General features: G+C 31.4%; 3 protein-coding genes, 1 long non-coding RNA gene and 1 pseudogene across 6 annotated transcripts; 2 read left to right on the top strand and 3 right to left on the bottom strand.

Annotated features, from left to right (window-relative positions):
• Positions 1 to 14,003: 14,003 nt before the first annotated feature.
• LOC111011984 (putative carbohydrate esterase At4g34215) lies at positions 14,004 to 16,378 on the top strand. Its single transcript, XM_022285989.2, has 2 exons — positions 14,004 to 15,908; positions 15,982 to 16,378. Exons 1-2 carry the CDS (start codon positions 15,342 to 15,344, stop codon positions 16,231 to 16,233), a joined length of 819 nt encoding a protein of 272 aa, XP_022141681.1. The 5' UTR covers positions 14,004 to 15,341; the 3' UTR covers positions 16,234 to 16,378.
• A 2,654-nt stretch (positions 16,379 to 19,032) lies between these two features.
• Positions 19,033 to 31,399, top strand: LOC111011813 (serine/threonine-protein kinase STY8). The gene is made up of 16 exons (XM_022285708.2): positions 19,033 to 19,507; positions 21,756 to 21,870; positions 22,952 to 23,061; positions 23,188 to 23,307; positions 23,500 to 23,572; positions 24,620 to 24,730; positions 25,405 to 25,455; positions 25,735 to 25,874; positions 26,158 to 26,265; positions 27,039 to 27,112; positions 28,061 to 28,236; positions 29,222 to 29,317; positions 29,779 to 29,859; positions 30,040 to 30,090; positions 30,833 to 30,973; positions 31,072 to 31,399. Exons 1-16 carry the CDS (start codon positions 19,314 to 19,316, stop codon positions 31,117 to 31,119), a joined length of 1,689 nt encoding a protein of 562 aa, XP_022141400.2. The 5' UTR covers positions 19,033 to 19,313; the 3' UTR covers positions 31,120 to 31,399.
• A 6,196-nt stretch (positions 31,400 to 37,595) lies between these two features.
• LOC111011892 (uncharacterized) lies at positions 37,596 to 39,190 on the bottom strand. Of its 2 annotated transcripts, none has more exons than XM_022285864.2 (2): positions 38,090 to 39,190; positions 37,596 to 37,914 (listed from the first exon to the last, which is right to left on the bottom strand). In XM_022285864.2, exon 1 carries the CDS (start codon positions 39,135 to 39,137, stop codon positions 38,115 to 38,117), a length of 1,023 nt encoding a protein of 340 aa, XP_022141556.2. In that variant the 5' UTR covers positions 39,138 to 39,190; the 3' UTR covers positions 37,596 to 37,914; positions 38,090 to 38,114. The 2 variants fall into 2 exon arrangements, with proteins under 2 accessions (XP_022141556.2, XP_087979542.1); XM_088123416.1 differs by having other exon boundaries at positions 37,596 to 37,911.
• Positions 39,191 to 59,888: 20,698 nt separating this feature from the next.
• LOC148212053 (uncharacterized) lies at positions 59,889 to 62,767 on the bottom strand (annotated as a pseudogene). The gene is made up of 3 exons (XR_015790382.1): positions 61,677 to 62,767; positions 61,012 to 61,066; positions 59,889 to 60,217 (listed from the first exon to the last, which is right to left on the bottom strand). The product of XR_015790382.1 is annotated as an uncharacterized LOC148212053 (transcript).
• Positions 62,768 to 69,133: 6,366 nt separating this feature from the next.
• LOC148212052 (uncharacterized) lies at positions 69,134 to 69,824 on the bottom strand. The gene is made up of 2 exons (XR_015790506.1): positions 69,503 to 69,824; positions 69,134 to 69,386 (listed from the first exon to the last, which is right to left on the bottom strand). It is a non-coding gene; the product is annotated as an uncharacterized LOC148212052 (long non-coding RNA).
• Positions 69,825 to 72,089: the final 2,265 nt, after the last annotated feature.

Below are 72,089 nucleotides of genomic sequence, written 5' to 3'. Positions count from 1 at the left end.
ATCCATCTATTTTTATTTTTCTTTATGTTATTTAATCAAATTTAAATAAAGCGTGACAATAATTTGATCTCTAGTTAGCTAACTATGAGTAAAATTAATATTAACCATCATGGGTTGCTCATTGGTCCGTCAGACAGTTGTCTCGTGAGATTAGTCGAGGTGCGCGTAAGCTGGCCCGGACACTCACGGATATAAAAAAAATAATTATGAAAGAGATGCTTCATATTAATTAAGAGATTACTCAAGTGTTCTCATTACGAAGGAGTGCCAATTTTTTCTTTTTATTTATTTCTTTATTTTTTTTTGGAAATGAATGAAAAATCTTCATAAGTAAAGATGAAAATGTGTCCTTTCTTATAAATAAGAACTAAATTAAAATTAAACCTAAACTATATCAACCAAATTAAAATTTAAAACAATATATAGAAATCAAATTGAAACTAAATACGAATGACTATATTATATTAACGATGTGGATCGGAGTGAAATTTAATATCCTACATGCTACCATCCATATTCTCTCGTTTTTTAGAAAGCCTTTAAAGTCACTTGATTTTCGCCATCTTTCGTATTAACAAAAATAAAGTTTTTTTTTTCTTTTTATACGAACAATTAATCCACAAAGAATTTCAAAACGACGGGCAAATAAAAGTCATCACACCATACCATACAAAAAGTAAAGTTTGTTTTATTTATATTTACCATAACAATTAAGTTTTATTATTTCTAGTATTTGGTAAGATAATATTTTTCAATAATTATATTAAATAGCTCTAAAAAGGCTACTATTTGAAATAAAGGAATCATCTTCTTAATTATTCCATATTTTTCCACTTATTTTAAAATTGGTCAAACGGAATCAAATCCACTCGATTTCTTAAATTGATAACTCCCGAACTTGATTATTAACTTAGAACTACACCAATAATCTAATTTTAGTGGAATTTCTTAAATCTTTTATTAACTAAATCAATAATAATAATAATTACTTTTTGATCTTTAGTAATATTTTTTACTTACCATCACTAAAAATTTAATAAACAATCTAATTTTAGTGGAATTTCTTAAACTTTTTATTTCTTAAATCAATAATAATAATTACTTTTTGATCCCTTAATAATTTTCTACTTACCATCACTAGAAATTTGAAGCTATTTATATTTTTTTTTATTTTGAGTAAACTATTTCTCCTGAAAAAAATTAATAATACCTACAAAGTTATAGATAATTCTACAAAGATTTTTGGTAGATAGAGTAATTATATTTTGAAGAAAATAATTTCTCTCTCCAAAACTTCCAACGTAATACAAATAATTTAGTTTTATATTGAAAGTTTTAATTTTCTAAATTATAATAATATTGTCAACCTTGTGTGACACGACTATTTAAAACAGATTAAAAATATTAGACGATTAACTTTTCACCCCACATATTGTGAACTAAATTAAAAAAAAAGATCATAATAACATGATAATAAATAGGAGAAATTACTGTCATCCTTAACTCAACCGATTAAAAGCATCTATCTCTCCATCAATTAGTCCAAAGTTTGATTTTAGTTTTAGATTTCTTGTTAAATTAGAGAGTGAATTGGTAAAACTTAAATAAAGGATAACAATTGCAATATTTTATCTACAGTATAATGTCCAATTTGATTAAATAGAAAATTCAAAAAGAAAATTGATACAACTAATCACTAAATAAAATTTATATTTTCTCTCTCTTTTTAAATTCTCCTTTATCTTTTTTCCAGCTTAATTCCTTAATGCCTGGCTTTGGGACCACTATAATTTTACCAATATATATATATTTTCCCTCTCTTCTTTTAGAACTTTTTCTATTTTATTTTTTGTTATTGATATTGACAATTTTATGAAATATTTTTTAGATGTAAGTTCCATGCTCTTTGCAGGGTAAAAATATTATATTTTGATTTACTCAATTTAACCTTCAAAATTTTAATTTCATCAAATTAAATTCCATAATAAAACACTTGATCCAAATTTACTGCCAACAAAGTTGAACACAACAACAAAACTTTAAATTGAGCATTAGCTTTTGTGATTAGTTTGGAAGGAAAAAAAGAAAAAGAAAAAAGAAAAAAGAGAACTGTATGGGTCATATGCATTGAACTTTCCTAGCTGTAGCCTTCTATTTTTGTATAATACAAATATATAATTATAGCATTACAGGTTATTGAATGCCCTTTTAAATATAGAAAATATGTTGATAGTAAATATATCTATATACTATGACCATCATAGCATTCGATGGGTGGATTTAAGGCTATCTTTTTCTATTTTCCAATGTTTTTTAAACTGAAAATCTCATTTTCAAAATGAAAACCAATTCACTGTATAACAACCATGGATCCATCCCAATGGTGGAGGCAAGGACAGGGAAGCTGAAGTGAAAATTAGTGTTTCTGTTTGTGAGTTTTTGAGAAAAGTAACTCGCAAGGTTTTAATTACCATGACAAATTTCATCTACTTTGCTTTCATATTATATTCCTTCTTCTTATTCTCTTTGGAAACTAATATTTTTATTCTTGATAGAGCAACATGGTTGGTCGAGGTGGTGTTACCTGTGACGACAATCCGATGATGCACCACTGTAAATAGAATGGGTATATCCAACCATCTAAAAAGTAACATTTCTTTTGGCCCTTTATTAAAATAAAGAAAGCCACATTAAATTACCAATACTATTTTATTTATATTTACCATAATTCCTGTAAAATCGCCAAGAAGTGGTGGAAAAAAACCATACTAATTTGATAAATTATTCAATTATCGTACGTACATAAATTTTAAATAACGTCTTTAATCGTGACGGTGGAAATCATGTACGTGTAATCAAGACACATAAATTAGATACTAAAACATATGTTTATGGGCATTCAATTGGTTTTTTGTTGCTCACTTCTTTATAAAATAAGGATATTTAACGAGGAAAACAAAATTTTTTTAATTCTAAATGTAGCTAAGAATATGTTTTGAAAGGAAAAAAAATAGAATAGTCTTACTCTATTGGAAAGATGACGTTATAATATTGAATGTTGTTAAATATGCATGAGTAAATAACCTTATGTTACTTTTTTTCTCTCTCTTCATTGAAGTGATTTTAATAAATTATTTATTGTTTCATATTATCGTCGCACTTATAAATAGTTTTGTGAGTTTGTATTTAGAAAAAGCACAAACAAGTTCAAAGGAAAAGAAAAGGGAAAACAAATACTTTCAACCAAGCAATGACAAAGGGAATTAACAAGATTGCATTAGTATTAGTGGTGGTTCTTTTATTGGTATCGAATTTTTCGGCCTTAGGTCAACCTTCAATAGCAGACGACGACAACTACATGTCACCTATATGGAATGGATGGATAGACGAAGATAGAGGAATAAATCTAAGACGGTGTATAGTTAGAGTGAAGAGTGAAAAATGTCAAGTGGAAGTTTATAAATATTACTTCAATATAAGCAAGAAGGAAGTGGATCTAAGTTGTTGCGTATTTGTTAAAGCCATGGGCGAAGGGTGCGCTCTAGATTTTGCAGGTTGGTTCGATTTTCCTGAGTTCGAAGTCTTAAAGCCAAATCCTTTGAAGCTGTACAAAAATTGTGATACAAGACTTACTGCTTCCCCACCCAAACCACTTTAAATCTTAAATTTAATTTTTATGTATTTGATCAATAAATAACATATTTATATATGTTAACGTGTGGATGATTCCATCCATTTTTATTCTCTTTACGATCTTTATTCAAATTTATAGATTGTTCAATGGATTCCCACCATGATCCTCCATACCTCTCCTAGCGGCAATTTTATAAAGTAATATGAAATATAAAGGTTTTTATAGTCAAGATGACTTAAGAAAATCTTCTTTTTTTTTACCCTTTTCGTTGGCACGCTTCTGTGTAGAAATACAAGAACCATCCATAAAATGATTGTTATAATTACACCTTGATCAAACTTTCAATTACATAAAATTAAACAGTTAAAACTTTGACAAATGGAAAAATTACACCCCCTACATCATGAAAGGTAAAAATTAAACCCTGAGTGAAAAAATTGAACACCTAAAATTTTTTATTGTAAAGATTAAATTAAATTTATTTTACTCTCGTTTTTTCTACTTTTTCTTCCATGTCCCCAAATCTTAAGAAAGAAGAAATTTTGAAGAAAAATATTATGACACTTGGAGTGGTAGTTTAATTTTCCCATACAAAACCAATTGACAAGGAGAGAAATAACTCATATCTATTATAAATCCTTGTTAGGTCTCATCTCTTTTCAATGCGGGATCCTTAACAGAGCAAGATAAATTCTCCAAAGAAGAAAATTATTATGGAGGGGTAACTGTTGGAGGTGGCGGTCGAAAAGGGAACGAAAAAAGAGGAAACAGATAATTAATCAAAGAATCGATCAACCAAATGGTGGGTTTCGTACTGATGTTGTGCTCTCAAAAGAAGGGTGATTTTGTTTAGCAAGAAAAAAATATGGTGATGGGAGGGAGCTAGCACGGGTAGGGAGAGAGGGGGAGAAAAAGCAGAGTAAATGAGGGTAAAATAATTTAATTCAGATTTTTAGTTTAATTTTTACCATAAGAAAAGTTGGATGGTTACTTGGGTATAATTTTTTTACTTGTGAAGGCTCAATTTTTATAATTAAAAGTCAGAGGGTGTAACTCTTGCAATCATGACAGTTTGGGATTTGCTTTGCAATTTTACATGCAAAATACAGATATTTGATAACGATTTTATATTTTATTTTTAAAATCCTCACTTTTAAAACCTTAGATATTTTTTAAAATAAATAAACATGGTTCTCAATAAAAAATAATAATAATAATAATTAAACACATATGACTTCAAAACTATTTTCCAATTTATAAATTTGATTAGATTTAAAAGAAATAATTTGATCTGATTAATTTTAATTTTATAACTTGAATATTATTTTGATTTTAATTAAAAATAATGGAATAAATTAATGATAAAATATCATTATTTGTTCAAATTTTAAGTATTAAAATTATATAAGTTAGAAAAGATATAAACTACGAAAACAAATAACCATAAACCATTCTACCTTTTAATATAGTGAAGATAAAGATTTCATTAATAAAACTCTAAACAAATGACATCAATAGCAATAATCAGAGTTATAATATGAGGAGTTAAAGGTATATCTATTAAAAATACTGTATACATTTTAATATCCTACCTTTTAATAGAGTAATAGTTTTTGTAAAAAAAAAAAAAGAGTAACAATTCAATATTATCGAAAAAGTCTCTTATGCTAGTAATAATAAAAAGTAATAAAATTTACTCAGATGATACATTTTTGTTAGTTTGAATTGTTAAGATTAATCGTACAAAAAAACCCATATTGGATCCAGGAACTTTAAATCAAGCTAAAAGAAATGGTAACTAATATACTTGATTGTTTCAAAATTATATTTGTAGTCTCAATGTTTTAATCTTGATTTCTAATTACTTGTTATACTTTTAAAAGTAATTTTATTTACAAACCCAACAAAAATTTATATTAAAAGTGAATAGAAAAAAAAAAGATTATTCATAAAATCATGTGACCTTTTTTATGATAAAGATATAATACAGAAGAGAAGACGAGATAGTTCATTTATCTTTTCGGTATACTATTTAAGCTTGGTTGAAAGTATTTCTTTTCCTCGTTTTTTTTTCTGTTTCCCTTTGAACTTGTTTGTGCTTTTTTTTTAATACAAACTCACCTAGCTATTTATAGGTGTGATAATATGAAATAATAAATAATTCATTAAAATCACTTGAATGAAGAGAGTAAAATAAAGTAAGCTTACTTACACATGCATATTGATTAAATAAGTAATTAGTGATGAATTTTTGTGAGATCGGAATTAAAATGTAAAACTAGAGAGAGATTATAATATTAAAGACATTAATTATTATAACATCCATCTATACTCCCACAGTAAGGCTACTCTATTTTTTTTCCGTCAAAACATTCTTAGCTATGTTTAGAACTGAAGTGGTTCAAAAAAAAAAAAAAACTGAAGAATTAAGAAAAAAAAAGAATCCTCATTTTTCTTCTATCTTATTTTATGAATGAGAGAGCAATAGAAACGAATTGAATGCCCCTACATAAACGTAGCGGTATATGTTTTAATATCTAATTTAAATATTTGATTACTAAAAAAAAAGATAGTTTCTATTATTGCGATTAAAGACTTCAAATCAGATACGAACTTCTGTTTTACTTGAAATGCACTAATTAGAGAGTTTTATCAAAATTGAGACGTCGAATCTAAATAAACTTTAATGTAATAAAGTTTTAAAATAATTGCAAAAATTTCACTAAGATTAATTTGAATATATATATTAAATATTAGTTTAGAATAATATTTAAGTATTTACTGGTAATTAGTTACCTCTGTCTCTTTAAAAAAGAAAAAAGAAAGTATCTCTTCCGGCTAAGAGAGAAAAATAATTTTGTTTTTACAAATGAATAATAAATAGTCTTAAATTTTAAGTTACACAGAAAGATAATTAGTATAGACCTTCAATCAACAGGTTGTCGGTTCGAATCCTGTCCCTACATGTTATACTAAAAAAAAAATTTGGGTAAGTTTGTTAGTGACGTTGTTTAATATTTATGTACAACAATTTATCGATTTAGTACATTTTATCGGCGGTTTTACAGTAATTATGACAAATATAAATAAAATGGTATTGGTAATTTAATGTGCTTTCTTTATTCTAATAAAGGGCCATAAATTTTTTAAGTTATGTACGAAGTCTTTACTCAATAACTCATATGAAAAAAAAAACTTTTTTCTTAACGTAGCGGTAAGATTTTTAATATGTTGAAGGGAAAAAAATATAGAATAGCCTTTTTTTTTTTTGAAAAACAAAAATAGAATAACTTTTTCTTTTTTTTTTTTCCTAAAAGGTCTTATTATTTTTTAGTACAAAACTGAATACGGGAGACTCAAACTCATATGACCTCTTGATTAGAGATATTGCCAATGACGTAAATAGCTTTACGAAAAGATGGATATTATAATATTTAATATTTTTAATATTATATTCTCTCTCTAATTTTACAGTATAAATTGAAGTTATCTCACTAAACTCAACAATAATAATTCATTTAATCAATATGCATGGTGTTACTTTATGTTACATTGTTTTTCTCTTCATTGAAGTGATTTTAACAAATTATTCATTAATATAATCACACTTATAAATAGCTTTGTGTTTTTAAAAAGCACAAGAAAAGTCGGAGGGAACCAAAAAAAAAAAAAAACAGAGAGAGAAAGAAATACTTTCAACTCAACAATGACAAAGGGAATTAAAAGGATTGCACCAGCACTGGTGGTGGTTCTTTTATTGGTACTAAATTTGTCAGCCTTCGGTCAACCTTCAATAGTAGACGACGACAACTACATGTCACCCATATGGAATGGATGGATAGACGAAGATAGAGGGATAAATCTAAGACGGTGTATAGTTAGAGTGAAGAGTGAAAAATGTCAAGTGGAAGTTTATAAATATTACTTCAATATAAACAAGAAGGAAGTGGATCTAAGTTGTTGTGTATTTGTTAAAGCCATGGGCGAAGGGTGCGCTCTAGATTTTGCAGGTTGGTTCGATTTTCCTGAGTTCGAAGTCTTAAAGCCGAATCCTATGGAGCTTTACAAAGATTGTAAAACAAGACTCGCTGCTTCCCCACCCAGACCACTTTAAATCTTATATTTAGTTTTTATATATTTGATCAATAAATAACATATTTATTTATTTTAACGTGTGAATGAATCAATCCACTTATTTTATTCTCTTTATGATCTTTAATCAGATTTATAGACGGTTGAAGGAATTCTCATGATTCTCCATACCTCTTTTAGTCGGCAATTTTAACAGAAGAGGAAGGGAATATGAAATATAAAGGTCTTTGGCAGATCTATAACTTTTTTTAACGAGGATTTTATATAAAATTCAGTAAATATGTTCCATGATCTTGGTAAGTATTACAGTATAGATTGTAGATCTAAAACTTTATATTAGGGGATTGTATAAAATAATTTGAACGTATGGATATATATTTAGTTTATATATTTTTATACTCAATTAGTTAAGTTACAAGCTTTGTTTCCCTTAAAATTTCAATATTATGTTTAATAATTGGTCTTTAGACTTAAAAAAGTTTATATATTACAAATTTCTTGAACTAATAGATTATTTAACTCATAAATACAGCATTACAATCTAGAACAAATCTTGTTGTGGCTTTAGAACCTCTTTTTTTTTAAAAAAAAAAATGGTAGTTTGAAATAATAAATTATTGAATTTAAAGAAGGATCTATCAAAAATAAAATTGAAAAATTGATAACCCATTAGATGCAAAATTGAAAGTTTGGAGACCTATTGGGTATTTTTTAAAGTTCTGTTAAACACAACTCTCAGTATTTATGAACGAAACTTATAATTTATAAAATTAAATTTGTTCAATAGAATCTCAAGAATTTTTTTAGGTAAATATAGAAGAAATATGATGAAACTTGAAATAATAAATCAAATTTTATTCTTTATAAGAATTATATAATTTTTTATGTAATCACTTATTTAAAAATAATTTACCGAAAATAAAATATTTTTTTACTTAATTTCTATTTAATTTAGTACCAATAAAAATTCCAAATTTAAAAAAGAAACTAAAAGAGTCATAACATGGCAGCACAATATTTTTCCTTAAATAAAATTTGTTTTCTAAAATAAAAAACAATTATAAATAAAAAAGAAAAAATCATTATTAGGGGGCTAGGTTTCAACTCAAAAGTACTTTTTCTCAAATAAAAAGTTTTTTTCTTCCTTAAATAAATAACAGTTATTCACTGTGGTCTAAAGTTGTGGGGACTTCAACCCACGAAGCCAGTGTACATCTGACCCTGTTTATAGTCAAGATGACTTCTTAGGAAAATTTTCCCTTTTTAAACATAATGGTTTCGTTGGTACATTCCTTCTTCTTATTTTCTCTGGAGACTACTTCTTCTCTCGATAATATTTTTATTCTTGGTGGAGCAACATGGTTGGTCGAGGTGGTGTTACCTGTGACGACAATCTGATGATGCACCACTGTAAATAGGATGGGTATATCCCAGTTGAGTCTCGGTCTAAAACATTGATCATTCGATTTACTACTAAATGTCAATGGGAATTGGCCCATGAACCGCTACATTAGGACATTGATCGTAAAGAGACCAATGGAGTTGACCCTGAAATGGCTTTTGCAAATGAGCTGTTGGCCAAAGCCAACAAGAGCATTGGATTTATTGGTCGCGTTACATGTGCCATTGGGATAACCTACTTGAGAGGGTGGGTTAAAGGGACAGTTAATTAGACCAAATTGGTTGATCGGATTAATGTTTCAGACATATATGGGGAGAAGGTTGGAGCATTTTTTCTTTAGATTGAAATGCATCACAAATAAATAATGTAATATATGGGGGGAAGCCGGTTCAGATTAATCTAAAGAAAAAATGCTCAAACTTTTCTCCCATGTATTTCTGAAGCATTAATCAACCAATTTGGTATAGTTAATGGTCCCTTTAACCCACTCTCTCAAGTAGGTTCCCCCACGGCACATGGAACGAGACCAACAACTACAATGCTCTTGTTAGCTTTGCCAATATCAACTCATTTGCAAAAGCCATACCGGGGCCAACTCCATTGGTCTTCTTACCATCAATGTCCAAATGCAGCGGTTCATGAGCCAATTCTCATTGACAGTAAATCGAATGATTGATATTTTAGATTGAGATTCAATTGGGATATACCCATCCCATTTACAGTGGTGCATCATTGGATTGTTGTCACTAGTAATACCACCTCGACCAACCATGTTGCTCTCATCACCAAGAATAAAAATATTATCGAGAGAAGAAGTAGATAACAATGTATCCAACCAAGACTTCTAATGTAAAATGCAATTTGGTGTGATTGGGACTGTAATGTGATTTCATTTTCTTCCACCAATTTAACATAAAAAAAAATATATGAAATAAGAATGATATTCAAATTTAATTTAGGATAATTCGTTTAATTCAAGGGAGTGCCAAAAAGGGAGAACAGAGAAAAGTGATGATAATAAAAGATACAAAATTTAGTTCATCGTAAATGTTTAACAGTTTTAAATGGATAAGGTTCAGAATAATGTTTAACAGTGTCGAGAGAGATGTACTTAGAAATAGTGTTGTATTATTTTTAACTCAATAATTGATTGAAGAGGGATATTTTAACCAAACTAAGCTTAGGTTAACAATAATTTCCTTTAATATGTGGTGGTGAGAATTTAATTATCTAACCTTTTAGTGAGGATTATAATATCTTAAATAATTGGGTTATACACATCAGATTGACTTTATGAAATGAAAACTAAATTATTTGTATTATGTTAGAAGTTTTTGGAGAGAAATTATTTTGTTCAAAATATAATTACTCTATCTACCAAAATTTTTGGTAGAATTATCTATAATTTTGTAGGTATTATTAATTTTTTTTATGAGAAATAGTTTACTCAAAATCAGAAGAATTATAAATAGCTTCAAATTTTTAACGGATCAAAAAGTAATTATTATTATTATTGATCAATTGAGATAATTGTTCACATCTATATAGCATGAATCACCAGCTTCCTTAAGAGATTTTATTTGCACTCTTTACCAATCTAACAAAAATTTATAAACAAGGTGAATAGAAAAAAAAATATTATTCACAAAACCATGTGACTTCTTTTATGATAAGATATAATACTAGAGAGAAGACAAGAGAATTCGTTTTTCCTTTTGTTATATTATTCTAAAAGTTGATAATTCAATCTTTCACTTTGCCATTATTAAATTCAACAAGAAAATAAGAGAAGGTTCCGTATCGTTCCTTCCTTCCCTTAGAATTAATAAAAGAATAAAAAAAGAAAAAAAAATGGCTAGCAAATGGTGTTGATGAAAAAGAGGAAAGGGAGAATGTAAAATGAAACAAGCCATTATGGAGAATCATGACGGGAATTTTGATTAAAGATAAAAAAGAGAATAAAAATGGATGGATTTATCCGCACATTTAACATAAATAAATATGTTATTTTTATTCATCAAATACATAAACATTAAATTTAAGATTTAAAGTGGTTTGGATGGAGAAACAGCAAGTCTTATATCACAATTTTTGTAAAGCTTCATAGGATTCGGCTTGAAGACTTCGAATTCAGGAAAATCGAACCAACCTGCAAAATCTAGAGCGCATCCTTCGCCCATTATTTTAACAAATACACAGCAACTTAGATCCAGTTCCTTCTTGCTTATATTGAAATAATATTTATAAATTTCCACTTGACATTCTTCACTCTTCACTTTAACTATACACCGTCTTAGATTTATCCCTCTATCTTCGTCTATCCATCCATTCCATATGGGTGACATGTAGTTGTCGTCATCTACTATTGAAGATTGACCTAAGACCGAAAAATTTAGTACCAAAAGAAGAACCACCCCTAGTACTGGTGCAATCTTTTTAATTCTGCTTGTCATTGCTTAGTTGAAAGTATTTTTTTTTTTTGGTTCCCTTCGAATTTACTTGTGCTTTCTTAAAAACACAGATATTTATAAGTGTGATTATACGAAACAATAAATAATTTATTAAAATCACTTCAATGAAGAGAGAAAAAGAAAGTAACATAAGGTAACTTACACATGCGTATTGATTAAAGGAGTTATTATTGATGGGTTTAGTGAGATGATAATTAAAATATAAAATTAGAGAGATATTATAATAATATTAACAACATTAGACATTATAACATCCATCTTTCCAAGGGTAAGACTATTCTATTTTCTCTCTCTCCCAAGGCATAAAGAAAATTTTTGAAATATTTAGTGGCACGTTAAGAGCTTAAAAAAACCATCATTTTCTCCCATAAATATTTTTATTTTATTTTATTTTATATATATGTGTGATTCGAACCTGCAACCTCTTGGTTATATATATATACTATCACACAACATTTTGGTTATATATATATACTATTAATTTTTAATGTGTATATTGTTACCAATCATATAATTCAAGTATATGATTTAGATGTCAATTATCATTGAACTAAACTCATTTTGGTATTCAATTAAACTTTTTCTTTAAATATATATATATAAAATAAAGTTATATTACAGATACGAGCATATGTACTTATTGGATCACTTATCTATAGAATAGAATTTCACATTATTATAGTCATTCTATTGATAACTTTCGAGAATATGTAATAATCAAGCCGAAAATGAGTGAATTCAAATAGTTTCAAAACAAAAACAGGGCCAATTTTTTTTTTTTTCCAGAAAAAGGGGCAATTGTTCTCCCCATCTCCCCAAAAGGAAAAGCATCTAAGAGCATAAAATCTTCACTTCATTTGGGTTAAGAGTAGATTTGCTGCAACTAATTATCTTCTTTTGATCCCCTAGTGAGTTGATGTAAAAATTCAATTACTTTTTAACTATATCATTTCAATGCTATTATATATCTCAAAAATTGTCATTCATATATATATGTATGTTTTATTACTGATCGATATAAACATAACTCGAATGGTCAAGATAATTCTAATATATTTCTCTGGAAGTTAGAAACTCGAACTCTCTCATTTATTTTGTTGAACTAAAAAAAGTTGTGGAGTGGAAAAAAGCTTTTTATCCTTTCATATGGCAAAGCTGACAAAAATATGTCCCTAAAATTCTTTTTTGAAAATATTTAGGTTACTGGCTTGCTTTGGAATTTTTGAGAGAAGGGTATTTAAAAAAAAAGGTTGAGGAAAAAAAAGTACTTTTCTAATTATTTAATAAAATTCCAGACCTTTTCAACGGCAGGAGCGGGCCCATTATATATATATATATATATTTTTTACAAACCTTTCTTCAACATAGGTGACAACGAGCGAGGCAGAGATGGAAGAATCACTTCCAGGTTGGCATTAAATCGAGATCGCGCCGGTGTCTCTTGTGTGCCTCATTTATGCTGGTGGCATACCCACACGGGTTCTTCCATTCTATTGAAGGGGTTCCCCTTCTTCTATGTGAGGTGGGGCTTATGGTTTGGATGCTTCGGTGGGTTCGGATGAAACAGAAAAATCTTACTCCCCCATGGTCGATCGAAGGTCCTGTGCCACTTTCACTCCAATCTATCTTACCTTTTTTTTAAATTAACTTTAAATATATCTCACGCGTTTCCAAATTTAACAAAATAATTTTTATAAAGTTTAAACTTAAGTCCACCGTTTTTAAATTGGTTATTATTATTATCATTATTTTTTTTTTAACTTAAACGTGTTGAGATCCTAAAACATTTAAATGAAGAATGTTATGTTTTATGTTTTATTATTATTACTTTTAAATTTCACCAAAAAGCATTCCTTAAAAATCTAATAAAATCAAGATTCTTAAAATATAATATATTAAATTTAATTTGATAATCTATCTTTCAAATAACTTGTGATCCCACAAACTTAATTTTTTTATTTATCAAAGTGTAGCTTACTAAATTTCATTTAATAATGTATTCTTTAGATAAGTCGTCGATCTACAAAATCAATTTCTTAAAATATTAATAATAATAATAAAATTTCAAAATATACAAAATCTAAAATGTTAATTGTAATTATTATTATTATTATTATTATTATTAGAAAAATATTTAACTTTGAGGTTGAGAAGACTTAAAACCTACAAAATATTTAAAATAAATCTTAAAATCTTAAAATAGTTTTTATTATTACAAGAACAATCAAATAAGGTAAATGTTGCTCTTCTTAAAATTACATTATTTACGAACTCTTATACCCTCATATTTCTATTAATAATAATATTTAATTTAACGTATTAACTTTTAGAAAATATTAAAACTTTTTTTAAAGAGATTGATTTTGTGGGGTTTACCACTTATCCGAAAAATACATTATTAAATTAAATTAGGTAAACTATGTTTTCATAGAAAATAGATTAATTTTGTAAGGTGCACAGACAAATTATAAAATGAACATGGATTACAGGAGAAAAGCTTTCTTCTACCTCCTCATTAAAAATGAAATGATCAATACAGAGAGGCTTATATATTTCTCAAGAAAGCTAAAAAAACTCCTGCGAACAATTTCTCTGTAATGATTCTCCAAAAACCAATAATTACAAAGCTATTGTTAAACTAAAATTATCTGAGTCACCAAACTAACGCTATGTGTCAACCAGCTGAAAACATTTTGAATGAGCTGTCTTAACATGCACCGCTTATTTTATCAAGGGTGTGTTCATGAATGATTTTGGCATAGTTAAAATCACCTTTTCCACTGTTAAAATCACTTCCCTTCCCATTTATCATGTTTGACAATATAAGAAATTGATTTTAGAAAAACTTAAAATCACTTTAAATTGATTTTGAAGATATTACTTGTAGGGTGATTTTGAAAAACCGATTATACTTAAATCTCTTTTTTAAAACCACTAATTTTACCCTCACTTTCAAACACGATTTGGTATAGGTTAAAAAAATTGATTTTGTTAGAATGGTAAAGGATGCATTTTTCACAAAATTTAAAAATAATAATAAAAAATAAAACATAACTGTTCCTCATTTAAAATATTTAGGACCTCAAAGTATTCCGGTTAAAAGAAAAGTCATAGCGAACATAACTCAACGGTAATTGACATATATCTCCAATAAAAAAGTTGTGAGTTGGATCTCCCATCTTCACATGCTGTACTAAAACGGTTAAAAGATAAAAATAATTTAAAGCGGGTAGATTTAAATCAATAAAAATTAAATAAATAAAAATGAACGACCTGAGTGACTAATCTTGAATGTGTCTCTTACAAGTTAAAACTCACCCTCCATTTCTGCTTTTGTTATATGATTGTACGTGGATCAAAATTCCACAATTTCAAAATTAGAAATTACCGTCTATGAAAAAGAATTAATACCACAAGTGAAAAAAAAAACACCTTTTGCTATTTGTTGCATACGTTTGTAGGTACAAAATCCCATAAATGGAAGCTTGGGTGTTACAATAACCTAGGAGACAACTTGGAGTTGTAACCTCCCACCATAAGCCATTGAATCGAAACAACTTTATTCTATCTCTACAAACCTCCCAAAATACTAAATAATCACCCCCAAAAACGACTATATATATGTGTGTATATGTAAAGAAACAAGATATCATCATAACGAAGAGGCAAAGAGAAAGACGAAGCAAAAGCGCATTTGTGGGATAGGAAAAATTAGTTGTGTGCATACAAATTGGCAAGAAAAATGGCTGATGTGATTCCTGGTTCAACGTCTACTTCTCCTGGCAACATTTTCATTCTTGCTGGCCAGAGTAACATGGCTGGTCGAGGTGGCGTCTCCAAGGACCCAATCACGGAAAAGAATATATGGGATGGATATATTCCGCCAGAGTCTCAATCCAACGAGTCAATCCTTCGATTGACTGCTGATTTGAGATGGGAACAAGCTAGTGAACCGCTCCATTGGGATATTGATTACCATAAAACCAATGGCATTGGACCTGGTATGGCTTTTGCCAACGAACTTTCTGTCCAAGTTGGCAAGAGCATTGGTGTGATTGGTCTCGTTCCGTGTGCTATTGGAGGAACTCACCTGAGAGAATGGATTAAAGGGACGGCTTATTATACTAAATTGATTGATCGAATTAAAGCTTCGGAGAAACATGGGGGAAAAGTCCAAGGATTTCTCTGGTATCAAGGAGAGTCGGATGCTTCAGTGGAAGAAGAGTCTAAGTCCTATGAAACAGAACTCACCAAGTTCTTCACCGACTTACGCACAGACTCGAACAATCTAGAACTACCCATCATCTTGGTTCGTCATCTTCATATCTATAAACGTCTTTATTTTGTACTGTAATGCTAAAATTTGTGTGTAACACATGCAGGTGAAGATAGTAACTCATGACATTTTCACAAGTCCAATTATCAACTTCAAAGAAGATGTATGGAAAGCTCAAGAAACAGTCACAGAGAAGCTATCAAATGTAAGAATGGTGGATGGCTCGGAAGCAGTGGGCAACTTTGAAGAAGGCCTTAATGAAGATAAAGGTCATCTCAACGTCAAATCTGAAGTAAAATTGGGCAAAATGTTGGCTCATGCCTTCTACTCAAACTTTAGCCACAGGCTCACTCCCTAAAATATGAGCCATGGCTAAATAAAATAAATAAGAAACAAATTACTATTATTATTATTTTTTATCATGTATTTTAGAGCAATTTTAATGTTATAGTTCTAATATTCCAAATATTAAATAAGTACTACCATAATCTTTATGAATATGTTGGATATTTTGTTTTAAGGTTTTCAAAAAAAAAAAAGAACACCACAATTTTTTCTATTTTCAATACTTTTGCAGGTTAAAAATCTCACCAACAAACCTCAATTTTGTTACATTAACCATGGTGAGGCAAAATGAGAGAAAGTCAGAGCTTCCCAGGCATGAGCCATTGAATTAAGAACCAGAAAAAACTGAAATAAATAAGAAACAAGAGATTGGAGGTAGAGGCAAAGGCAAAGTTGAAGCAAAAAGAGTATTTTTGGGCTTGGAAAAACGTAACTAGTCTACCAAATTGGCGACAGAAATGACGGATTTGAAGTACTCTGCATCTATGATATATCTACGAATGTTCGTTTTGCTTCCTTTTTCGAGGGCTATTTCTATCGAGGACAATATTTTCGTTCTTGCTAGTCAAAGTAACATGACTGGTCGAGGTTACGTCACGATACACCTAATCACAGATGTAAGTAAATGAGATGAATATATCCCGCCAGAATTCCAATCTCGTAAATCAATCATTCGATTTAATGTTCAATGGAGATGAGGACGTTTCGGTGATGTGCTCCATTGGGATATTGATTACAACAAACCAATGGGATTGGACCTTACGTACTTTTGCCAAAAATAAGCTGTTGGCTAAAGCTAGCAAGAACATTGGCGTGATAGGTCTCATTCAGTGTGCCATTGGAGGAACCCACTGGAAAGAAGGGAGGAAAGGAACTCATAATTACACCAGATTGATCAAACAGATTAAAACTTCAGAAAAACGTGGGGGAAAGTCCAAGGAGATCCTTTGTATAAAGGAGAGTCTGATGGTTTTAAGTGAAAGTAGAATCTAAATTCTGCCAAGGAAACCTCACCAAAGTCCATTACTGACTTGCATAAAGACTTGAACAACCCAAAACTACCCTTCATCGAGGTTTCGTCATCTTTCTCTACATAAATATCCTCTGTGTCTTTCAATGCTATAATTTATGTAAAAATGTAGGTGAAGATAATAACCCATGATATTTACATGTTTGTGTTTCAACATTTTTTTACGGGAGATAAGTTAGATTTTTACATGTTTGTGTTTGAACATTTTTTTTATTCGTGTGACTATTTGTATTATTGCGATGGTTAAATATATTTAAGTTTCACAGATGTAAAAGCAATTATGTATATATATATATTTGATACAATATGTGGGGGTGGGAGTTCGAACTCATGACCTGTTGATCAGAGACAGGTACCGGAACTATGTTCGGTTTGACATGTATATATATAATTTTGTGAGAATATATGAGAAGGTTACTAATGTTATAATAAATAATGATTATTACGACGAGGGACGAAATAAATCACAAAGGTAAAACTCATTACATATCTTTTCTTTTGAGAATACATATGACCATTTGTGTTTATAAAACAGGTTAATAATATTATAAAACAGTGTAAGTTTGGATTTACAATCTCTTGTTGTTAAAAAAAAAAACATTATAATTAACATTTATTAAGTTATTACCTTAAACTTTTCATATTACATCCACCCTATAACAAACTACTGGAAGATGGTAGATGAATGATTTCATATAGGTTAAAATAAAATTTGTGTCAATAATACTTTATTGTTCCTGTCCTTTGGTAAATTTATCGGACATCACTACCATTAATGAAAACGAAAAAAAAATCAAACCAAATTATTTATAATTGCATTTTAAAAGAAGCTAACTACAAAAATCCAATGACGACCACAATTAGTCATTACAATTTAAAATAAGATAGCCTTTTAAATTCTCTATACATTTTACTTAAAATAATACTTTAAAATTTGGCTCGATTTTGTATTTTTCGACCCACCTAACTTGTCAATAACTTAAAGCATATGGGATGTGGATGTTTTTTTTAATAAAAAAAATAACTTTCAAACTTTAGATTACCTAAAATCCCAAGTTCAGAAGTAAATGTTTGTAGAGTTAGATGATGACTGTATCATAGTCAATCAACACATAAAATTGACTTTGAATGCTCGTGGTAATAAAAAAAAAAAATACAATTTTGATGAATGATTTTTTTTTTGACATTGATAATGTTATATTTTTAGAACAATTTAATTGCATAATTTTTTTTCTACAACAGATAAATGAAAGCACGGTAAAAATTTCAATTTAAATGTATTTCATCTTGTCGTATTTTTTGGCATATTCGGTCTGATTTTAATAAATTGACCTAATGACATTGACGTATTAAAATTACAACACTAATCGAAAATCGATGGACAATTAAAACTCTTCAATGTCCATGATTAAATAGATAGAAATAGACTAAATTTGTAATTTTATCCAACTTTAATCTTGCAGAAGTAAGACTTAACCTGTGTTAAATTACTTTTTACAACAAAGAAATGACAGCGCAGTAAAAAATGTTACAGCTCCGGATTTTGCAACTGTTTGTTAGACGAAATATGACGTGCGGCAACATGCTTTAGATTATAGAACCGCGTTGGACTTTATTTAATCTCGTAAATAAGAGGAAATTGGAAGGGCAGTATTGTAAATTCACAACAACATTCTCCTTTTTTACACGTCAACCTTTTACAAACCCCTATCCATTCCCCAACTTCCTCTACAATATTTTTAAAATAATTAAATTTAACTTATCCAAAAGAATTTATATATATTTTTTGTTAAAATCGCTGCCCGGCCCCATGACCGGACCGGCTTCCGAATTCGATATTTGGTTGCCTGAAATAGAAATCCAGTGGACGAAATTGCCCTCCATTTTCACTCGGAATACCCAATCACTCCATCTTCTTCCTCAAGATTCTATCAACAGTCAAAGATCCTCTCTCTCTACTGATCAATAAATATTCCCAATCTACTGAGTCTCTGCCTCTTTCTCCCTTACTTTCTCCTCCAATTTCTCCTCTGGTATGGCGTCTCCTCGTCTCTCTTGACGCCATGGCGGACATGGATTTCGTTGAGGGTGTTGGAGAGAGTTCTTCGCCGCCTAGAACCTTCGGAGCCTTCTGTGCTGTCCACGATGTTCGGAACGATGTTTATACTCGGTTGGTGGAAAGTGGACACGAGGAGGCCGTTTCTAATCCCGAATTTCGCGAGAATTTGGATGCCCACTTCAATCGCTTGCCTCCTAGGTACCTTATTTCCATATCTTTAATCGCGAATTCGTTTTTTATATTAGCTTTTCATCACTAGCTTTGCTATTTTTCTGTGTGTTTTCCCTTTTTTTAGTACCTTCATATTTTTTTTTTTAATTTTGAGCCGCTTTAATAGAGTGGATATAAATGCATTTCCATCTTTGCTTTATTTTCGTTTCAATCTTTTTGCTGGGAATTTCAAGTGGATGTAGTACTGTTTTCCTTTTTGTCTAACTGTATTAGGAAGCCGAGTACTGATTTGAGTGGATTCACTTTTCTGGGGAATTTTCCTTTCTATAACGTGTCTGTCATAATCTCACCGCCTCTGCTTAATCCGTTCATATTTTGCGATGCTGGGAAAGTTCGCGTGACAATGATTTATTTATTTATTTTTATTTTTTGTTTTTAAAGTTTTAGTTGGTTTTCTATATATATTTTTGTTTCTAAAAGCTTTGGTTCGAAGTATTTTTCAAGTTTTAAAACAAAGAACAACTTTTTTTCTTTTTTTAACTACTTTTCTTAGCTTTTAAAATTTAGGTTTGATTTTAAAAATGTGTTCAGAAAGAAAATGGTTGTTGACTTAATCTTTAAAAACAGAATTATTATTAAGCGACAGTTATTGGTAACATTTCAGATTGACTTCACTTATTTGGAGTAAGGTTGATCTTACCGGCTTAACTTACTGTTTAAATCATATTCACGAGAAGGGACAATGGCGTAGTCATGATATGGTTGGAAGCAAGAGTTCATGTTTCAAAATTTCCATCCTTTGTACTCCATGTGTGATTTGATTAAAGGTTAATATGCTAGATGGAAGCAATAATCTCGAGATATACCTCAACTGCTGGCTGTAGAACAGATTTATAGTGACAATAAAAGAAAACCATTTATGTCAAAGTCAAGAAAAATTGTGTTATTTTACATGAATGTTTGTTCCTTGGAGCCGAGGCACTTAATTTTTTGAGATGCTAAAAGTTGTATTGCAGACATTAGAATTTAGAACTACGTAACAAGGGTTCATAGCAACACAGTACGTTTAGTTTGATGAACCAATGAGTCTTTTTTAACGTGTAGTAGTCATTCATGGTCCTGATACATAATGTATAAACGAGGCCCTCATTTAGAGTCGCATACTTACTTAAGGGGTTTTATTTTCATATATGGGTGAGATAGTGCTCTTATTTCCTAGCTTTTCAATGGCAATGTGACAATTCAATTCTAAAGGGTTTTGTTTCTTGACTTGAATACAAAGAACTCAGGCCCACCCTGCAACCTAGATAGACGAACACTAACGAGTAACGAGCCACTTAGCTACTAGGCTAAATCAAAAACTCACTTTTAGAGGAAGGAGTAACCCAAAACAATCTTTGTGAGGTTCATTAAACTCTTGCTTTGGCCGTGGTAGAATATTAGGTAAATAGGTGGCTGCCCTCGGTTCGACCATCCTACTCATACAATGGACATGTATAGTTCTGTAGTCTGAAAAAGGTCTCTATTCATAGTGAGTCAGTGACGAAGGGTCATATATCGCACTTGTATTATTTTTTATTCTTTCACAATGATACACTTCTATTATTTCTGAGTTTCTCTCATATTATTATCAAACTAATTATTCTCTCTGATCCCACTCGGAGTTAGGGGAGGCATATGAAATGAAGTTCAATAGGAAATTTACTTTTACTTGTTTTCCAGAAATTATTGCCTTGTTCTAAAAAACAGTCTTTCACATTTCAACATTTTTTTCCTCACTGTAACTAATACGTTCCAAATTCATCAATGCAACTTTCTCTAGAAAATGATGTGTTTCTGGGTAAGTCACTGAAATTTAGATGAGAATTGAAACTATCAAGTATTTTGATTGGAGGCATAGGGAACAGAAATTTGGAACGTAAGGATCAGGACTTGGTAGAACCATAGGATTTAGCATATTTTATTGAGTCATCGCAGACTTCTTTGGACAAGAAATTGACTAATCTTATCAAATACTACTGGAAGTTCTTATTTTAAATAACAATCCAATAGCTTGGGCTTGGCTGATGCCTTATCTTCATCCCCTGTTTTGTGTATCCATCTTAGATTGTGTTACTCATAGGAAGAAAAAAGGTCGAATTCATAATGGCTTGTGAATATGTTAAGTCTCATAACATGTTAAAGTTGCATATCTATATGGTAGTTGTGGGTAGGGATGATCTTCTTCATTCTTCTTAGATTATTAACTTGGTTTTTGATAATTATTCTGTTTCAGTTATGGACTTGATGTTAACATGGAGAAGGTGGAAGATGTTTTGTTACATCAAAAGCTTCTTTCCCTAGCAAAGGATCCAGAGAAGTGCCCTGTTTACCACATTCGTTTTCTGGAGGTATTTTTTCCATTTGGTTTGTTTAATTTGTAGATGAAACTAATGGGCAATGTTGCTTGGTTCTGAATATTCTCATAGATTTGTTCATAGTGTGATTATGCCAAACATATGGTGGAAAACATATAACCTGAGGCAAAAATTAGAAAAATGGCTCGCAGAAAGAGAGATATTATCAGTTTCCTATGGATGACTAATTAGAGAGGGAGACAAATTCGAATTACCGTATGTGAGGTCATAACTACAACTGCTGAAGGTAGGGCTTCCTAATATCAGAGAAAAAATAACTGAGGACGGCGCGTTGCTGTGGATCACATCAAATTGCCATTGGTGGCACCTGGAGGGTAGGAATGCTATTCTGCTTGTTAAATATAATCCTCCCCAGCCCCTGCATCTTCTCAAATGGCCAATACAAATGAATTTAGAATGTGGTTATGTGGATATTCTAGCAATATGGTTGCACAGAAGAAAGTCGGATGGTAGTACGAAAGCAATTGAGATATATTATATCTTTAACAATGATATATGCTCTTTCCTATGTTGATTGATCTAAGCGGCTCTATTAGTTAGTGGTTCATGGATCCATTAATGATTCCTATTTCTTAAGATACGAAATTACTGTTTCCTTTCAATAGCCTTTTTTTCTGTTTTTTTTGTTTTCCATTTTTTCTGGTTGTCCATGTGGTAAAATAGATCTAACAAAGATATTTTTTCTATAATTTTGGGACAAGGTCAAAAAAGATATTTGCGTTATGTTAAGCCATTTGGTTCAAGCAGAATGAGAGAATTTTTGAAAATCAATGAGGATATTGACGATAGTTGGATTTGTCCTTCTTGGTGGTCCAAAATGTTTTGTGAAGTCTTTGGATTTGGTTCTTCCGTTGTCCCATTGTATTTATATACGCAATTATTATGCAATTTTTCATAATGATTCTTTATACCCTTGTAACTAGTAACAATCTTTCCTTGTCAATATACTCTTATTTTTATTTAAATAAAGTTTGTATGTTATTTGTTTCAGCTTTGTTTTAGTGGCTGCGGTCGGCGGTCTTATTGTTCTACATTTTTCTTGTTGATTTTGTAGCGCATAAGTACTAAATCAGATGGCAATGATGATCACAACCTTGACAGTACTCTTATAAGTGGTTCATCTAATGAAGCAGCTGATAGAAGATTTCCACTGTCACACAAGAGGTGATTCTTGGACTTATTACATTTTCATTATTAAGCCAATTGTCTCTCGCCTCGCTGCCCTGCTGCTCTCTCTCTAATCACATGATTTCCTTTCCTTAAATAATTGATTTCTTAATCATTGGGTAGAACTAGAGGCAATATAATTGACTTCGAGCCTTGTTCCAAGCTTGAGGACTTGAATTTGGATGTTAAAAAGAACTCAAAGGCCACAGATGGGAGATATCATATGGAAAATTTTTCCGAAAGGTATAATTTAAATGATGCCAGAGGAATTTATGATTTATCACAAGCATGTTTGTATTCAGTATTTCTGTGGGTTCATCATGTTGCAAATTTTTGTAGTTCTCTTCAGGGTTAACGTGTTTGACATGTAGTTATTACACTATTAGCGGCCATCTATGATTAGATATTAAGACGTTTTCTAAAAGCACAATGCAGGCAGGGTATTTCACATGTTCCAATACATGAAGTGATATTTTCAACTGTTGACAAGCCAAAGCTTCTTAGCCAGGTAACCTGGATTGTGGGTTTTATTTTTTATTTTTAGTTATTGAATCTTGTATTGGAATTGGTTGGCGACCCAATGTTTCTTAGCCAGGGGTGCTCATTGATGTCTTGTTCTTATACTCCTGCACTAAAGGAACTTACATAAACCAGGCTGGAATTATTCAAATTCTGGTAGTAGAACTTATGTAGTGTTCAGAATTTCTCACTAGCTTGGCACAACTTTGGAAGATGGCTTGATAGGGATAACAGAACTCTTAATTGTATTCCTACAGAAAAAGAATATTGCCATTGAAATGGCTAGTTCACCGATGCCTTTTGATATTTTTTTCAAACATCAGTTTTAGGGCTGCATTATCTTGGTGTAAGCTACTCTCTTTCTAGCAACTATAGTCTTAAATGATCTTTTAGGCAAATGGAAGAATCTTTTCTAATCTTCTTGGCTGGGGGTATGGCTTTCCTTCCCTTATTGTTATATTTCGTATGCTCAATGAAATATTTGTTTCCCATAGGAAAAGTAGTTTATTTATTTACAGTAAGAAACCTTTTCAATGGAAGCATGAAATATACTAGAGGGACTCCATATGTCCAACTGAGGGCTATATAGTAAGAAGGGGAATAGTTATAAAAAGCAGTTGAAGCTGCACTCGTTAAGAAGCAACAATAATATAGTGACCCAAATTTCATGGTACCCTTTCTTACTTTGCTGTAAAGTTCCCATTCCTGTATAATTGAAATTCCTAAAAAAAGTGGCCCTGACAACATTAGACCACAAACACAGAGTTCTTCTGACTAATAGAGAAAACACCAATTAATGAGGAATAGATCTTGAAAATTAGGGGTACACAATTTGAGGGCTAAAGAAAGCTAGAAACTTCTGCCGGAGATGGACAGTAAATGACTATCTATCTTGTGGCGATTTACCTACCTGCTGATACTAGGTGTTGAGAATAATTCAACGTCTGCCCTTGTCATTTTGTTCATGTCAGTCAGTCATTAAATGTGGTAGAATTTACACTGGTTTTTCTAACAAGTTGTCATTTTTTCCCCGTAGCTTTCTGCTTTGCTTTCTGATATAGGACTTAACATCCGAGAAGCACATGTGTTTTCAACGTCTGATGGTTACTCCTTGGATGTATTTGTGGTGGATGGATGGCCTGTTGAGGTACAGTATCGTGATATATGCTAGATGTATATCGTTTTGGTCTTTGTACATCCTCTTTTTGTATCTTATTTTCTTGTTGGATTTTTTTTGCCTTATTGTCGAATCCTTGTCTATTAAATACTGGTAAAGTATGATGATATACAATCTGTTGTGCAATCATTAGGAGCTCTAATATGTCTTTTGCTATTTGGCTCAGTGTCTGCCTTATATTCTTTGTTATTGCTTGTTCCTGTCATGTCACTCTCTGGCCTTAAGAAAAAGGGTCTTTTAGTTTGATGAACTGTAGAGTTACTCCGGGTTCTTAGACTGTTATTTAGTTGACCTTTTAAGTTGCATGTTTGCAACAACCACCCCAAAAGAAATTCACATTCAAATGTTGGAATTAGAGTGCTAGTGCTCTACTGGCCCTTTAGTCCTTCAACATGTCTATTTTAAATCCAGACACTAAAATGTGTATGAGATTATTGAATATGATGTTTGACATAGATTCTCCACATTTTTCTTCTGTATCTAAGAAATTTAAATGGCAAATTGTGTCAGATGGGTCACTTAAAAAATTATGGTTTATCCCAGGAGCTACCTTCTAATATTTTAAGGAGGACTGGTATTATATACCCTTTATGACAGGATCTGTGCCGAGTCCATTGTTGCTGACTTTGCCATCTTGTGACCAGGAAACTGATGGTTTGTACGAAGCTATGGAAAAAGCAGTTGCTAGATATGAGGTAAATTGTGTCTTCTTGACACGATCCTCAATAAAAGATATTGATTGAAATGGTTATTATCTAATGAATAATGGTTCCTAGCTATTTTTGCAGCATAATATGAATGCACCAATAAGTTATTGTACATCCTTTAACTAATTATTGTTATTTTTGGCTTTTTGTTATATGCAAATTTTAGTGTTCTGTGGTAGAATATTGTTAAAAAATCTCATTTCCACCTTTTTCCCTTTTCCAAAGAGTGAATGTGAAGTAAATAATGCAACTTTTCCCATGGTATAGGGGTCATGGTCCGGTTCTTCACATTCTCATTCAGCAGTCAAGAAAGCATTAGACGCCCAAGCAAAATCAGCAGATTGGGAAATAGATAGACGGTTACTGAAGATAGGTGAAAGAATCGCATCTGGATCTTGTGGTGACTTGTAAGTTTGAACAAAAAACACACTTCTCCTTGACTACGTCTAGAACCATGGTTCCCTTATTAGGAGCTTATAAAAATTGCATCTGAGTTAGAGTTGGGTCTTGTCGTGATTTGTAAGTTGAAGTTTCATATTTTTGCAAAATTTGAGCAATAAAATCTTTGCCATTCATAGCAATTTCATATCACAATATGAGATATTTATTTCTTTGTCCTTGGATTTGTTGAAGGCCCTTTTTCAATATAACAATTACTCATACGACTCATTTTTCTTTACTCATTTGCAGGTATCATGGATTATATCTTGGTCAAGATGTAGCTGTCAAGATATTAAGATCTGAAGATTTAAATGATGATTTAGAGGATGAATTCAATCAAGAAGTGGAAATTCTCAGGTAATTTTAATATGCCATATATACACATATATTTTTTGAAAAGTTAAATCTGAGATTGAGGTATGAACTTAGGGAATACGCACAGAAAAATGAAAAATATTGATATTTGTCTTTCAATATTTATTGTTCTGTAAGTTAAAGAATCACCGTTAATTTCTGCAAGAGAACTCTGTGTACAGATGGTAGTCATTTTTATTGCTTATTTATGGCTAAGCTTTTCTTTCAAACTCCTATATCTTGATAGTTTATTTAGTTAAACCATGCAGAACATGTGCACATTCAGCTTGAAAGTTTACTTGTTTGGAGATGCACATTTCTTGCAAAATGATCTGTCTGGTAGATATTATGAAATATTTTTCTGTCTTGTTTTCAGAGGAGATCGTGTTTGGATTATTTTACATAAAGGGAGCCTTCAACTGAGAAGGAGTTCTTCGAAATTAAGGCTGTTCAATTAATGAATCAGAAATAAACTTGCACTCTGAAAGTGAAATAGCAAAATATGAAGTTCGTTAAATTCTTTGCATTCAAGCATAGTAATAGAATAATAATGAGAGGATCTTCTGGCAAATCGACGTTGAGTAGTTGCAAATTCAAAATCTTCAAATTCCTTGGACTGTTTTGATGTTCTCCCCTGCCAATTGATGATGGTTTCTTTTGATCTTAACATTTATGAAGGGATAATTCCCAAAGTTATGTTTTTTAATCAATTTGTTATAGGTGTATCTACAGCCATACATCCTTTGTGAAGGGATCTTAATTAATCTGAAATGCAGGAAGGTCCAGCATAAAAATGTAGTTCGTTTTATAGGTGCTTGTACAAAGTCTCCACATTTGTGTATTGTAACAGGTATAGAAATCTCTGCTCTCGTGCTCCTTATTTCTTTCTCTCCTTTGAATCTTTCTTTTTCCATTATCAATTTTTGGTTAGCTTCCTGTAGATCTTCTTCTGTAGTCTACATGTTTATCTTGATAGATGTTTGCCTGCTTCTGACAAGAGTTGCATGCAAAAAAGAGGTATTCTGCAGCAATAAGAAGATAGATGGTCAAGCAAAGCTCTCCCGGACTTCATATTCTAGTGCTAGGTTTTGTGGGTGGTCAACTTTGTCACACAAAAAGTCACTGTCACTATAGACTAAGCTAGCTGTCTGGAATTGGGTGGACGTTAGTTTTGGCCGTTAGATAAGACTACTAAGTCTTCGTCATGCAATACTTGATGAGATGATGCTGCAGAGAAAATAGGGGTACTAGAGAGGAAGGAAGTATGATAGAGAATTAGACAGAATAAGCTAAGGTTCCATTATCTTTCAAAAAGGAAAAAAATAAATAAAAGAATTGGTTTTGTGACTATTTTCTCTCTTTTATATAGGAAATAAAAATTTCATTGATTGTTTTAGGTTTGACATAAGCCTAGAAATAACATTTTAGGTAACCAATGGTTTTGTTGATAAATTGAACATACAAAAAAGGCAAAGCCCAAGAAGCTAAAAGAGGTCTGAATTTGCAATTGTCATACTCTCCGGGGGATATTATAGTACTTTTAAGTTGATAAGTCAATTTGGAGTCCTGAAGCAAAGAAGATGAGGGGCAAATATTTTTGCAACAATAGGAAAGTAGGGAACTATAATTGCAACTTCTTTATCTTTATCTGTATTAATACTTTACCCTTAAAATGTCTAATTTGCCATGCATTTTGGATTGAAAGGTGGTTCTTGAATTTACTTTTCTTCTGTTCAATTGAATTTCTGCTTTATCTGTGTTGCTTAAATACAATTTTTGAATTTGTTGTTTCTTGCAGAGTATATGCCAGGAGGGAGTCTTTACGATTACTTGCACAAGAACCATTGTGTGTTAAAGCTCTCACAACTGCTGAAGTTTGCTATTGATGTTTGTGAAGGAATGGAATACTTACATCTAAATAACATTATTCATAGAGACTTGAAGACGGCAAATTTGCTAATGAATACTCAACATGTAAGACTAGAACACTATTCTCACTGGAACTTGGCTTTGTTTTCTTCTGAAGTGTAGTAGTATGGATATCCTAAATGAGTGTTTTGATATCAAACAAGTTTTGTTTGTATTAGGTGTTGGAACATAACAGGAATGAAAATATATTTGAAAGTTCTTTTGGTGTTCGGAAGAAGTCATTCCCACCCACGGGAAAAGGGAAGAAACAGTGGCAACCAAACTAAAATAGCTATGCAAACGAGATATAACTATAAGCTCTAATAGAGTCACTTTTGTTATTGTCAGAACTATTTCACTCTACCGTCTATAATTATCAGTCACTGTTGACTCAAACTGCCTGAAAAAGTAAATATATCAAGTGTTGTCTTCATGTATAAATGTTACTTTGGATTAGGAATTGGCCAAGTCATCTGATGAAAAAATCATTGAGCAGTCAGTCTCTAGTAAAAGGGCACAATACAAAAGAGTACGATTTTAGACAGATATTGTTCTATGGTTATGCTGTTATTTTATTGAGTTGCCGTTTTGGACCTTGACATGGTGGTCTTCTGTATTATTGATTAATATTGCTCGGATCCTCTGTGTGTTTTGATCATTTCTTGAACTGTTGAAGTGGTTGAACAAATTTATTGTTACTTCAAAGTTGTCAATATTGTGCGAATATTTGAAGCAGGATTTGGCTTGTATGTTTCCTGCATTAAACATTTGTATATTATCATGTTAATGGTCTTGCCAACATCCAAGAACTGTAAATAGGAAACTGTTTCACTAGCTTGCACTTGCATAATGTTTTCTTTTAATTGTAAATTTTATTTGGAAGTGAGCCTCCTCTGAGGATTGCCTTTGATTTCATTTAACTTATGAAGAATAAATGGAGGCCAAGGATACATGCTGGTGGGTAACCTTGTGCTGTGCTTTTGTGAGCATATACTGAAAAAGATTTCAATCTTCTCACGAGTAAAAGGCACATTCTCTTTTTGTGTTCAAGGTTGTAAAGGTGGCAGATTTTGGAGTTGCGCGTTTCCAGAGCCAAGAAGGAGTAATGACAGCAGAAACTGGAACATACAGGTGGATGGCGCCTGAGGTGATAAATCTATTTCTATCATATATTCTTTTAATAAATCTTTCATCTCTCAGAACTGTGCTATTAACTGGAAATACTCTCTTGTAATTGAGCTCATTAGGGGATTTGAAAACTTCCCCCAGACTGATTTTTGTTGGCGGAATGCCATGTAGGTTGCCTCTTGCAATAGCTATTTTCTTGTAAAAGGGGGTTCTTTCTACCTCTACGTATATGTATATATATTTGGACTTCTAAAAAAAAAAATATTTCCATGTAGATGATACATGGAGTTTCAATTGTTATTTATCGTTTACGGTTTTTTTTTTCTTTTTTTGTGGTTTACTCATATTAGAACTAATGAGATCGACAAATTACCAAGCTGACTTGCTTAATTTCTGAATGTATAAATTGTATTTTATAGTATTGATAGCATTTCAATTTGACTTCAATCTTTTTGCGATGATTTTATCTTTCACCTCAAGGTAATAAATCATCTGCCATATGATCAGAAAGCAGACATTTTCAGTTTTGCGATTGTTCTATGGGAACTAGTGACAGCAAAGGTACATCTCAAGTCGACTTCAATGCTACGTTTCCTCTGTTTTTGTTTTCTTGTTGTATTTTAGGGCAGTTAGTAAGATGATTACATATCTTTGTCATTATTTTGTTGATCACCTATCAGTTACAAGATGATTACTATGTGTTTGTGATTCTTCTGTTCATCCAAGCTTTTGGCATTTCAGGTTCCTTATGATTCCATGACACCACTACAAGCTGCCCTTGGAGTAAGACAGGTTTGTGTATGTCGTAATTTTTGGTGCCTAATTAAAAACGTATGAGATGGCCAATTCTCTTTCTGTTCATCTTTAGCACCTATAAGACCAATTATAAATGAACTTGGCGTGGCTGTTGTACATATGGCAGTTTGATAATAAACTCATGTTTATGAAACATGATTGGGGAACAGAAATGTAATAAACTAAAAAGAATATTGAATTTACAGTTTGTTAAACAAAGATGAGGCCATGAGGGCAATCAGAGGACAAAAAGGGGTTGCTAATAAATTTACAAGAACGTTCAGATTAATAGAATGAATCGAGGAAGTTTTGAAGAATGCTCCAGGTTGAGGGTAAATTGGAAACTGTTACCTCTATCTGATTGCTGTTCATTTAACTCTCTTTCAGATGCCTCAAGTTCTTGGTATCAAGGAGTCCAATGCCTTGCATGGTTTCCCCGGGGGCATTTGGGCGTGGATTCTACATCTTAAAACTGAGTTTAGTATGTCTGGGTTTAAGTAGAGAGTTTAGTAATAATGTATTTGGGGTGCATGTTTAGGAAGCCCAGGTTTAAGAAACATACGTGGGGAGAGCTTGAATAGTGGACTATTGTTCAAAGTTTTGTCGATTTCTCCAATTAAACCTAGTTTTGAAAACATCTCTCTAAAACATAGGTTCGACTTAGCTTCCCTAATGTCCCCTCGGGGACTTAATAATAGAATATGGTATTCAAGGGTTAGAATTTATAATCTGTTTTCAGGGACTACGTCCAGATCTTCCCAAGAATATGCACCCTAAATTGTTGGATTTGATGCAAAGATGTTGGGATGCAGATCCTTTAACCCGGCCTCCATTTACTGACATAAAAGTTGAACTTGAGAATCTCCTTGAAGAAGTTCAGGTAGTTTACTTAGACCTCCCTCTGTCTTTACAATCTCATATGCATAATATGCACAGCATATGCCACTGCTTCTAACTTAATGAATCCCATGTGCTTAGATGTGTACAAAATATGAGGAAATTTGTGCAGCAGTTAATGGCAGCTGATCTACTCGTAGAAGTGCAGATATCAACTCGGCTTTACCATGTATTTTGCGTGAGAATATTTATTTTGTTTTCCATTTTCTGTTCTTCATATAGTTATACAGATACTGTACATCTGTGAGAGAGAGAGAGAGAGAGAGAGAGAGAGAGAGAGAGAGAGAAGTATAGAGGCTGCTCAGCACAAAAAGAGAAAAGAAAACGAAAAATAGCATGTTCTCATTACAAAAATACTCAGCCACGGGTATATTCTCAGCAAATATAGTAAAATGAGCTGTTGTTAACCTTTCCAAGTTGTCCAAAGGCCCTGGTTTTGGTTTCTTTTCTTCCCCCCCTTGTTTAGGCCTAGATTTGTGCTTTATTCCATAAACACATCATAATGCTTCTCCTCCCCCATTTCTTTAGAGGCCCTACATTATAGAAAATTGGCAGCCTTCTGTGACCTTTGCTTAAAGCTTTATAATTCTTAGTAGTTAGGTGATCGAATTCTTTCTGATTTCTTTTTCAGAATGCATTTGTCTTGTAAGTGACTTCAATTTAGATTTTCTTTTAGAAAATGGTGTATCAATTTGGGCAAACTATTGTTTAGTGGAAAAGAAAGTATCTTTATTGAAAGGGACAGCAAGAAAAAGTAGACTATGGTTTCCAAATTTGGCTGGCATTCTTCCCTCTGAAGCAATGGGGGTCAAGGAAAAAAATGCAGAAAGAGGAGCTTGCAAAAGAAGCTGCGACTTTTGAAGTTTTTTTGCAAGGTCCTTTATTTATTTCTTATATCTAAGTTGCCACTTACTAATGAACTCAAATGGCAAAGAATAGCACAAATAAAAACATAAGATAGCATCTTATGATTGGAATGGCCAATCATTGCTTCACTTCAATAGTAGATATTACATATTTTTGTACTTCAAATTATTGTTAATTATTGTTGGTGAATTCCAATCAGATTTTGCTGTATTAGTGAATCAAACTTTTGCAGCTTGTTGTGCAAGGTCTACGTTTTGAAGAGATTGAAAATTGTTTTAATGACAATTGTGGAAATATAGGTGATATTGGTAGAAATATTTCATATAATAAGTTTTGTAGAGGAACCTAAGCAGAAAGTTTTGATCTAAATTAACTGTTGGTTCCTCGGTTCTGTGTGCATCTGGGGTATAGTTTCTGACTAGAGATGATCAAAATCAGATGAGCTAATCTAAAGTTAATGCAAATTTAATTTGAAAGGTTATGTTAAGATGTTATTTTTGGATTTAAAAGGTGTCATGCAAAGAAAGTACTTAATTGTTGTTCCTTTTCTCTTTTTTTTTTAGTACATTAAATTAGAGTTCACCACGCCCAAAAAGCTACAAAGAGGCACTTTTTTTTTCTTTTGGCCTTACCATAAACTCAAAGGTGAATCTTTTTTTTTTAAGTTAAGTTGAACTGTCTAGGATGTAAACAATGAAACAATTGTACTAAAAAAAATCGATTAATTTATTTGATTCAGTATACCAATAGTTTAATAGATCAATTTTCTACAAAACAAGCCCTTTTAGGTTAAGTTATTATGTGCTAAGTAAATGAAAGGAATTAAACCTTTGATAAGAGGCAAGAGGTTGTCTATTTATTTCATCAAGAGTATTTTTAACTTAATTAATAAAATTTCACGTGGCTCGTTATTTATATATATATATATATATATATATATAAATATATATATCGGAATAAATTTTCTACCATATTTCTATCCTAGACATTTATGCATATATCAATAATTTAATGTTTTTTTTAAAATACAATAAATTTAATGTTAACTTAGGGTGAATCAATATTTCTATTATAATGTAAAAATGTCAACCAAACCTCACTAATGTGGGAATTATATTAGTAAATAAGAATTTTTACAAAATTTCGAAATGCTTATTTATTAATTTATATGTTTTTCCATGAATTTATTAAATTCTACGATTTTTCAAAAACTAACTATTTTAACATTCCGTTTTATATATATATTAACATTCCCATACAATATTTAAAATCTCTACTGTTGGGTTTGTATAGGAAGTGCAAACAAAAATTTCACATTGGTTAGGGAAAGAATGATCATGGATATATAAGATAGGATGATTATCTCCATTGATAGGTTTTAAGGATGAATAAACCACCACCAAATCCAAAAACTTAACCCGATAGATTAGGTAAATTTAATTCATATATAGATATTTCAACACATAACATAATCTTGTGATCAAGGACGGTAATGTGTGCATGTTTGTATATATAATTCAATATTAGATTTTAGAAATCTACACTGAATGCATGCTAGAAATAGACCACTGAAAAAAAAACAAAATTTACTGGAATATTCAAATATTAAGTACAATTCCCTTTAAGAGAAAAAATTGTAAAGAAGAAATAATCTACTAGTCTTTTAGAGGCTGATCTACATATTAATTATTAATAGAGTAACCTAATTAGAACCCTAAGCGTAAACTATAATCCATACTTTTATAGGTATGTGAGGTAAAGATCGACCGAAAGTTTTAACCATATCATCACAAACCTTTTCAACCGAATTGTAAAGAATTCCGATTACATTCTCATATTTGGTAGTACGAAATTGCACAGAAGTCTGTTAAGAACCCACTTAGAACAAATGACATTTAACATTTGCACAATGGTATGATATTATCTACTTTGATATAACTTTCACGACTTTACTTTTAGTTTCTCCAAAATGCCTCATATTAATAGAGATGTTGTCTCATATATACATATATATATATACCTATATAATCTTTTCATTTCCTAACCAGTGTGAATTTGTACTCTTTACAAATCCAACAAAGTCCTCACAGAGGAATGTCCAATTTGACGACTTGGGAAAAGGGGATCAAGAGATAAAAGAGTTTATAAATAGGACATGAATATGACCTTTTTTTTTCTTTCTTGAAAACGTGTGGGGTTGGAGAGAGAGCAGATTGAGGAAACTGATAAATTAAACTGACTTTTGATAAAGAGAGAATCCAAACGATACGGCCAAGTTGAATTTCATATTAAAAACAGGAAAACAAGAAGCCATCTGCAAGTTGGTCCTCTTTCTCATGACAAATTATTGGTTCAAATGTGAAGGATTTTCTGGACATTTGCCATTGCTAATTTTTTGAATATATATATGCATGTGAATTTGGGACTAAATTTGCGGTACCACATGTCATCGGAGTTTTTAACCTGCGTAAATTTGTTATCTAGAAGACTTCGTACTAATAAAAATGTTGTTTTTTACTTGCATATGTATAACTTAATTTCTCTACGTTTAAGCAATGTGATACCATTTTTGCATCTCCGACATGACAATAATTTTTTTTTACTTTGATGGATTCACACCATGTTTGTGTCTTTCAGTTTGACATAACATTTGTTTATTATTCAAAGGCTTTGGAATCTTTTTTAGGAGAAAAAGGGAAGAGGCCCATCTTTTTATTCATGTTCTTGTCCACTTTTATAAAAGGATATTGATTCCACAAACCATGAATTCTAATGATTTTCTATTTTCATCGATATTCAAATATCAATAAGTTTGACATTAACATAGAATATGATGAATCGATAAAATATAGAATTAACAAAATATAACTCATATAAATACAATATTAATATTAATAAAATTTAACTTCTTCAAAATAGTGAAATTCTTATTTGTTATTTATTTTTATAATTTGTAAAAATATTAATCCACATTGATATTTTATCGATATTTTCATAAAATTGAGACATCGCGTTCTTAAATATACGTTTAAGCATATAATCCAAGCAAGTTGGGCAAAGAATTTTGAACCACTATGCATATGCTTTCTTTTTTCATTCATTGCTCCCTTTCAAGTTGGAGAGAAAAAGGTGAAAAAAAAACACTCATTTATTCTAAGAAATGGAGAATTTTATATTTTCTTTTTTCCCATCAAAGGTGACTGAAGGCTTCTTAAAGATAAAAACAAAATTTAAATTCATTAATCTAGCCTGTCTTGTGTCTGGAATTGATCCTATTTAATTTTCTTAGGAAAAAATCTTTAGAATATTATCTTAAAAGTGTGTGACATGAATTGGATCTATTTGCGTGAGAGTTTCTTAATTGTTCATAGTAAAATTTGTACAGTTTATTGAAGATAGAAATATAGCCTATTGAGAAAAAAAAAATAGATGAACTGTCGTGTGAAGTAAACATGTTTCTTGAACAATAATATGCATCATTAATTGATTAATTAGTACACCAAATATTGTATCATAATTTTTTTTTGAAATATTATATTATAAGTTATTACAAGATCCCGAGAGAGAAAGTTAAAATTGACATTAATTAATCTTGTAATAAAATCTAAATTTTGGTGGAAAAAATCTCACCGATAACAACTTCAATACGATTGGATTGTTTAACCACTTTCAATAAACAACTCAAATGAATCTCATAAAATTTAATTGCAGAATAAAAATAAAACCATTTTTTTAAAACAAAAAACAAAACCAATTTGAATGAGTAAATAAAACAAGAGTATGCATGCCAGCTAATTAACAAGACATTCGAAAATTATTTTAGTCAACTAATGACTTCATGTTTTTTGAGATCTAACCAAAAGCATATAGGGTTGTCGTGCGATAATAATAAAATATAGAACATTCGAGAGAAAATAATTGAAAGAATTACTTGGAAAATAAAGCTTTGAAAAATGATGTAAAAAACTGCCACATAATTTAATATAAAATTGACTTTGAAATATATGACAAGTTTGTGGGAAAGCGTAATTATAGAGTGAAGAGAATAATTACATTCTTTTACTCGCATCTCACATGGGGAATATGCAACAATATCTTAATGATCTTAGATAACAATCTATAATAATATAATTCTCTTTCTTTCTCAACCTTGAGAGAGGGGCTTCTTAATTAAATATTTTTTTAAAAAAGAATTACTTGATTTTTAGAAACATTTAAACTAGATCAGTGGGCTTTTATTTAACGTTTTTCCCCCTAATCTATTAATTAGAGTATATTTTCTTTCAAAACATATTTAATGTACATGATGTGTCGAGTGGCATATTTTCTATATATAAACGTGGATATATAAATGAGTTTGTGTTCAATTTAAGAAGGTAGAAATAAGTGAAGGGTAATAAATTAAAAGAAAATTAGTGATTAGTTTTTTTGATAAAGAAGAAAATTGATTTGGGGGAATTTCTTCCTAGAAGGTAGCATTTACGATGAAATTTGGAAAGTTTTAATACCTTATTCGTTGAGTTATACACAAACAGATTGGATGAAATTGGATGATATAGATTGAATTGTCAAAATTTTATTTATTTATTATTGTTTTTTCAAGCAAAGGACCTGAGGGCAAATGGAAAGTTAAAAGAGGTAAAATCGAATTTGTTGTTTTTTTTTTTTTCAAAGGAAAATCGAATTTAAGTTTCAAACATAAGTATATGTGTATGTATATGAAGTTAATTACTCCATTTTGTAAAAAAAATGCTTCTTTGCTTTGGAATATTTAACTGAAGCGTAGATACGAAAACAAAAAAATTGAAAAAATATAAGAATTAAATTGAAACTAAGATAAAATATATAAAGACTAAATCATATTTTAACTTAATTTATATCCAATCGCTTTGTTTTCTAAAATTGGCTACAATTTCGAAATCAATTTCAGAAGTAAAATTTTTATTTATTATTTATTATTTTTTTTAAAGAAAAAACTACACACAACTACTTCTCAAAAAAATTTTTTTTTCCTTCTTTGAGAAACTTCTCAAAAATACTTGAATACACTACAATATATAATCAAATATTGACCTTTTACATAGAATTATCAAACTTCATGTAGCAATTATTGTGTGTGGACCCCTTATGATTGGATCGACCATATAAAAATTATTAAGAAGTAACTTTCATTTATGTCGAAAGAAGAAACATTTTCCTAACACTATTTATTTTTTTTTTTTTTAAAGGAAAATTTCCTAACATTCTTAACTCTATGCAAAAGTGAAAAGATCATAATAAACGGGGTTGGGGAGTGTATAGCTATAAATAGGTTTAACTTCTATTTAATGTTATAATCACCACCATTTAATTTGGGAAATTAAGCATATTTTAGTTAAATCATTTCTTGATTATCCATAAATTGGGTTTTGGTTTGGGACCATACGGTTTCCTTTCTTTGGAATATTACATCCATGTCCATGTCAATGACTCAGAAGTCTAAATCACATTCTAGACTGTGAGAATTAGATCCATGCAGTGCATATAAATAGTAGAAACAAAAATAGATTCGATATATTTTTTATTTTTTAAGATCAAAACACATTTTTGTGGGTTTAATTTAACGTAACTCTATATATATACTATTTTAATCTTTATACCTTTTCTTATGATGATGTATTAAATTTGTTTTTTTTTTAACTATGAAAAGACTACTTTAATGGTTCGGGGGAAAAAATCAAAGGTGAGATCGAGTAGAGTGGAGAAAATTTGAAAATGCATTTATTAAATTATATGTAAATAAAGCGCACAACCTCTGCTTTGGGCAAAAGGCTGAGCTGAGCTCCATTACAGACAAAGACAACATGGGATTCTGTTTTACAGACAAATACTTGGGGCATACAAACTGCAATAACATTGGAAAACTGTAATATAATTTATGAAAAAGAAAGACCAAATTACTCGATTGATAATTAATTTCGCTAAGAACCAAACTAAAATTCACACTGTGCTTCAGATGTTTCCACAAAGCGCCTTATTTTGACTTTGGCATATATATATTGTCACCTCATCTTCCTGCTGCAAAAAACAACAAAAAACGAGTTAGTATACTTGGACCCAATTTATTTAATTTTAATTGGTTAAAAAGAATTCTTTTATTTTAATTGACATCTCACTCTACACTAATTAGATGTTATGTTATGTGTGTGGAAAACAGCCAACGTGATTTGGTGAGAAAAATAGTATTACGCACCTTGACGTTGAAAGGCACTTAATTTTTAGTGATAGGGAGGAGGTGGTGGTGATGAGTAGTAGTATGGCTTCTTTGGTGGTGGTGGGGAGTGGTATACTGGGGGTGGGTAGTATGGCGTCTTCGGTGGTGGCGGGGAGTGGTAGACGGGAGGCGGGTAGTATGGCGTCTTCGGCGGTGGCGGAGAATGGTAGACGGGAGGTGGGTAGTACACCTTGGGTGGTGGCGGAGAGTGGTAGACGGGAGGTGGATAGTATACCTTCTTGGGTGGTGGCGGAGAGTGGTAGACTGGAGGTGGGTAGTATACCTTCTTGGGTGGTGGGGGAGAATGGTAGACGGGAGGTGGATAGTACACCTTCTTTGGTGGTGGAGGGGAATGGTAGACGGGAGGTGGATAGTACACCTTCTTTGGCGGTGGCGGGGAATGGTAGACTGGAGGTGGGTAGTAGACCTTCTTGGGAGGTGGTGGGGAGTGGTAAACGGGAGGTGGGTAGTATACCTTCTTGGGCGGTGGTGGAGAGTGGTACACTGGAGGTGGGTAGTACACCTTAGGAGGTGGCGGAGAATGGTAGACTGGAGGTGGGTAGTAGACCTTCTTGGGAGGTGGTGGGGAGTGGTAAACGGGAGGTGGGTAGTATACCTTCTTGGGCGGTGGTGGAGAGTGGTACACTGGAGGTGGGTAGTACACCTTAGGAGGTGGTGGAGAATGGTAGACTGGAGGTGGGTAGTACACCTTCTTGGGCGGGGGCGGAGAGTGGTAGACGGGAGGTGGGTAGTATACCTTCTTGGGTGGTGGCGGAGAGTGGTAGACTGGAGGTGGGTAGTATACCTTCTTCGGCGGTGGCGGAGAATGGTAGACGGGAGGTGGATAGTAAGGTGATTTAGGTGGGGACGGAGAGTGGTAGACGGGAGGCGGGTAGTAGGGCGACTTGGGAGGGGGAGGCGAGGCGTAGACGTAGTTAGCAGTGGCTGTTGAAGGCAAGTTTAGGGAGAGGAGAGCAACCAAAGCAGCAAAAAGAAGGGAAGCCGCTGAAGATCCCATTTTTCCCATCCTTCTGATGGATTGGATTTGGATTGGGTTCCAATTCTGCCTTTTAATCACACCTCTCCTCCCCTTTATATAGCTTTGGCCCTCTCCACCCACTTCACTCACTCATAAAACCAGTATCTTGGTTAAAATTTAATTACTCACCTAAAAACAAATAAAGTATTCTTTATTATCATTAATAATAGACATGAAAATCATAGACACACACACATATTATTGTCGGTACAAGACAAAGGCTGGTTAAAATATTAATAATAATAATAATAATAATGTGTTGTCATCATGTTTGGACTAATGAGACCCTCCACTGGGCTCTTTTACCCTTTTCATATATGATTTTTAATGTCTTACATTAAAGTTGTGAGATTTTTTTCTCCATTGGGGCTGCTAAGCCGACAAGGAGCTCAAAAGTTGGCATTATTTTCTATAAAATTCACCAAACACTGCTACTAATCATATCTAATTAACCCACTTAATTACATAATTTATAAGGTTGGATAAATAATGTGAAAGATGGATGAACCAAAGCAAATGAAATTTGGTGAAATTTGATGGGAGTGGGACCCGGCGGCTTGACTATTCTGCATCGAATTTACAAGATTTGAATATAATATAATAATGGGGTGGTCCAATCCAACCTGTCTGGTTGCGTTCACACATCTTTGCATGGCTTGGCGTTTACTTGTACTTGATTTTCTGTGGGCGACACTGTTCCAAAATTTCCACTTATTTCTTTTTCTTTTCAGATTTCAACTGGTTTTTGTTTCTGAGTACTTGTGTTAATCTCTATACTTTATAAAAGTTTAATTATTAGATTATTATATATACTTCTATTTAGTGTATATTGATATCATTAGCGCCATCATGAGTGGAATAGTCCATTTGAGAGAGTATCTTGATCTAGTTATCGATCTTGTAGATTGAATGTTTGAATTCTTACCTCACCCTTTACTCATTGTATAAAAATAAATGGAAATGTTGATGTAGTCTAAATTAACGAGCATACCATTGTCAAAGATTAAATAGAAGCGTAATTTGTGTTGAAATATCTTTATATGAATTAAATCTATCCAACTACATGGTATTAGAGCTCTACAATAAATTATGGAAAGTTGAACTTAATTCATCTCTATTTTCTATTCACATGACCAAATTAGAAACAAAACTCCCGATACAATCATTCCACCAATGTTCAAGTTGATATCCATCAAGCTTAGCGCCACCCATTATTTATCATGCAAATCACAAGTTCTACCTCTTGTGAGAAGTCTGGGAGTTGAGCATCACCTCAAAAAAAACCGTCAAACTTGGCTCAAATATATTGTTTAAATAAAATACTCAAAGTCCATGGACTAATTAAGTTTATAATTTAACAACAAAAATAAAAGAAAAAAGAATTGTCATCAAGATAACTCTAAGATGATTTTAGGTTTATTATTGTTTTAGAAAGACAATGTACTCATAGAGAAGTTATTCATCTAAAGTTATTTTTTAAAGGGGCGATTTATCTTTTTATTTATTAAAAGTATCCTGTTTTTCCCAATACATTTTAAGAATTAAGATTAAATTATTTTTTTTTAAATACGTCAAAAATCTCTTCTTCACTTTTTTTTTTTTTGTGAAACATAAATTTCTTCACTTTTGGTTTGCTTTATTTCAACTACTCTTTATCTTTTTATTTCCCCTCCTACTTCCTCTAATTTAATTAACCATCAACTTCAATATATATCGTACATGGTGCCCACATATCTTTCCTTTTCCTTCTCCCTGAAGTTATTAATATTATATATATAATGATTCCGACAATTTTTTTATAATTAAGTTTTAATTGAAGTAATCACAAAATGAATTTTGTTTTACTAATCTGTCCACTTAGATTTAATTAGGTTGCCAGACAAGTTTATTTAAGTTAGGTGAGATCCATATATATAATATGATTTGCACTATATTCGTATAATTGTATTTGACTATTATTCTTGCAACCCACATGCAATAATGAAAAGAACCCCCCCCAAAAAAAAGGACAATTATTAGTTTAATTTTCCAAAAATCTATCTCAATGGTGAAACAAACATCGGCCGCCAATGTACAAATTAATTAAAGAATGAATATAGTAGATGATAAAGTCTTGATTCAATCCATCGTATCAAAGTAAAATTGATTTAGATGTTTTGCACCACAAAAAATGATTCAAAATTTTAATTTTATTTAAATAGAATATAATTAATACATTACATATATGTGAGTAAATGATTTTAACCTAGGACTCAAGATAGGAAATGTTGTTCAAATGGGCTAAAAACCAGAAATCAAAGTTTCATTATCTAATGTTTTAACATTTTTCAACTATAATTTTTCAGTGAATATTAAAAATGATCGATGATAAACTTGAATAACATGATAGTTAATGTATTTGGTCATAAATTTAGGAAAGAAAAGACAAAATTTTATGGGGTCATGTACCATTAGCCAACTTTAGCATATATATTCATCCATGGGAGTGTTTAATTGAAAAATATTAACATATAAGACTTTTTAAACAAAAGAAAAAAACTAAAACACTCAAATCATACGGACTAAAAAATATTAACATATAAGGCTAAACTTCCATTATTTAGCCTAATAATGGAAGTTTTTTTTTTCGTAAAATTATGAAATTATGAATAACAATGTTATATAAATAATAAACAATATTTTTATAAATTATATTAAAAATTAAAATTAAAATTAAAATTATGCCAATGACTATGAGAAAAGGTAAAATAAAATTGTGGGGATCCATTAGCACGTGACAATCACGTGGTATTTAAAGTGGGAGTAGGTGAGAAAAAGAGCTACACATAAAAAGTTAACTAATCAATGATTTAGCTATCACTATGTTAGGAGATTCTACATATGGTGTGTTTGGCAGCAGACAGAAGTTTCCATTTTTATCCAAAGTATATAAAAAATAATAATATTTTTTTTTTATTCAGTGAAAAAAAAATCCATGTGTGCCTTTTTTATTTCTGAACTCTAAAAAGTTTTGGTAATTCCTTATCATTAACACATAATTTCTTGATCGTCAACTTGAGTATGTATATATCTTTGATTAAAAGGTCGTGGATTTGAGTTTTCATCTATATATTTTATTGTAAAATAAAGAAAACACAATGACTAGATCTAGTTATTTTTTAATTAATTTGAATTGATTGATTATCAACATGTTGATCATTATGTTACTTAATTTTAAAATTTAATGGAGTGTTTTATGATGTTGATAATTCATTTAAATGAATTAAATTTATCGAACTCATCAGTTTAATTAAGCTTTTGATTGACATCAACCTATGATAAAGATTATAAATAAGTATATTTCAAAGTTTAAAGATATAATTGATATTTGAACCAAAATTAAAAAACTGAACAGAAAGAAAATATGTAATTTGACACAAAAATTTGTCTGACGCTTTTCCCATAATTAACTCAAATTCGGGTGACAACCCACAATGGAGATCTTTTAAATTTAAAAACAAAATCCAAACAACCAATAATCAAACCTTCTTTCCTTTGCAAAAAACAAAAAAAATAAAAAATAAAAAAAATCAAACTTTCTTTTTAGCTAGAATTATAATTTAATAAGGAGGGAAAATTATTCAAACCTACACCAATAAAATCCAACTTGACGAGATAAGAAAGCAAGTAGATAGAACTAAAAAAATACAAATATTAGACTACATATTTTTCTTCGCAAATTGGAACGGATCACAGTATGCCAGGAGGACTCGAACATCCTTCAGCTTTAAAATACTTTATATTATATACTAAATAGTGGTGGTTTACTGAGTGTTGGAGTTTGAAAATCTTTGCACCTCTCAACTGATTAAAAATTACTTAGTATAATTAGTATACATACATTATTTTTATTCATTTGAGAAAACTTACCCTATATATATTTGTATATATTTACTTATTTACCGACACAAGTTTAACTTGGTAGTTCAAGTTAAAACATCTTGCTATTTTCTCAGAGTTCTTTATATTTTTTTTCCTTTTTTGAGTTAAACAATTGTTACATCTCGGATTGAATTATCTACCAAGAATTATAATATGCCTCTCATCAATCTAACCATACCCCAATTGATAAATGCACTCATCTCAATTATAAGGAAGTGTTAGTCAATGAATTCCAAATTCGATCCCATGCCGTCAATATGAAAATATGACTTTTTTGCCCTTGGATATAATATTAATAATACAATAAAATAAAAGATAAATAGCGTGGAAAGTTGAAAAAAAAAAAAAGGTTTTAAAAATGGAGTGGTTAAGGAATTAGTCAATTTGTGTTGCATTTAATATACAAAAATTGACATGTGCGGTCAGCGTATATTTGATTTGAGGGCAGCTTCATTTATTTCAAATTTTTTATTACAAATATTCGCATTATTTATTCCTACCAATTTTTGTATTGTCTGAAAATAGTTGTCAAGTTGTATTCTTTTTTACTTGCCCAATCTCTTATCCAAAATTAGGTTCCAAAGGTGACTCATCAAAGGTCAAATTGGACTATAATATTATATATATGAGATAAATATAAATGCAAACTTTAATATAAGATAATAAAAAGATAAAGAGATCGTCATATTCATAATTTATTTATAATTTCTTAGAAGTTCAAATTCTTTTCTCACTCGTATCGAAAAAAATAGATAAAACTACAAAATATATTGTACTTTGAAATTATGTTAGAAAATTTGCCACAACCACAAAATATATTCATAAAAAAAATGTTGAAAAACCGGCCATAAAAGTACCTACATCAAACTAAAAAATAAAAAATTAAAAGCACGCCAAAACCTATATATATTTTTCTTGTTTAATTTCTCAACTTATTCAAATTTAAAGTAGATTAAAAACTCCCTTAATAATAGACATATTTTTGGAAAGAATATTCTAATCAACAAAAATACATTTAAATATATAGTTCAACGGAATTAAAAACTTGTAAAGACCCCCTTTTAACTTTTTTTCTTTTTCAAAATTAAATCATGTTTTAATTGCCTCCGGACAAAATTGGGAAGGAAAACATTCAAGATAATAACATCCACTATTGTTCGTCAAGATCGTGGAAAGTTTTCCATCAATATTATTGTACAATTATAATTTATTTTGGTAAAATTAATACGATAATAATCAATTGACATGCAAATTTGGAATTACATTGACAGACTTTGCACACCTATCTCGAATTCAAAAACAGTTTCCTCTGTAAAATGATTAAAATAAGGTTTACCGGATCCGCCTAACTAAATATTAAAAAATTATATTTATTTTTTATTTTTAAATTTCGTTACTATTTTTTTGACTTTATTTCAGCTCCTATCCAGCAGTCAGGCACTACATTATTGTTTTTTTTAGTGCTTTTAATTATTTAAAATAACTCCAAGTTGTGGTGGTCGCCATGTCTTCAACGGTGGTTTTAAAAATCTTTATGATTCAATTTGAAAATTAGTTGTAAAAATTAATTTTTATTTTATTCTATCTATTTTTTTTATAATAAAAAAAATAATATTGGACATATCCCGAAATGAATTTAGTTCGTAATATTGGTTTAATTTTGTTTTTAAAAGGTAAATTTGAATAAAACCTTATTAATTATTTTTTCTCCTTTTAAGTAGTATGGACATGTATGTCCCTCTTATTTATTTATTTACTTTTCAATCTATTTGGTATGTCCACTAATGACAAATTCATTCAAATAGTAAGTTTTTTTTCTTCTTAATTTTCTATTAAATCATCCTACACCAATTATGACCTTGCTTAAATAAAAAAGGGGGAGAGGATGAAATTTTTCGTCATCATGTAGAAAGAAAAGTCTATGATAATTACTAAGATGCATGTCGTGATTTTTAAATGTTAAGTCACTATCTTTTATACCCCATTTAAAACACATGAGAATGTAAAATAAACAAACGATTTACCTTAGATGTATACATATGTATATTAAAATTAAACTTATCACTCATTTATAAATTATAATTGTAATTAAAAAAAGACTTCATATGAGACAGTAAAATTAATAAAAATCAAGACCATAAATCTACTCTCTGGTTGATTAAAAACGAACCAACTAATTCCAAAACTTACCAATCATATATTCTCTTTGAACAACCACGCACTCACACTTTTTTCCACTTTAGAAATTTTAAAGTGATGTCAATGAAGAACTCAACCATATGAAATTTCGTTTTAATTACATTAGAAATTGACCCAACATGAATTTTTTTTATCTATGAGAGTCCGGGTCAATTGCTCACGGAATATAACGACTTGATCTTAATGAGGTTTAATTTGACTATCAATAAAATACGTCATAGGGTATTAAGTCTAATTAGTTCGATGACTCTAATGAGGTTTGAACGCATTCTCTCTAAATTCTTTTGTATTTTAGAAGAGAAACAAGCATACTTAAACCATATATAACCCTACATTCTAGAAGAGATACTCTTTAAACTTCCTTTAATATTTCCTAATTCAATTCGTGTCAACTTATTTTTTATTTTTACAATACGTTCAATCAAACCAAACTAAATCAAGTTACTAAGGGCAAGTTTGATAAACATTTTGTTTTTTATTTTTTATTTTTAAAAATTATACTTGTTTGTTAGAGAGTGAGTTTTTCACCTCTCTTTAAAAATATTTAAATTTTTAACTAAATTTTGAAAACAAAAACTATTTTTCTGAATCTAAACTTAAATTAAAAAAATAAAATAAATAAAAAACTCAATGATTATTAGACAAAGTCTAAATTTTCTGAATTTAATTTGATTTAGAAGAGCCGTGGAGTACGGAGGCACATGCACCGACAGATAGAAGGAGCATATAATTTTGCCGGTAGATGAACCAAACTTTACTCCCTTTCTTAATCATCAATTTATTTACAATCATGAACATTTGAATATATAGCTTTACAGGTAGCTACCATTTCATTTCATTTCAACGAGAAAAAAAGAGAAGAAATCTTCATTTGTAAAAATGGAGCTTTTAAAACCCTAATTGATATGATTGAAAAGATGCAGACTTTAGGATGCAATTTTAAATATGTAACTTGGTAAGGTTTGGCATATGCTACGAAGATGCCATCCAAATTAAATATTATATTTGGATAGCGACATTTAATAGGGATGCATGTATTTTCATAGACGAAGAAGAGTCGAGAAAAGATCACTAGACTCACTACAATATTTTCAAATTTTATTACTATATATAAATTTAAAATTGAAACAAAAAATTATTAATTCGTATTCTAAAAAAATGTCATTGATTTTTATTTTCAACTAAATTAATTTGTCTTATCTTAATGTGCATGTTCTACCCTATATTTGAGTTTGAATTTAATTTGGATGCACTAATTTTGTAAAATTTTCAACTTTTTACTATATTTGTAAATACATAATATATTTTATGTTATTTACATACGTTGGATACCACTTAAAATTGTATTAATGATGTTGTTATAACATTTTAAAAAATAAGGTAGAAAAAAATCTCATAGGTTTAGATGAATCGATATGAAAAATTAGATATTGATGAACATAATTTGGTGTTTTTTTTTTTTAACTTTAACAAGATGAATAGAATTCAAGTCTCTTTGCAGTCGAATATATATATATATATATATAAAGTAAAGTATTTGAACGAGTCTGGCAATTGTTTGGTAAAGTGAGATAGTGAAAGCTAAAAGTAAGGGTTAGAGAAAAACGATTAAAATAAAGAAAAATGAAAAAACCAAGAACGGGGCCACGTGTTGACCTATATTTGGGGGTTGGTGTATTACATGTCAAATCACTTTCTGATTAGGCCCATTCATTATTTTATATATATATATATATAATTTGTTTATGGAGTATATATCATTGGAGATCAGAAGTAATGTATTTTTAGTTACATATTCTGTTATAGCCTTTAGTTAATAGGTTTCTATGGTTAAATGAGATGATAAAGTTTAATTTGGTGTCTCTCCTTACAATTAGTAGCATGTATATTTTTTACTCTTGGTACAGTTATTGATGACTACGTGACTGTTTTATATTTTTATTTTACTATTTCTATAAAATAATTGGTACAATTTCTTTTCTTTTATCTTTTTTTTAATGTTTTTTTTCCGAAACACTGGTTCAATTTTCTTTAGATATTACTTCTTCAACAAAATTTTGAATTATTGTTCAATTTTGGAGAAGGAAATAATATAATTGCATGGATTAAAATAATATTTTTAAATCTTAAGAAATGGTGTATTTTATTTTATATATATAGATATAAAAAAGATAATAACATTTATCTCTACAAACATATATTTTGTATAACAAACAATTTTGGGCCAGGCCCATATAATTTTGGGTCAAGCTCATACATTAAACCCACGAATATATGATTAAACTTTTAAATTCTGAGTCCGGTGATTTAACATGCTATTAAAGCGGGTCTTGTGTTCAAATCAATATAATATCATTTCCTCTTATATAACTACTTGTTTAATTTAGGCCTTGTGAAAATTTAGTTTAGTTTAGTTTAGTACTCATGACAGAAATAGTTCAACCTACTCAAATTCAGTCAACCACTTAATCCAAATTAAATAATACAGTCTTTTTAGTTCAACGATAATTGACATATATCTCAAACCAAGAGGTTGTGAGTTCGATCCCCCACCTGCCACCCCCACACGTTGTACTAAAAAAAAAGCTAGTTACTAGATAAAAAAATGAAACTTAAGGTGTTAGTAAAAACACAAAAACAAATATAAAATATTTTAATAATTGCAAAATAAGTTTAAATATCTACATGAATCAATTTCAATAAGCACTATTTTAAACTACCATTTTTGCCCTTCCTCTCAAGAATAGGGTTTCCATAACTTAGAAAGGAGGTGGTGGCGATTTTGACACGTGGCACTTCGGCCAAGGCTCCTCACTCCGATTCGGCTTTGCATCTTCATGTCCATACTCGGGTTCTTCGGAACACTTGTCTTTACCGTCGGCATTTAGACGGCGGAGGGGTTTCACCGGCGGCGACGGCGGGGGAGAGCTCTGGTGATGGAATATGAGTGAACGGTGGAGCTTCTTTGGTGGCGCCGCCGGAGGAGCCGGAGAAGAATTACCATATTTTCCGCCGGCGACTCTGGACGGCGAACTTGGAGAGAAGGATGCGACCAAAATGGCCAACACCAGGCATGCGCATGCCGCCGGAGCTGCCGCCATGGAGATTTTTTGTTTAGTTTTGGTGGGGTTATTGAAGCAAATTTATATAGACTTTAATTCAGTTCTTGGGGAAATTTGTTATATTTTTATGAATATGATATCAATTATTGTCATTGAAGTTATAAGCTTAAACCTGGTCAAATGCCAAATTTTGGTTTTTTTGTCAACTTAATTAAATTTTTTTTATTTAGGAATCCAACTTCATCAAGTTTAAGTATTTAATTCAATCAGTCACCTCAATATTTATTGAACTAAACTAGGGCGCTGCAAATCTTATTTTTTGTGGTTCATTTATTTAATAACAATAGAAAAGAATTATAAGAATAAGGGTGGTTTCGAGCTAATTTTTACTATCAATATGAATTTCAAACTTTTTTTTTTTTTACTGAAAAACTTGTATAATGCATATTGTTAATTTCTACTATCAACATAAATTATTTCAGTTTTCTGATCACTTTTAAAGTTTCTCAAAATTAGATCACGTACTTAATTATTTTTGTGTACCTTGTAATCAGTTGGAATTGTTCTATAATTGTAGACTATATGATAATTATTCCACCAACCAAATTGAATCGACTCTTTAATTTATTAATAATTTTATTTTATCAAATTAAAACTAAAAGTACGAGTATCTTTCAAGCAGATGTAATTTTTTTTTAATTATTTGTCCCCAAAGTATAATATATTTATACTTTCAAAGTTGATAAATTCTATAATGTTCAGTTTTGATAAATAATTACATAAAGGAAAATGAAACCTCGTGGAAGGAGTACTTCAACTTCATAATATATTAGAATTTGGGGTGTGGTTTTAGGTGTTAAATTCGATCACAGTAAAAATGTTTTTCAATCCTCTCTAAGCATAGTTCAGCGGTGACTGACATACATCTCAAACCAAAAGGTCGTGAGTTCGATCCCTATCCCATATAGGTTGTATTTAGAAAAATAATCATCTCCTTTATTTATTTATTTTTAAGAAATCTCCTTTAATTTTGTAATTAGGAATGATGTTTTCTTTCTTCTTTTTTTTTTTTTCCTTCTTCCATAGAGATGAAAACTTTTTTCCCTGTTTAATTTAGGGACGGTCTACCTCTCCTGCACTTAGAACATCGACCAAACTCTCTTTATCATGTTTATTAACTTTTCTATTCATAGATTAAGAAAATATTTAAATATTTATATGGAATTAATAATTAAAAGAATTATATATATTTTTTTTGTATGAATTGTAAAAAGGGGTGAGAAATTGCACTTGTAGTAAATAGAGATTTGTACACTGTTTTTATTTACCTTTCACAAATTACGGGAGGTGAAATAAATTTTACTATGTACACTCAGAATAGATACTTATAACTGAGACTCCTTGAGCTGAACGACACCGTGACTAACATAAGGTTCCAATCCAAGGCGGCCCAAGGTCCTTGTCATGTCATCCTAGCTAGAGGTCAAGATTTATACAAATTTGGCCTTACTTGGTATGTTATGTTATACGGACTCCTTTTTTTTCTTTTTCCTTTTTCTTTTTTTGAAAAAATTATGTCTTAGACACTTTCATTTTCATTAAATTCAAAGCATTTTGTTTTGGAAATTAATTAACCCATCTTGCCATATGATATGTGAAGATTCAGTGACAAGGTGCCAAAGGACAAATATAAAAATTAGGACAATTTCAACTTCATAGTCCTGAGAACAAGACAAGGGTTAAAAGCATGTGGTGAACGTAGATCGAAGTTTAACGCTCTCCCAATTGAGCTATCCCCGCTTTGATATTACATTATTATTTTTTATATTTATTATATTTTCTTCATGATTGGTAGGTTTTATTTTTTGGTTTATTTCTTTTTAAGTTATATTCTTAAATTATAAGTTAAAAAACACATTTTGGTCTCTGTACTTTCACTCAAGTGACAATTTAGTCCCTAAACTTTAGTTTATAACAATTTAGTGCCTAAACTTCAGAGACTAAATCGGTACAAGTTAAAGTTTAGAGACTAGAGGTGGAGGTAGTCCCTAAACTTTAACTTGTACCGATTTAGTCTCTGTAGTTTAAAATTTGTAACAATTTAGTCCTTATCGTAAACAATTTTATTAAAATTAAGTGTCAAATTTATCATATAACAATTTAATCTTTTAGTTATAACCTCATATTTGTTTCCTCTTTAATTTATGTATCTATATATATAAGAAACTTAACAAGCAAAATTTCATGATAAGGACTAAATCGTTACCAACTTTAAATTACAAGAACTAAATTGTTACATATTAAAGTCCAATGACTAAATTGTTACCAATCTGAAAGTACAGACACCTAAATCGTTACAAACTAAAGTTCAAAGACTAAATTGTTACTTTAGTCAAAGTAAAGGGATAAAAAGTATTTTTTAACCTAAATTTTATATGGTCAACTATAGCACATAAATTGAAAGTAACTAAATTGGGTAGAGATGGTATTAGATTATTTTTTATGCCTTAATTTATACTGCAAAGATGAAAAGACAATAACATGATTAAAAACTAGAGAAGACGAAGATACTGTATGAGAACATTTTGGTATTCTAGGTTATATATGGTAGTGGCCGTATATCTCCCTCCAAAAGGATCTAGGACTTTTTTTTCATCATTTTGTTCACCATTCTCTGATAGGTGATTCCACACTAATCACGTGTATTGGTAGCTAGAATGGAGGTGGTGTGGATTTAGGCGCGTAGTGTCTTGGCCAAGGGTACCTTGGCTGAACAAAGAACTTGCATGAAATGCTAAGTTTTACACCAGTGCCGAAAGATGGCTCTGAGATGTGTACCGGCGGCGGTGGTAGGGCACAGCTTGCGGTGGTTCCCGGCGGTAGCCTTAGAGCGATGATTGATGCTACCAAAACAGCTGAAATTAGATTATTCGCCATTTTTTTAATTACCCTCACAAACTGGCTTTTCTTTCCTCGTCTTTAAAAAAAATTAACCTCTCCAACTTCCTATATGTAGGGAATTTTTTTTTATATGTATTATATTATTAAAGTAAAGTAGTTTTGGAAATATTTGGAGAAGGTAGTTTTTGACGAGGTAATAGGGTCAACACTGCAAACTTTTTATTGCTTATACGAAGAAATTGTTTGTTTATTATTATTATTATTATTTTTTTTTATGAATTGGGTTGGAACTATTCTTATTTGAGTTTAAATATGATTAATTATTACTCCATGAATTAAATTAATTTTCTCGATTATTTCCTAACTAATAATCTTGTAATTGTTTAATTTAGCTGGATTGATGTGGTTCCCGCCGGAGCTGGCGCTAAATTTTATGAATATGATATGAATTATTGTCATTGCAGTTACAAACTTAAACCTGGTCAAATTATTTCAAAAAAAAAAAAAAAACAAACCTGGTCAAATGTAAAATTTTTGTTATTTTGTCAACTTAATTAATATTTTAATTTAAGAATTCAACTTCATCAAATGTATTTAATTCAACCAGTCATGTCAATAAATATTAGACTAAAGTAGGATATAAATCTTATTTTTTATGGTTCATTTATTTAATAATAATAGAAAAGAATTGATAGGAATAATGTTTTATATACATGAATAATATTGATCCACAACCGTGTGGTCTTGTTTCGAAAAGTTATTTCTACTAGCTAACATGTGTAAAGCTCATATTAATTATCGTCTATATTTTAGACAAAAAGTCATGGGTTTAAATTTTTACTCCCGCGCATCGTGGTACGAAAAAAAGAAGCTAACTTCTGCCACAACTTAAATTGATCTCACTGAAAATGTTGGATTGCATATATGGCTAGTTTCCACTATCTAACACACATAACTTCAGTTTTCTCACTTTGAAAGTTTCCCTGCACACTGTACTTTTTTGATGAAACAGAAAATTCAGATCACGTACTCATAAAAAGTCTAAGCAAATAGTTTTGGGATCTTTACTGGTATTTGTTGTTGTGTACTTGTGATTAATTTGAATTGTTCTTGTTTGAAAATGAACTCCATAGCATATATATAGTATAGAGTCCAATAAGTTCAAACGAGTATCCGGTCCAAAAATGGAATCTAACCAAGATCGACGATCCAAAAGAGCCACGATCTTAAAGGACATGTTAAGGATTCCACATTGAAAAGATAAAGGACCTAACAAATAATTTGTAATACGACATGGACTACTCATTGATTTTGAGAGGGTCATATATAACTGCAGTTTATTTGACTACATAATAATAATAATTATTCCATCTACTAAATTGAATTGACTCTTTTCATTTCTTAATATTTTTTTTTTTATCAAATCAAAACTTAAGTACGAGAATCTTTCAAGCTAATGTAACTTTTTTTCACTATTGGCCCCCAAAATATAATATATTTATATTTACAAAGTTGATAATGCTCAGTTTCATAAATAATTAATTAAATGAAAAAAAAAGAACTAGTCCAACTTTATCATGTTACATATATATATAAAAGAAAAACTTTTTAGAAAAGTTTTTTAAAATTGAAGAGGTATATAAGAAACATACAATAAAAGAGAGGAACTATATGAAAGCATTTTGATTTAGAGCGATGATGGAGATATTATAAGTTAAAAAAAAAGGACAATTTAGATGACTAGAATGATGTATGAATTTTGATTTCGTCTCGAGGCTGTATTACCAATTTGGATGCTTTCACGAAGGTTGTGGTTGTTGCGTATATTTGTTTCTTTTAGTTAAAAAATGTGATCAAACTTTCAAACCTCAACTTTTGAGGTAACAAGGGTGTTACCTAAGGAGCTATTCTTGAATTGTCAAATAACCGTAAAAACTAAAATTGCTTATTAAAGTAAATTTAAGCGTCAAATAAAATATTTGAATGTTTAATAACCAAAGTGAAATTAGTATCCACATAAACTAAAATAAGATTCATAGAACATCTTTTAGCCAATAGTTATATATATAATATATTTTTTTCTCCTTTGAGAAATGAATACTACTTCATTAGGTATGTGTATACACAAAAACCAAGGAGTATACACGAAAACGAGGAGGCTTATAACAAAGTGCTCCAATCCAAAGAAATGATAGCTACATGATAATTACAAAAAAGGGAATTTTGAAAACGAAAGGGATGCAAAGATGTATCATGGGCGGTAGTATATTTCTTTCAAAGATTTCAATATTCTTAAAAAAAAAAAATTGCTTAAGATTCCAAGTCAATCCTAATACACGTAAATAAAGTATGAATGATAGTGATATATATATATATAGTTTGGTTGAGCCAACCCTTTAACTAATTTGGGTTCGAACTTGAGGTCTCAAGTATATGTAGTACCTAAAGACTTCAACTACTAGCCACTATACTATTTCAAGAATCTCAACACTCCAACAATGCCACAAAGATTTGCTGACAAAGAACGATGTCAATTCGATGGATATATACCAACCTTATTAATTCATCATAAGTACATCACATAAAGTCTGAACACAAAATTTGTTAACATGATACTATATTCAACTTTACTCAACACAAAAACTTAAACAAATGAATTATGATAAATTTAATCTTAAATTACATTTAGCTCAGCGGAAAGGAGGTGGTGGCCCTCTAGGTTGGACAATGGGTGGCCATGGGTGTCGGGGGTGCCACACGCCTTGCAATTGCTTCATAGTTGATGAGGAAGGCGACGATGCATACTGAATTGGACCTGGAAGAGGGTTGTAGAGCTGTTCGGAACGGTACTCCGGCGGTGGAGAATCATAACCGGTGGCGGCCGCGGCTGCATTTGGGGGCAAAGTTAGAGACAGAAACAATAGCAGCAAAGAAGCAAATAGAAGAGAGGCTAGAGAAGACTCCATTTGTGAACCAAAGCTCAGCTGCTATCCCTTTATACTGAAGATGGTACCCTAAGCTAAGTTGCACCCCAGGTGACTCACAGGCAGCGAACCACCAATAGGGATTGAACATGTGGAAATTTACACAGAAAATGATGGATTATATATAATTAACTAAGAGAATAATTAATGATGTGGTGGAGTTGGTTGGTACAACATGGAATCACCATCTAAGGAGGGATTTATAAAGGGAAAAAGTTGTATTAAAAATGGAATTCCCGAACAGAAGACCAACTCAACTAATTAAACCTGGTCAACTATTAGTTTGGTTATTTATTTTCCACGATTATTTTTTGTTCATTAAGAAATTGACTCTTTTTTTTTATTACTAATTAAGAAATTGACTTGATCGTAAAGTTTTTATAATTCATATTAATTGAATTAAATTATAATAACTTAGTCGCACACTAATAAATCTTTAAGTTAATGTTTATTTTTCTGGAGTGTCTCATTTCTCCATTAATTAGATTATGTGTCTAGATTTAGTTTTGCTAAGACTAGTGTTCGACGAGAAATTCAATAAGAGAAACTCGAATTAATGAACTTGTATTTGTATTTATGTATGTGAGTGTTACAATCTTTGATGTATAATCCTCTGATTAATTCTCTCAAATGTAAACTTCAATTCAAGGGCTTGTGAGCTTGTTCTTGAATCAATGGTTGATGCCTTCCGCTTCTTGCTTGTCGAAGGATCTTTGAGGTCTTTGGCTTTGAGCTTGTTGAAGACTTTGACTTGTTGATGAAGTTATTTGACTTGTAGCTTGATGAAAGACTTTGTGAAGTCTTCGGCTTTGCGCTGGTGAAGTTCTTCGGTTTGCGTTGGTGAAGTTCTTCAGCTTTGCAGCTTGTGAAGTTCTTCAACTTTGCAGCTTGTGAAGTGTTTCGCTTGTTGAAGTTCTTCGACTTTGCGGCTTGTGAAGTTCTTCGGCTTTGCAGCTTGTGAGGTGTTTCGACTTTGCAGTTTGTTGAAGTTCTCCGGCCAATTTGATGAAGACTTTGCAGTTTGATGGAGTCTTCAAGTATTGTTGCTTGGGAAGATAATATCCAATGTTCTTGGAGTCTCGTACTCTTCAAGTCTCCAATTCTTCAAGTCTTGTTGGCTTTGGATGCTTCGCTTGACTCTGAACGATTGTAGATAATTCTTAGTGGTCTGAATCTCCAATTCTTCTATCTCCCCCCCTCCTCAAATGAGAGGTGACCCATCTATTTATAGAGTTTTGGTGGGTCTTATATGGGCCATGGGCTTAATGGGCCAAGGGCTTTGGGTCCAATCTCTTTATGGATTTGATCCAATTAGTTGATTTCATCGGACGGCTATAAAAGAGACACGTGGCATAATTTGATTCACCAATTTTAAATTAATTTAGGACACATGTAAATTTGTGATTTGTCCTTAAATTGTGACGTGACATTTAGTAATTGGTCGAAATTTCTGTTTCAACAAATGCCCCATTTTCGAGATTTATACACGTATATGAGTGTGTGAATCTCGAAAAAGTAATATTTGACATTTAAGCAAAATTATAGAGCATGGTTTATAATTTTGATTCAATGTACATATCAATTTTAGCACCAAATTTTGATTTTTTTATTCTCGACTAAATTTCTACTCGTACTTTGAATTTTGGAGTAGAATTTGATAAAGTATGACATTTAAAATTTGAAATTGTCATCCTTATTTGACTTTGACTTTGATTTTGGAGATATTTAAACTTGATTTACGGACTTGATTTGTGTACTCCATAAATAATATGTCAAACCAACATTTCCCCGTCAAGTTTGAAATAATATTTTCCAACTATGGAGACATTTAACTTTGATTCACCCTTTTATTTGGTTACCAAAATTAAAACCATAATGTGGCCAAAGACTTTGATTTGAATTTCACAAATAATATATTCAAATTTTGCTTCAGAATAAAGCTTAAAATTTACCTAATTTTGATTTGGGGTAAGATTTAAACTCTAACATTTGAACGAAAAACAAGAGGAATTTGGTGACATTTGCTTCCAAATTGATTTTATTTGGATTTGGACCGCTGGAGAGATTTGATTCCAAGCTTATTTACGTAAATGGCCCCCGATTCATCGGAGTTTAGAGTAAAACAGGAATTGGAGCTTTTTCTTGAAGAGATTGAATTGGGTTGCTCTCAAATAAGGCAGTACCAAAAATTTTGATTTGCAATCAAAATCCTTCCCGATTTGAATTGTAGGAAAAAAAAAGAAAGAATCTCATATTCCCAAAAAATAATTGATTTGAAATCAATGAAATCCAAGAATTATATTTTCAAAATTATATATAATGGAAGACACTGCGAACAAGTGAGGCGTCGCGGTGAAAGTAGATGGCGTGGCATTCGTGGTTGCAGCATTGTCGCTTGGTTCGTCGGTGTGATTTCCATAGTTTTGCAATATTGCTCAAGAAAGAGGTGGCTTGGGTTAGTCTACCGGTGTGGGTTTCAACGCTCCTAAAGACTGTTGCCGGCAAAGTCTGAGCAGTCACCTTTGCTATGCCACCACATATCGTGGTCTGGTGGCTCGCTTGACTCGATGATGGAGGTTTGAGGTCCTCTAGTAAAGCTGAATGTGTAAGAAGAGAGATTGATTTTCTCTCTCTTCTTCATATGCAGGCGACGGCCAATACGGCTGCCTTCTTAGCGTTGCTACTTTTTCTTTTTTTTTTTCATCTTATTTTTCTTTATTTTTTTCTTTATCTTTTTAGTTGGCAATTTCTTTTAAGACTTCGCCAACAATACTTCTTTTCTTTTTTTTTTCAATGCCAGCACCTTTTTTTTTATATATAACTTTGGCCTCCACTTTTTTTTTTCAAATGTACGGCTTCTAACAACATTCTTTTTCCTTGCAGCGGTAAATTATCTTTGACAAACATTAAGCAGTGGTGACCTTCCTTACAATGATTTGAGTATGTTAATGCTTCTTCCGTTGGTTGAGGTGTTCCTAGGTCAGCAGTGATCACCTTTTTTTGCAGTGATTTCATTGCTAAGTAGGTTAATGCCTCTTCCGCTGACTGAGGTGTTCCTAGGTTAGCATGGTCACCTTTCTTGCAGTGATTCCATTGCTGAGTAGGTTAACGCCTCTTTCGCTGGTTGAAGTGTTCCTAAGTCAGCGGTGGTCACCTCCTGTCTGCCCTGCAGTGACTTCATTGCTGAGTAGGTTAACGTCTCTTCCACTGGTTGAGGTGTTCCTAGGTCAGTGTTGAGGTGTTCCTAGGTCAGCGGTGGTCACCTTTCCTACAGTGATTTCATTGTTGAGTAGGTTAACACCTTTTCCGCTGGTTGAGGTGTTCCTAGGTTAGCAGTGGTCACCTTTCCTGCCTGCCCTGTAGTGACTTCATTGCTGAGTAGGTTAATGCCTCTTCTGTTGGTTGAGGTGTTCCTAGGTCAGCATGGTCACCTCCTTTGACAAGGATCGAGTGGGTGCAGCGTCTTCGCCAAGGATCGAGCGGGTGCAACTTCTTCGCCAATGGTCGAGTGGGTGCAACTTCTTTGCCAACAATCGAGCGGTTGCAATGTCTTCTCCAACGATCGAGCATGTGCAGCTTCTTCATCGATGATCCAGTGGGTGCAGCTTCTTCGCCAAGGATCGAGCGGGTGCAACTTCTTCGCCAACGATGGAGTACAAGTTCTTCGCCAACAATCGAGTGCAAGTTCTTTGCCAACAATCGAGCGGGTGCAGCTTCTTCATCGACGGTCCAGTGGGTGCAGCTTCTTCGCCAAGGATCGAGTGGGTGCAAGTTCTTCGCCAACGATCGAGTGCAAGTTCTTCGCCAACAATCGAGTGCAAGTTATTCGCCAACAATCGAGCGGGTGCAGCTTTTTCATCGACGGTCCAGTGGGTGCAGCTTCTTCGCCAAGGATCGAGCGGGTGCAGCTTCTTCATCGACGGTGCAGTGGGTGCAGCTTCTTCGCCAAGGATCGAGCGGGTGTAACTTCTTCAGCAACGATCGAGTGGGTGCAACTTCTTCACCAACGATCGAGCGGCTGCAGCTCTTCGCCGACGATCTAGTGGGTGCAACTTCTTCGCCAAAGATCGAGCGGATGCAGTGTCTTCATCAACAATCCAGCGAAAACTCTGTTTGGGGATGATGCCTATCATAAAGAGCCAAATCTAATTTGATGGTTTATGCCCCTGGTGACCATCCTTCATTATGTTGTATAGCTAGCCTTCAATAGGGTTGAGTACCTTATTATCACCCTTGGGAAGGTTGTACATATGCATCTTGCAGCGTCATTGTGGTGTCGCCATACATTTTTTAAGATCTTTTTTTTTACCTGGATTTTTTTTTAACTTGATTTTTTTTTAACTTGGATTTTTTTTTTTTAACTTGGATGTTTTTTCTTGGACTTGGATTTTTTTTTTCTTGGACTTGGACTGAACTTAAAATTTTCTTTAAGTTGCCTACGTACCCTTTTAAAGAGAGGGATCAAGTCATAACGTAGTTCATTTGTAAATTTTTTTTTGACCGTTCACCTTTTAAACTCATGTGGGCTAGGAGTATCGTGTAGTTTAGGCTCTTGCGATAAGGAGCGTTACATTTCAAATGTCATGATTTTGACCATATCCTTCATTTGTAGGATTGGTTGAATGACAAGACTTTGCTTCACCTTCAAGCAACTTTCCGTACTTACGACAAGAGAGAATTTTCTCTTCATACGTGAAGGATCAAGGCTGTCAATCTTTTTGCCATCAAATTTTTTCATCTCTAACATCTTCATCTTTCCTTTGTTTCGATCATTTGCCACCACTTTAAGACGATCGGATGTATATGTTGAAGCTTGATTTTTTCTTGATGTGGAGACACTTAACCTTTGGAAGACTGAAGGTCGAGTCAAACATTGATTTTCTTCTTTCATCGCGGCCATACTCATTCTTTGGAAGATTGAAGCTCGAGTAGCTGAAGACTTGATGCGATCAAAGACAGAAGTCTTTTGTTTGATTTCTTTTGAATCGTCGGCTTCCTCCACATTTATGTAATGTGTACTTGCAAATTCGTCCACATTTTGACCATGAAATGACTTTGAGCATATTTGATTGCATGTGTTTGTCGCTACTCCAATATGATTTGCTTGAGCTAATTCATCAATGTCCAACTCGATTTTTCCTTCTTGAGCTAACTTTAGAATTAGTTCCTTTAAGATGAAGCATTTCTCCACTGGATGGCCAACAACTCTATGGTATTTGCAGTAGTTGGGATCATTTACCTTTCTCATCTCTTCTAGTTGCATTCAAGGAGTTCGATCAATTACATTTTTAGTAGTTGTTCTAACATGTCAGAGATGTCAGAATAAGGAAAAGGATAATCTTTTTCTTGTCTATCCTTTAGAGTTAGGCGACGCCTTTCATTCTCTTGTCGTTTTTCGACCCTCTTATCCTTTCTTTTTGAAGAAGATTTGAGAGAAGTTGTGTTGATAACCATTGATTATTCAAGAGTCGTCTCAGCATTCTTGCTCATTCTCTTTAAGTTAGGGACTAAAAGATCTTTATCTCCTCGATTACCAATACTTAGCTTCATGTCGTGGGCACGGGTTGCTAATTCTTCAAACGTGCGAGGTTTTATTCCTTGAAGGATGTAGAGAAGTCCCCAATGCATACCTTGAATGCACAACTCGATAGCAGATAATTCCATTAGTCGATCTTTGCAGTCGAGACTCAAAGCTCTTGACACGACCCGCCCTAAACACCTACTAACTATAGGACAAGTCGTGCCGACCACAGACCCCCAACCATCTACCAAGTCTATAGTCAAATTCTTTCTAACTTTCTAAAACTAATTTAGATTATTCTTCAACATATAAAACATAAAGTGTAACATAATTCATTTAAAAACAAATAACTATTCGGCCACAAAAGGTCTTAACTATTCTAGTATAAGTCATTCTAGTTGTACATACAAAATGATATGCAAATTTGAGACGGTGAGTGGCAGAAACTGGTTGGCTATCTCTATGAAACTCAGGTGCAGCCTGGAGGAGGAAAACAATTATAAACAGTGAGCTAGGAAGCTCAGTGAGTGGCATTTTATTAAGAAAATAATTTCGTAAAACTTATTCCATAAAAACAACTGAAATTTCAATTCTCAAGTCGAGCTTCATAAAGCTGAAATAATAAACATTCTCGTTAAAACTTCATATAACTTGAGCAACTAAAATTCAGTAATTTTCTGAGCATAACTTATAACAACATATACTTCCTAAAAACACTTTTTGAAACACATATCAAATATCTTCTTTCAAACCTAAAACAGATTAAGAAAACTCAACACCATATATGTATCCACATTTTATTCTGGTCTACTAGCGCAGAGTAATCTCAATACGCACAGCAGAATAACTCTATTTCTGGTCCACTGGCATAGAGTAATCTCAATATACACAGCAGAATATTTCTCTCAACGCGCGGAGTAAAATGGTCCCAAAGACCTTCTATTTCTGGGTATACTATAGAAACACATTCACATAGCATACGGGTAATCACCTGGATACAACAATATGGTGGTTTGAAAACGATTCTCAGAAAATTCTCAATCTCAATAACAGTTCTAAAAATTCTTTTTTTTTTCCTTTCTTTCTAAGAACATTTCTATCACAAATCACTTCTAAACATATTTCTTTCTAATCATATTCAGTAAACACAACAATTTCTCAGACATTCTCAGCAAAATTCAATTTCTCAGCAAAAATAATCAAACATACGTTATATATTTTTCTTGAGGTTCTATAATAGATATCTGGAAATATTTAGTAAAATAACCACTCACAAATCCTATGAACGAGGTGAATTTGGTTGGTACGCTGTTCCAATTCCTGTATGACCTGAAATATCGTTTCAAAACCAATTTAACTCACTTAATTCCAATTTCAACATAACTTAATTCAAACTTGAATCATAATAACTTCAAAATATCCTATTACCCAATTTCCTCACTCTCTCTCTTCATTAAAACTCACAACTTTTCCTTCTTACAAGTGGGTCCCACCAAACCGAATCAATTTCTCTTTCTCACACTCCATCTCACGCACATATACCCATTCCTTTTATTTTTTTTTACCTTAATTTATCAATTACCTCTCTCCTTGATTTCTTTCTCTCTCTTCAACACCAACCCCCACACTCCTCTCTCTCTTCCCTTCTTCTACAGATTCCATACCCACCTTAAATCTGCACTTCTTTTGCCTTTCTTTTGCCTTTCTTTCTCCCATGGAACCCTTCTTTACCAAAAAAAACTCATCACAATACCAACGTTCCCTCATAATATTTCCACCCTAAAATTCAACCAAAACATACATCCTTTGCAAAATCGAACCCCACGAGTTTACCATTCCTTCTCATCCAAGAACAACATGAGTTTTCCGTTCATTGAATACCCATAGAACTCAAACTTCTCATGACATTTTTCACAAAACCCATAAATACAAACCTTACCTTCAATTTCTTCTCCTTTCCCCTCTGGTTTCTTCTCTTCTCCTTGCCCTCTTTCTTTTCCATTCTCTTTGTTTTTCCTCGTTCGTTTTCTCCCCTTTCCCTTTCCTATTCTTTTTCTTTTTTTTTAAACACGTCACAACACACACACGTGTCCCATGTTTTGTTTTCTTGTCAAAAGACCAAACTACCCTTCCAACTAAGATATCTTAATTATTATTTTTTTTTCTTTTTTTTTTATTGAAAAATTACAATACTGCGGTCACAGCTCTCCACCTATTGATGTAATCAACAACAGATTCATCTTTTTGTTGCTTAGTGTTGGTGAGTTCCCATGCTTACGATTCGCCTTGTGCTGTAGAACCGATTTAAGAACTCTCTTTCCAATTGCTCCCAACCGTTGATGGACTCAGGCTCCAGATCTGTGTACCAGTCAAAAGCATTGCCCTTTAGTGTTCGGACAAATTGTTTGACGAGTAGATCTCCTCGAGTGCCAGCATTTTCATATGTCTCAACGAAATGAGCAATATGTTGCTTAGGATTGCCTTTTCCGTCAAATTGTTGGAACTTTGGAGGCTGATATCCCACAGGCATTATCAAGTTTTTGATCCTCTTGGTGTACGGTTTCGAGTACGTGAGGGAGCTTTGAGAAGGTCCGCCGTACTGAGCTCTGATCGAATTTGTGATCATATCTTGGAGCTGCCGGACAGATAGTGAAGCAATTGAAACAGAGTGTTCCAGTTGTCCTTCTTGCATGATGTTCTTTCTTTTGTCGCTGACTTTCGCAATTTGATTTTGGCTTGACTCAGCAACATTTGCAACATCTTGAATTTCGATCTGGTTCATAAGGGAAGCAATCTTTTAGTCACTCTCTTCGACCATTTTTGTCAGCATGTTAAGTTTCTTCTCCATTTCTACCAACTTTTCTTCCATGGTGGATGGAGCTTCCTTGGATGCCATTACTTTGGTTTGAGAGAAAGAGATGAGAGGTAGAAATTTGTCCCACCGGGCGTGCCAATTTGTTCGACGAGAAGTTCAATAAGAGAAACTCGAATTAATGAACTTGTATTTGTATTTATGTATGTGAATGTTACAATCTCTGATGTATAATCCTCTGATTAATTCTCTCAAATGTAAACTTTAATTCAAGGGCTCGTGGGCTTGTTCTTGAATCAATGGTTGATGCCTTCCGCTTCTTGCTTGTCGAAGGATCTTTGAGGTCTTCGGCTTTGAGCTTATTGAAGACTTTGACTTGTTGATGAAGTTATTTGACTTGTAGCTTGATGAAGACTTTGTGAAGTCTTCGGCCTTGCGCTGGTGAAGTTCTTCGATTTGCGCTGGTGAAGTTCTTCAGCTTTGCAGCTTGTGAAGTTCTTCAACTTTGCAGCTTGTGAAGTGTTTCGCTTGTTGAAGTTCTTCGACTTTGCGGCTTGTGAAGTTCTTCGGCTTTGCAGCTTGTGAGGTGCTTCAGCTTTGCAGCTTGTTGAAGTTCTCCGGCCAATTTGATGAAGACTTTGCAGTTTGATGGAGTCTTCAAGTATTGTTGCTTGGGAAGATAATATTCAATGTTCTTGGAGTCTCGTACTCTTCAAGTCTCCAATTCTTCAAATCTTGTTGGCTTTGGATGCTTCGCTTGACTCTGAACGATTGTAGATAATTCTTAGTGCTCTGAATCTCCAATTCTTCTATCTCCCCCCTCCTCAAATGAGAGGTGACCCATCTATTTATAGAGTTTTGGTGGGTCTTATATGGGCCAAGGGCTTGGGCCCAATCTCTTTATGGATTTGATCCAATTAGTTGATTTCATCGGACGGCTATAAAAGAGACACGTGACATAATTTGATTCACCAATTTTAAATTAATTTAGGACACATGTAAATTTGTGATTTGTCCTTAAATTGTGACGTGGCATTTAGTAATTGGCCGAAATTTCTGTTTCAACAACTAGTCTTAACTAATATTCATCGTACACTTGGATTATATAATTAAAATTATTGTAATAGTACTTTATGCAATACAACTAGTAATTATTCCACGAATTAAGTTCATGCTTAAATGTATCCAAATGATCCCTAATCATTTAGAATACTATTATTCCTAATTTGTTTCTTTAATCTTTTGAAGTTCTCGCATTTTGTAATATTTTATTGAAAAATCTAAATTAGATGTTTCTTTAAAAATAAAAATAAAAAATTGTTAATAGAAGATTTATATGTCAATAAAAATTATTGTTCTATTAATATATTTGTATACATAGATATGTCACTCAGATACTATTTCACACTAAAGTATTAAATATTGAGTTGAAATATCGAAATATCGTTAAATATTTCGAAATACTTTGGTAGGTTGGAAATTATATGAAAAAGAATATCATTTTTTTCTCAAACGTCGATATTTCTCAACCTTTCAATATATATTTTTTTTTCATATATCGTAAAAATATTAGAAACGCAAAAAACTGGCAAAGAAGAATGAGAAGGGTATTTCTCCTCTTCCTTCTCACTCTCCCACAGTCACACCTCCCGTTCCATTTTACTCTCTTCTCCATTCATACACTAATGATAGTTAATACATAGATTTATTATTATTATTAAAACATGATTTAACAATATACCTCACAGTCAGGGACATGTGTCACATCACCAATAAGGATTTGACACGTCGCAATATGCACAAAAGAGAAAAAAAAAATGATCAAGAGCAAGCCTAATGAAAATGATTATTTCTCCTTAATATATTGAAATGTCATTTCCGAATACCATGAGGAACTCACTTAAACCGGGTAAAATACGGATTTTTTTTATAATGCTATTTTCGAAAGTAATTATAAAAATATGCCACTTCCCAAACTATTTCCAAAAAATCTGTGAAGTGGCAAACTTTGGTCGTGGCTAACGTCGCGCTTTGTAAGCGCCACGTTAATTTTTTTTAAAAAATAAGGCTTGGTCGTCTCTTGAAGAGACGACATGTTTGGCGGGATTTTCGAAATCCCGCTTGATAAGAGACGACAATACGATTTTAGGCAAAAACAAAACAATTATTATATATATATATAATACAACATTCTAAAATAAAATGTATACTGTGGCGCCGTGGATAAGGGATTGTCTTGTAAGTTTAAAGCAACTCCAATATCACCACTCGAACATGGCGTTCAACTTACCACGTTAGCTGTTTATTTCTCATATTAATTTTTGTTAATTAATAAGACTTTTTTTATTACAACATCTGGGGTGTAGATTTGAACTTTCAACTTCATAGTTGAATATATATGTCTTAACTCGTTGAACTATACTCTGATTGGCTGTTAATTAATAAAATTTTGAATTGATCATTAACTTTATTTAATTCTATTCGGACAACTCACAACTCACAACTCACCACATAGTAACAACTTATAAATTGAGATGAACCAAAGTACAACTGCTCGCTCCAACTTCCAACGTATGATGGCAAGTAGCTCGATGTAGGTTCAACCTTATTTCTGGTCGAGCTGATATATGTATTTGAATATTCATAAGCTTCAACTTTGATGAAGGTCGAGCTGAAGTATATAAAGTTGCGCTCAACTGCCCCAGAAGTATATATTTTTCCTCAAAAGACGTATAAAAACTAGCATTATTTTCTATTAGACTAATTGATTTAAATGTTTAAATCATATTTTGGTCTATATAAAATTTCCATGTTTATTATATTTTTAATCGCTGAACTTTGTTAAAAAATATTTTAGTCTTTATTACTAATTATGTTTTAAAAGTATTTAACAGAAATTTGAGACAGGCACATGTTTGGTTCATTTACTTGATCAATAAAATCTTTAGTTATATAAACAGTGTTTGAAGTCTCATATGTAGTACAATAGGTCATGTTTTAAGTTTCCAAATATATTCATACACTCTTGTTAAACAATTAATAAAAAAAAATTGTAAGAACTTTTTTTAGTTCAGAAAAATATGGAGAGTGATCAAACCTTCCACCTCAACTTCTCAACTTCCAGAGAGTTAATTAATGAGGATCTAATCTAAGGACAAATAACCATAAAAATTAAAAATAGCTTTTATGTAAAGATTAGCACCAATGCAAAATCTCAAATTACCAAACCATACCCAATTAGTGTGATAAAAATTGAAATAAAAAGAAAACAAAATTAATCGAAGACAAAATAAAAATTAAATGCAATTTGAATTTTGTAAAGTCGAAATAAAGTTGATAATTTAGAGATTAATTGTCAAAGCCTTTTAGATGTCACAGTATGAGTTTCTTTAAATGTAACGCATGTTTTTTTTATTTAAATTTACTACTTTTACTATAAATATATAAAAGAAAATTTCTTTATATAAATATATCAATTTGATTCATGTTAGTTAAAAATAAAAACAAAAAATTACTATATAAAAAATATATAAATATGACTATGTTTAAAAGTGAACAAAAAAATATATAAGTCCTGATTATTCTTCGACAAAAATATCGCAGCCACCACATTTTTTCTTTTTAACTTTATGAATTATATATATCTATCTGTCTATCTGGTCTTTTTTATTTAATTGTTACTTGTATTTTCAAAATTTTTATTTATTTATTTATCGTCTTTTTGACTTAATTGTTACTTGCATTTTCAAAGTTTTTTTTGTTTCATTTTACAAGTTGTAACGTTTTTTATATAAATTATTGTATCCAAAATATATATGAATCAAAAAATATATATATATTAAAGTAAATGAAATTTTCAAGATTTATTATTATTCTTTTATATAATTTTTAATTTAAGTTTTACGGTGTCTAAATAAATGGATAATTCGAACATTAATTATTTAAGTTACATTCTATCAAGTCCTCCCAAACAAATGCTCTGGATCCGCCATTTGGAACAAATCAACTTCCCATGACACATTGATGTGAATTGCTAAAAATTATTTTGAGTTTTTCAACTACTCTTTCAGAAAACCGTTTGGGACTCTTTTTATTTTTTGTTATTACATTTCCATTCATGTCTTCTATATATTTATTTAAAATATAACCCATCTAAATCAAGCTATATTTAAAAAAAATTATTTAATTAAAAAAATATCAAAGATCATAACAATAAAATGTCATTATTTGTCCAAGCGAATATAGTTCAATGGTAATTGATATATATCTCCAACTAACTAAGAAGTTGTGAGTTCGATGTTCAATTCCCACATGTTCTACTTAATAGAAATTATAATTGATAGGGATATGAGACTTGTGTATCAGCTACTATGAAGTGTTATATTTTGTTGGCCTATGAAGTATTATGTTTGAATTTTGGGTAATCTAATTAATACTAAAAGTTTTTAATGTCTCTAGCACTTATCCAATTTCAAGTTATTAAAAAAGATTCATTTATAGTCTTCCTAACGAGGATATTTCAGTTTTACCCTTTTAACTTTGTATTTGTATTTTCGAGAGAGTAATTCATTATTTAAACAAACCTTCCTTTCCCACAATAATTAAAAGGGTTTTTTTAAAAAATGTTTCTTTTTCAAACTTATTTTTAAAATGATGTTCATTCAAAACGTATTAAAAAATGCAAACTTTAAAACTATTTCAAAAAATAATGCTTTGAAATTGAGACCACTACGACTCTTGGTCAAAGAGACGATCATGTTATTTTTACGATATGGTCTCTTTCGACCATACGACGTGACAACAACACAATGCCACGTTTGATTTTTTTAAAAAAATAAAAGAATTGAGACGATGATCATATAATGTATACCTAGCTGGTTGTCTCTAAACCTTTTTTCTTTTAGAAAAAAATAAAAATAAAATGACGTCATGTCATAGGGTCGTCTCTTCCCGAGATACCCAGGGGTGGACTCAATTCTAAAACATTATTTTTTAAAATAGTTTCAAAATTTAAATTTATTTTAATATGTTTTTGTTAAGGATCTCATGTTGAAAATAGGAGGACCTAGACATGAGCTACTCCTCTTTGCCAATTGGTTTTGAGATGGAACCCCATGAATATTAATATGGTATGAGAGCCCAAAACGCTCAAACGAGCATCCGGTCAAAAAATGGGATCTGTTGTTTTTGAGATGGAACCCATGAATATTAATATGTTTGAAATGAGTATTATTTTAAAAATAAGTTTAAAGTATTATTTAAAGGAAATCCTTTCTTTTTCTGAGAAAAAAAAATTATAATTAAAGTGGTTGACTTATAAATTTATATTCATGAGTATATGTCTAAATTTTGTTTACACACCCTAAAGATTTCAATTTAAATCCATAAGTTAATCCCATTACCCATCAAATAAATGTTGACTTAGTTGGCATATCATTTGACAAATTAAGAATGCGTGATATACCTTACAATACGGGTAATAATTAAAGAGAGTTTTTTTAATAATTTAATGGCTCATAGAGCCATTTTTTCATTTAAATGTTTTTTCCTAAAACGTTTTTCATTTAACATTCTATTTAGGTCAGAATTTGGGATTTTTTTAAAAAAATAATGCTTTGGAAATTGACAAGTGTTATAATTGAGGTTTGAACCTAGAACATCTAGATTAAAAGATAAGGGAACAACCATTGTAATAGAATATCAACACTATTAATAGTTTGCATATGCCCTTTCTTGAAGAGATGAAATGTCAGAATTAAAAAAAAAAAATACATGGCGCCAGCGAGATGCCATGCAACTAGGTAAGCGTGAGGTGACATAGATCATATCTTGAAGAGACGACCTACAATTTTCAAAGCATTATTTTTGAAAATAGTTTGGGAGTTGATATATATTTGTAATAATCAAGGAAGCATTATTTAAAAAAAAAATCAATCAAATGAAATATCGATTTTGATTTTAGAAAAACCAATCTCCGACTGAATTAATAGTCAAACCGATCAATTGACGCTAGTTCTGTTGATTTTGATGGGTCATATTAATTACTTTTTCAAAATATTTTGTTCACTCGGACCTAACAATAAATATAACTAATAAGATGTCAAAACGAACAGTAATTGACATATATATATCTTTAACCAAGAGGTATGTGTTCGATCTCCCTCTTCAAATGTTGTACTAAAAAAATATAATTAATAAGACTGCATTTTTTTATCGTCATCTTTTCTTCTCTAAAAATACAACTTTATTAAAATAAAAAGCAACAAATACAACATGATTTAGTTTGAATTCAGAGAAATGAACTGATTGAATTATACGTAAAATAAAATTAAACAATATCTGAATAAATCATAAATGTCATAAAAAAATAAATAATAACCAAGAGAAGAGAACACCTTATTTAAAGGTAAGGCTTATGATTAAAAATATTTTGTTCACTCCTACGGAACAATAAACATAACTAATAAAATGTCAAAGCGAGTAAATGGTAATTGCTAAATAGCTTTAACTAAGAATTAGCGAAATTCGATCCCTCACTCTACATGTGGTACAACATAACTGATAAGACAAGACAGCATGTCATCTTTTCCTCTCTAAAAATACAACTTTATTAAAATAAAAAGCAATAAATTCAACATGATTCTAAACTATTGAGTTTGAATTCAGAAAAATGAACCGATTGAATTATACATAAAATAAATTAAAATAATATCTGAATAAATCATAAATGTCATAAAAAAAATTAAACAATAACCATTATGATTGAAAGTAGCAAATAAAACTCCACTCCATGGCGGCTGCTTGCTTTGCATGATAAGAGCAACGGCCATCTCCTTTCTGCAAGAAATATGGAACTATTTTATCAGATTTCAGCAGCTAAGCTTTTCTTTTAAAGGGTAAGAACACAAGAATAAAAAGGTAGAGAAATGGAATTTCCGAAGGCCCTTTATTACCTTTGATAGAAACATTAGTTGCACATCCTAGAAGGGAGGCGACGGTGACCTCTTCACAAAATCGGGTGGCCATTGAAACATGGGCGGCGGTGGCGACGGCGGAGTCAAGGGCCGTGAGTCGGTTTCAGGTGGCGGTGGCGAAAGAATTTTTCTGTGATAAATGGAAGAGAGGGGATAATGAGAGTTTTTGATCGGAGAGGAGAAAACGGTGGAGGAGAAGGTGAGAGAGAGGATTAATGCAATTAAAAGAGAGGAAATGAAAGAGGCCATTGGAGACTTCATGTTTCTTTTTTGTTATTTGGTGTGAAATATTGTCAATGGAAATGGCAATGGGTGCCTTTATAGTCGCCACACCAACCACTCCCGGCTGCTTGACCATCTCTCCATCCGCGGACAGAGATGGACAATACCTTACACGTTTCCCTCTCTATTATGCACAAATTATTTTAAGGTGACCACGCCAAACCCTACAAATTATTCAATGTTATTACTTTTTTCCAGATCGAGTGGTTTTGAAAAAAAAGATTTAAGTATGATTGATTTTTCAAAATCACCGATTTGTTTGAGAGTGATGGTAGAAAGAGTAATTTTGGTGTGTTTGAGAGTGATGGTAGAAAGAGTAATTTTGGAATAAGAAAATGTATAATTGATTTTTAATGTGATTTTAAGTTTTATTCTAAAATCAATTTTCTAATTTACCAACCTAATCAATAGAGATGGGAGTGGTTTTGACAATGACAAATCACTCCCAAACACATCTAAGGTGATTTTAGACTTTCCTAAAATCAATTTGTTAATTTGTCAAATATGATCAATGGAAAGGGAAATGATTTTGACAATGGTAAATGTGATTTTCGTCGTGTCAAAATCACTCCCAAATATATTATCCTTAGATACTTTTGTAATTTTGGGCAAATCAATTTTGTGGTTGGAGATATATGTCAACTATATAACTTTGGCTTATATATCTTCCATGTTGAAAATTAAATCTACTGCCTCTGTATTAATTGAACTAAAAAAAATGTTCTATAATGTAACGGTTTTCCTTGAAATTTTTTAGGGAAAGTAAAAATAGAATAACAATGTTTATATTTTATTACATTTTTTTTTAGTCCAAGATGTGGGGTGGAGATCGAACTTACAATTTTTTGGTTTGAGATATATGTCAATTACCGCCAGAGCTCAGTTTTGCTTACAATTTCTATTTTGAATATGTTTCTACTTATTATTTAAATTTTTAGAATGGAGTTGTTTGAGTGTATTTTGTGAAAATCAGGCAAATAGAGAGATTGTTCTATTGTTCTAAAATACCCCAGCAAAAGTTTATTTGTTATTTATATTTTCCTTTTGATTATTTACTCTTTTTTTTTAATAAAAGATCATGGCATTGATGAAAAAGTAGGTGAGAAATATACCAAAGAGATCGATGAGTTATATGAAAGCACTACTCCAGTTAGAGCAACGATAGATATATATTATAGTTAAAAAAAACCATATTTGGATGACCCAAGAGGAAGCAAAGTACAATTTGACTAAATTAATTTGGTTAAATCATGAATCTCAAATAGTCTCAAAAGCTTATTTTGCAAAGTCTTAAAAGAGCCGTTTCAAGCATCAAAATTAGATGGTTGTTGAACTAGCTAATGGACTTTACTATATCTTAATCATATATTATATTCCACATTAAACTTCGGCGAAGATTCTAAATTGAAAATTAGGCCGTGAGTGTTGTCGAAGAGAAATGTTTCTTCTTTTGTAAATGGTTTTGATTCTTCCCCCACGTTGAAAAGATGAATTTTAAGGAAAATTAGTTAATATCATTTTTCTTAAATAAAATCCAAGAGCGTTGAAATGAGAGAGATCATGTTTGATCTAGTGGGGAAATCTCCAATTTATTGAATGCAACCAAAGTTCGTTGACATGCATATCCGGTACAAGTAGAAAAAAGAATAATCGTGTGTACTGATAAGTAGGTATCTCTTACTTTAAAATTCTGACAATTAAAAAAGATGAATGTACAAATATAGAGTTTGGGAAACTATACCATAAATAATTGTTTTTGATAGTGAATTTTGGACGAGTCGAGATTCGCAACTAGCTTCTTGGTTGAGCTAGATGGAACGAGTTATGCAAGAAGACATGAAACAAATAGAGGTAGAAACACATGAATTCATTGGTTCACTTAGCAATCTCTATTTTATCTTCTAACAACTGTCCATTTTTTCTAAGGGTAATAAGAAAGAAGATACCTACTTTACGGGAATATTATTTATATTTTTATTAGTATAAGGTCTTTTAAATGGTATCCAAAAAAGAATCGCCTTCTATATATTGTACCTTAGTTTCAGTAAACAATGTCAAAATATTAATGAGACTAAATATTCAATATGTTAATAACCTGATCTTTGAATTAAGGAGATAATTTAGCTAGAAAAATAATACATTTTCATATAGTAGAGAACTTCATAATTAAATGTCAATACGAGAATATAGTTCGGTTAAGATATTTCCGAACCTCTTTCTCTAATTTCTAAATGTCGAGGTCCAATCTCTCTATCCACATTTTTGTTGTACTGAAAAAACATTT

This window comes from Momordica charantia (genome assembly GCF_013281855.1).
Source record: "Momordica charantia cultivar OHB3-1 chromosome 4 unlocalized genomic scaffold, Mcharantia_2.0 BLBB01000004.1, whole genome shotgun sequence".
NCBI classification, from domain to species: Eukaryota; Viridiplantae; Streptophyta; class Magnoliopsida; order Cucurbitales; family Cucurbitaceae; genus Momordica; species Momordica charantia.
Note: the sequence above shows the minus strand (reverse complement) of the source record. Positions and strands in the feature narration are given on the sequence as shown.

Excerpts from the sequence above, each read along its gene's own strand:
- LOC111011984 (XM_022285989.2), top strand. The coding sequence starts at position 15,342 with ATGGCTGATGTGATTCCTGGTTCAACGTCTACTTCTCCTGGCAACATT. Across the intron at positions 15,909-15,981 it reads TAGAACTACCCATCATCTTG|GTGAAGATAGTAACTCATGA; the intron begins GTTCGTCATCTT and ends TAACACATGCAG.
- LOC111011813 (XM_022285708.2), top strand. The coding sequence starts at position 19,314 with ATGGCGGACATGGATTTCGTTGAGGGTGTTGGAGAGAGTTCTTCGCCG. Across the intron at positions 19,508-21,755 it reads TTCAATCGCTTGCCTCCTAG|TTATGGACTTGATGTTAACA; the intron begins GTACCTTATTTC and ends ATTCTGTTTCAG. Across the intron at positions 21,871-22,951 it reads ACCACATTCGTTTTCTGGAG|CGCATAAGTACTAAATCAGA; the intron begins GTATTTTTTCCA and ends TTGATTTTGTAG.
- LOC111011892 (XM_022285864.2), bottom strand. The coding sequence starts at position 39,137 with ATGGGAAAAATGGGATCTTCAGCGGCTTCCCTTCTTTTTGCTGCTTTG.